Source organism: Hylobates moloch, unplaced genomic scaffold, assembly GCF_009828535.3.
Source record: "Hylobates moloch isolate HMO894 unplaced genomic scaffold, HMol_V3 SCAFFOLD_20, whole genome shotgun sequence".
Classification (NCBI taxonomy): Eukaryota; Metazoa; Chordata; class Mammalia; order Primates; family Hylobatidae; genus Hylobates; species Hylobates moloch.
The window spans coordinates 29,037,148-29,105,236 of record NW_026652295.1 but is presented as its reverse complement, the minus strand read 5'-3'; the positions used below and the strand labels follow the sequence as shown (position 1 = coordinate 29,105,236).

The window sequence follows — 68,089 nt, the reverse complement described above, 5'->3', positions numbered from 1 at the left end:
ATGCCTGTAGTCTCAGTTATTTAGGAGGCTCAGGTTGGAGAATCATTTCAGCCTGGGAGGTCGAGGCTGCAGTGAGCCAAGATTGTGCCACTGCACTGTAGCCTGGGCAACAGAGTGAGACTCCATCTCAAAAAAAAAAAAAAAAAAAAAAGGGGGCGGGGATTGTAACTTTTGTCGTTTTTAGCTCTAAGTGGAATTATTTGCCTCCTGGCATTTACCTTTTCTACTGCTCCCATCTCTCATAGAACAACACAGCTAAACTGGTGAAGCAGCTGAGCAAGTCAAGTGAGGATGAAGGTAGGGTGCCACTCCTGCTCTCTCATGGGCTTTTCTCTATTCCTTCCACTTAATTATCTTAATATCTTTTCCCATCCTTGGATTGTCCCTTCACTTTTCTGTTTCTACCTCACCTTGCTTTTTTTTCTCCTTTTAAAGAGAAAGTTCCTCTAACCTGTACCCTCTTTCCTGTTCTCAATTCCAAAGTTGTTCATTTCTCTGTTGCTGAATATAAGGCGCCAATCAACTGGAAGCTGATTCCTAAAATTGCTTGTTATAAAACACATACACTTAAAATTCACTGTGGGAAATAGTATCATCCTAGCGTGTCTCATCTGTGAAAATCTTATTACTAAATGATAAATTATGAAATGAGTTTGTAAGTGGAAATGTTGGCCAGAAGAGAGGTGCCATAGATCAGAGATGTTATTTGCCAAGTACAAAAGGAAAGAGTTACAAAGTATTTTTTCATATATTTAGAAACAAATTTTATTCTTGTTTTCACATCTATAAAGGAAAATAAGTCTTCAGATTGTTGTAAAAATTAGGTGTGTTATGCATAAAGCAACTAATGTAGCTTTTTAAAAAAATGTCAGCTTTTGAGGAACTGGTGGATTTTGGTTACATGTATAAGTTCTTTAATGGTGATTTCTGAGATTTTGGTACACTCATCACCCAAGCAGTGTACACTGCACCCAATGTGTAGTCTTTTACTAATGTAGATTTTAACCACATATTCTGAAATAAATATTAGGTCTTTTTACTCCAGAGTGGTGTGATGACATCAGAGTTGAAAGTTATCTGAGTAGAACACAACTCTAATTCATTGTTCCATTTTTGAAGAGTTTGGTTTTTAAGCATATCTCATGTTCTTCTTAAAACTTTGGGTTACTTTCTCCATTACATAGATTTTCACAGTATTTTCTCAAACCTCCCATTTTCTGTTCCTGGAAGAATGATATTGTACATTATTTAGGCATTTCCCCTTTCTCTCACCTGCAGAGCTCCGGAAATTGGCCTCAGTCCTTGTCAGCGATTGGATGGCTGTCATCCGCTCTCAGAGCAGTACCCAGCCCGCTGGTAAGCTCCTTAGTCCTTTATCCTTCGTATTTATTTCTTTCCTGCTGGGATGTGGCCTTTAGGTGCTCCCAGTCTGCTTTACCTCTGACAATGTTTATCTAAATAAAATCCTTTTCTGCTTTTTTTCACAACAGAGAAAGATAAGAAGAAACGTAAAGATGAGGGAAAAAGTCGAACTACCCTTCCTGAGCGACCTTTGACAGAGGTGAAGGCTGAGACCCGGGCTGAGGAGGCCCCAGAGAAGAAGAGGGAGAAGCCCAAGTCTCTTCGCACCACAGCACCCAGTCATGCCAAGTTCCGTTCCACTGGTGAGACTGGCGGCTTGGCCTCTGGAGGGTTCGTGGGCATGTGCACACCCAGAGCCTTATGGGGGAATCATTTGATGTGTGATATGTTAATCGTAAGGAAGAGGGAAGACTAGTGGAGGAAGCTTTGGTTTTACAGGGCTAGAAGAACATTTGTGGGTGAGAACGGGAGGAAAATTCAGGGGTCTGGGGGTTTGAGTTCAGCTGCCCACACCACGCTTCTTTCCCCAGGACTAGAGCTGGAGACACCATCCTTGGTGCCTGTGAAGAAGAACGCCAGCACAGTGGTGGTTTCTGACAAGTACAACCTTAAACCCATCCCCCTCAAACGTCAGAGGTATGGACCATATTCTCAGGTTCTGAATGGGGTGGATCTGTGGACACAAGGGAGCAAGAGGGGGTGAGTCAGAGATGTTAATGACAGTTCCTCTTCTGACAGCAACGTAGCTGCTCCAGGAGATGCTACTCCTCCTGCAGAGAAGAAATACAAGCCACTTAACACAACACCTAATGCCACCAAAGAGATCAAAGTGAAGATCATCCCGCCACAACGTGAGTCTAAAGTGGGGAGATGTACTTTGAAATAGGAGCAAACTCTTTTTTTTTTTTTTTTTTTTTTTTAGACAGAGTCTCGCTTTGTCGCCCAGGCTAGAGTGCAGTGGCACAATCTTGGCTCACTGCAAGCTTCGCCTCCCGAGTTCATGCCATTCTCCAGCCTCAGCCTCCCGAGTAGCTGGGACTACAGCCACCTGCCACCACATCCAGCTATTTTTTTGTATTTTTAGTAGAGACGGGGTTTCACCGTGTTAGCCAGGATGGTCTTGATCTCCTGACCTCGTGATCCACCTGCCTCGGCCTCCCAAAGTGCTGAGATTACAGGTGTGGGCCACCGTGCTCGGCCAGGAGCAAACTTACGGGAACGAATGTCCCTGGGAACAGAAGTTTTTTTCCCTTTTCTTTTATTATTTCCCTCCATTTTCTTTTGATTTCTTGGTATCCCTTACTTTTTGTACCTCTGGAACTCCCATTTCAGGGGTCACTTAGGAGTAATTTTAGAGATAAGATAGGGAGGTGTGCCATTCTGTGACTGGTCAGGGGCACCTGGTAAGGTGATCTGTCGTGTTCACAGGGGATCACTTCGTCAGTTACCTGAGCTATAATTCACATCCAGAGCTATGGCTTGCCTGCTGCAAGAAACCTAGAATAACAAGAATATCCTGTATGAATCCTCCTGCATGTGCTTCCTGGTCCTCTTGAGCTTACCGTGTCCTGAGTTGAGGCAGGGTCTTCACTGTTTCATTTTGTGCCTGGACTGTGTTTGCAGGTGTAGGATTATGAAGGAGGTCTGATGATGCCATTTGATGCTCTTTCTTTTTGTAGCTATGGAGGGCCTGGGCTTTCTGGATGCTCTCAATTCAGCCCCTGTTCCAGGCATCAAAATTAAGAAGAAGAAAAAAGTACTGTCACCTACAGCTGCCAAGGTATGGGCTCCCAAAAGTAGGTTTCAGTGACAGAGTATAAAAGGTAAAGTAGAAGAAAGGGCACAGCAGCTAGGAGTTGTCGGAGTGGACAACAAGAGGCGTTTGCCTTTGGATATAGACTGGTGCAGGTGAGACCAATGTGGACAGAGTCTTCCTTTATATAGGAGCTGTTGGGAGACTGTGCCTGGGACCCTGGACTAATTGCCTTGCCCTTGGCTTTCCAGTCAGTTCATTAACTTCCTTTTCTTTCACAATAGCCAAGCCCCTTTGAAGGGAAAACGAGCACAGAACCAAGCACAGCCAAACCTTCTTCCCCAGAACCAGCACCACCTTCTGAGGCAATGGACACAGACCGTCCAGGCACCCCGGTTCCCCCTGTTGAAGTCCCGGAGCTCATGGATACAGGTAATCTAGAAACTGGTTCAGTTTGGGGGGTTCTCTGAAAGGAGGGATCTGGGTGTGAAACCTCTTCTGCTTCCAGCCTCTTTGGAGCCAGGAGCTCTGGATGCCAAGCCAGTGGAGAGTCCTGGAGATCCTAACCAACTGACCCGCAAAGGCAGGAAGAGGAAAAGTGTGACATGGCCTGAGGAAGGCAAACTGAGAGAATATTTCTATTTTGAATTGGATGAAACTGAACGAGGTAAGAGGTCATTTCCTATGTAATAGGTGTGTTTAAGGGATTTTAAAAGGACTTGGTTGTGCTTACTGCCCTCTTGCTTTTCTTCCCCTGCCGATAGTAAATGTGAATAAGATCAAGGACTTTGGCGAGGCAGCTAAGCGAGAGATACTGTCAGACCGACATGCGTTTGAGACAGCGCGGCGTCTGAGCCATGATAACATGGAGGAGAAGGTGCCCTGGGTGTGCCCCCGGCCCCTGGTTCTGCCCTCACCTCTTGTCACCCCTGGAAGCAATAGTCAGGAGCGATATATCCAGGCTGAGCGGGAGAAGGGAATTCTTCAGGAGCTCTTCCTGAACAAGGAGAGGTGAGCAGAGTGGGGTTCGTGCCCTGGGATGTGGAGTGCTTGGACACTCCTGAGGGGAACATGAGCTGGGGTAATTAAGGGGTGGAGGTTAGAAATTACTTTCAGGGCCTGAATTAATAACTTGACTATCGTTCATTTTTTCTCTCACCTGTGCTGTTCCTGATAGTCCTCATGAGCCTGATCCTGAGCCCTACGAGCCCATACCCCCTAAACTCATCCCCCTAGATGAGGTAAGTCAATGTTATGTGATGATGGAAGTTGTGGTGGTCATTGAATTCAGTGCATCTTTCATGTGAGAATGTCTCTGTTCTGTCAGTCCTGATTTTTTTTGTTCTTCTTTCAGGAGTGTTCCATGGATGAGACTCCATATGTTGAGACCCTGGAACCTGGGGGGTCAGGTGGCTCACCTGACGGGGCAGGAGGCTCCAAGTTGCCTCCAGTTCTGGCCAATCTTATGGGAAGCATGGGTGCTGGAAAGGGCCCCCAAGGCCCTGGAGGAGGAGGCATTAATGTCCAGGAGATCCTCACCTCCATCATGGTATGTGCCCTCCTTCCCCTTTTCCACCTTCTGTGGAGCCTCCTTAAGCACTCTCTCCTCACTGTCTCCCATTCGCCTTACCCCAGTTCTCCACATCTACCCAGTTACCCCTAATCTTTGGCTCTCCCTTTCACCATGGTTGTTACCCTGTCTGTTGACCTTGCCTTCTTACATCCTCACAGGGTAGCCCAAACAGTCATCCTTCAGAGGAACTACTGAAACAACCAGACTATTCGGACAAGATCAAGCAGATGCTGGGTAATCTTCAGGGCCAGCCCCAGGGGACTGGGGGAGGAAGCCTGCAGTGTAGTTGGGGGATGCAGGGTTTCACAGAGGCAGAAGAGTACAGGGCTGTGGCCACTAGGCAAGAAATGGGAGGGGAAGACTGGACAAAGGGAGCATTGCTCTGCCAGGTTGGTTTGAGAGGGTCAGTTGGGTGCACCTAAATGGGAGGTCATGCCAGTCTTCTAGAGTGCTCATGCTGTGTTACTCTTGTTTTCATTAACAGTGCCACATGGACTTCTAGGCCCTGGCCCAATAGCCAATGGTTTTCCACCAGGGGGTCCTGGGGGCCCCAAGGGCATGCAGCACTTTCCCCCTGGACCTGGGGGACCTATGCCAGGTAGGTAGTGAGTAAAAGGTTGGAATGGGCTTATCTGCTTAATTTCAGTCTGATAATAGTATAGGATTGACTGGAAGGTGGGAGGTGGTGGTTTAGGTTGGGAGATGGCAGTTCCTGGTAGCTGATACTGTCTTTTTTTCTCCCCTTATAGGTCCCCATGGAGGCCCTGGTGGGCCAGTGGGTCCACGTCTTCTGGGTCCTCCACCCCCTCCCCGGGGGGGTGATCCCTTCTGGGATGGCCCGGGCGACCCTATGCGGGGTGGCCCAATGCGGGGGGGTCCAGGACCAGGTCCCGGACCATACCATAGAGGCCGAGGTGGCCGAGGAGGAAACGAACCTCCTCCTCCTCCTCCTCCATTCCGAGGCGCCCGAGGAGGTCGCTCTGGAGGAGGACCCCCAAATGGACGAGGGGGCCCTGGTGGGGGCATGGTTGGAGGTGGTGGGCATCGTCCCCATGAAGGCCCTGGTGGGGGCATGGGCAACAGCAGTGGACATCGTCCTCACGAAGGCCCTGGCGGTGGCATGGGTGGGGGTGGAGGACATCGTCCCCACGAAGGCCCTGGCGGTGGCATCAGTGGTGGCAGTGGCCATCGTCCCCATGAAGGCCCTGGTGGAGGAATGGGTGCTGGTGGTGGACATCGCCCCCACGAAGGCCCTGGTGGAAGCATGGGTGGAAGTGGTGGACATCGTCCCCATGAAGGCCCTGGACACGGGGGGCCCCATGGCCACCGGCCTCATGATGTCCCTGGTCACCGAGGCCATGACCATCGAGGGCCACCTCCTCATGAGCACCGTGGCCATGATGGTCCTGGCCACGGGGGAGGGGGTCACCGAGGGCACGATGGAGGCCACAGCCATGGAGGAGGTGAGGATGCTCCCTGTCCCCCATATGCCTTTTGGTGTCCCATACAAGCTTTTGGGGAGTGGGTGAGAGTCACTACTGTTGGTAGCTAGGCAGAACGTGAGGTACCTGTCTCTTTCATATCCTAGTATGCATAGCAGTTCCTACTCTATGTCCTTCCCCCAAATCCCTAAGACTGTCTCTGAAGGAGTTCTCAGGATGCCATGGACAAGGGGTGGTGAGGGTGGCATTGCCCTCAGCTGTTTCCTGTCTTAACTGTTTTGCCATCATTCCCACAGACATGTCAAACCGCCCTGTCTGCCGACATTTCATGATGAAGGGCAATTGCCGCTATGAGAACAACTGTGCCTTCTACCACCCGGGTGTCAATGGGCCCCCCCTGCCCTAGGGACCATTTTCCTGCCCCGTTCACACAACCCCTGTGGACTGCAGCCTCGCTCCTTCCACCCTGTTATGGCTTCTGTGAGGCCCATTTTCCCTTGTCCCCAGCTGATGAGGAGCCGGCCCCCTCAGTTCCCACTTGCTTGGGTTCCTGGGGCTTTTCTGATCACTGGTGCGCATTGATGTACATATTTTCCTCCAGTCTGGGGAGGAGAGAGACTGGAAACGTTCCTGGACTGCTGAAGAGGAGACCCAGTTGGCTTCACTTTTTGAGAAGATTCGCCCTGTACCCCAAACCCCTTTCCAGTATTACCCTTAATGCTTGAGAACCTAAAGCTGGTTATCCTGGAGAACACCCCTACCCTTCTATTGCGGGTCCCCACATGCGCACAGAACTCTGACACAGGATCAGCTGCACTTAAGAAATCATCCCCGCTAAGTTCATTATTCCTCATGGGGTGGGGAGATGGTGAAGGGGTATTGTATATCCCACTGCACTGAGAGGGCTCAATCAGCTGGATTTGAGTTCTGGAACACACATCATCCCCACTCCTCCCCCAGCGTGGGCTTTCTATTCTTAGTCCTTTCTCAAGTGGGACCTTGAATGTTCTGTGAACACCCAGTCTGCATCCTGGGTCTGCTAGGTTCGATGATGGCGAACTCATATGCATCTGGTGCAAGTTTTAGCTGGCAGAGGTGAGACCAGTGGTGCTGGTCTACCTTTGCCAACTACAGCCAGTCTGGAGACTTGAGAAAAACTTCAGTGAGACCAGCTTCTTATCAACTTGGGCCCGGCATGCTGGGCCTGAAAGTCACACTACATGCACTGCCTTTGGGAGTCAGCTCACTCCCTGCTCCCACCTGGAACCTTGCCAGCGTGAAGGAGGCTTCCAGCTACTTCACCCTGTCAACCACCTCTGAATCCCCACCAGGTGCCTTCCTGGGTGGATTCAACAGGATGATTTTGCCCTTTCCCAGTTCTCTCCTTCACCTTGGCATCAGTTGTTTTCTATGAAAACAGTGGATTGGTTGGGTTTTGTGCAGGGTCTTGGGTTAGAGCCAAAATGGATTTGAGGATGAGTATTTTTTTTTTTGGTTTTGTATATTTTGTACATTAATAATAAACAGTGGAAAGAGAAGCAGCTTATTTAACCCCTGGTGTGTTTGGACTTTTTTGAGACGGAGTCTCACTCCGTTGCCTGGGCTGGAGTGCAGTGGTGTGGTCTCGGCTCACTGCAATCTCTGCCTCCTGGGTTCAAGGGATTCTCCTGCCTCAGTCTTCTGAGTAGCTGGGATTACAGGCACCTGCCACCATGCCTGGCTAATTTATTTTTTATTTTTAGTAGAGACTTGGTTTCACCATGTTGGCCAGGCTGGTCTCAAACTCCTGACCTCATGATCCGCCCGCCACGGCCTCCCAAAGCGCTGGGATTACAGGCATGAGCCACTGCGCACGGCCTGGACTGTTTTTGTTTTTTAAAAAGCCATTACCACCTGTGTTAGATACATTAGTACAAATCTGTGGAATCTGATTTTTATTCCTCTGGAGCTAATGCTTGATCTAATAGTTGCTACTAAGTACTGGTGAAAAAATATTTCAAAAAGTACATAAAACACTCTAGGATACAGAGAAGATCTCGGCCACAGGGCTCTTTCCTGGTTTTCATCTTTCTGAGTCTTCCTTAACATGCCTCGTGTGTGTTCCTACAATAGTCCTATCCTGGCTATCGTGCCCTCTAGGATGTGTTCTTGGTCATCTTAACCACTTTCTACAGATAAGGGAGGAAATCCTGAGGATGCTAGAGTCAGATAAAGGCCATTGTCCCAACTCTACCTCTCTACAGCCTGGGTGACCTTAGCCATGTTAGTGTTGGGTATCAGTGGCTCATGTCTGTAATCCCAGCACTTTTGGGAGGCCAAGGTGGGAAGACTACTTGAGCCCAGGAGTTTGAGACCAGCCTGAGTAACATAGGGAGACCAGGTCTGTACAAAAAATACAAAAATTAGGCATGGTGGCACATGCCTTTAGTTCCAGCTACCTGGGAGGCTGAGGCGAGAGGATCACTTGAGCCTGGGAGTTCAAACTCACAGCTATGATTGTACCACTGCAATCCAGCCTGAGCAACAGAGCAAGACCCTGTCTCAAAAAAAAAAAAAAAAAAAAGGCCCGGAGATAGTGGCTCATGCCTGTAATCCCATCACTTTGGGAAGGCGAGGTGGGTGGATCACCTGACGTCAGGAGTTTGAGACCAGCCTGGCCAACATGATAAAACCCCATCTCTACTAAAAATACAAACATTAGCTGGGTGCCTGTAACCCAGCTACTCGGGAGGCTGAGGCGGGAGAATCCCTTGAACCCAGGAGGTGCAGGTTGCAGTGAGCCGAGATCATGCCACTGCACTCCAGCCTGAGTGACAGAGCAAAATTCCGTCACAAAAAAACAAAGGGTAAGTATAGACTGCTCTTCCCAAAGTGGCTCTGGCCAGGCATGGTGGCTCATGCTAGTAATCCCAGCACTTTGGGAGGCCAACATGGGAGGATCACTTGAACCCAGGAGTTCAAAACTACCCTAAGCAACATAGGGAAACTCCATTTCCCCGCCCGACCTCCACTCTTCTTAAACCAGAAATTAAAGCTGGGCACAGTGGCTCACGCCTGTAATCCCAGCACCTTGGGAGGCCGAGGCGGTTGGATCACCTGAGGTCAGAAGTTTGAGACCAGCCTGGCCAACATGAAGAAACCCCATCTCTACTAAAAATACAAAAATTAGCTGGGTGTGGTGACTGGCGCCTGTTATCCCAGCTACTCGGAAGGCAGGAGAATCACTAGAACCCAGGAGGCAGAGGTTGCAGACTGCGCCACTGCACTCCAGCCTGGGCAACAAGAGTGAAACTCCATCTAAAAAAAAAAAAAACAAAGGATATATCACTCTTGGCGGGGGGGTGTGTGTGGCAGATATGGGGCAGTTGAAGATATTAACATGTTTAACGTGGGTTGAGAACGGCGGTTTTCAAGTCTGTTAGCATTCATCAGGATCATCTGAAGAGCTTATTAGAAAACAAATTTGGTACACAATATTAGCCGGGCGAGGTGGTGGGCGCCTGTAGTCCCAGCTACGCGGGAGGCGGAGGCAGGAGAATGGCGTGAACCCCGGGGGGGCGGAGCCTGCAGTGAGCCGAGATCGCGCCACTGCACTCCAGCCTGGGTGAAAGAGCGAGACTCCGTCTCAAAAAAACAAACAAACAAATTTGGGGCCAGGTGCAGTGGCTCACACCTGTAATCCCAGCACTTTGGGAGGCCGAGGCGGGTGGATCAGGAGGGCAGGAGTTTGAGACCAGCCTGACCAACATGGAGAAACCCCGTCTCTACTAAAAATACAAAAATTAGCCGAGTGTGGTGGCGCGTGCCTGTAATCCCAGCTACTCGGGAGGCCGAGGCAGGAGAATTGCTTGAACCCGGGAGGTGGACGTCGTGGTGAGCCGAGATCGCACCATTGCACTCCAATCTGGGTAACAAGAGCGAAACTTGGTCTCAAAAAAAAAGAAAAGAAAAGAAAACAAATTTGGGTTGGATGCAGTGGCTTATGCCTGTAATCCCAGCACTTTGAGAGGCCAAGGCGGGTGGATCAACTGAGGTGAGGAGTTTGTGACCAGCCTGGCCAACATGGTGAAATCCCATCTCTACTAAAAATACAAAAATTAGTCAGGAATGGTGCCTCACACCCGTAATCCCAGCTACTTGGGAGACTGAAGCAGGAGAATCACTTGAACCCGGGGAAGCGGAGGTTGCAGTGAGCCGAGATCACACCACTGCACTTCAGCTTGGGTGACAGGGCGAGACTCCATCTCCATCTCAAAATTAAAACAAAACAAAACAAAACAAAACAAAACAAAAAAACCCAGACAAATTGGGGGTAGTGTCCAGCAAAATTCTGATTTAGTAGGTCAGGATGGATCCCGAGATAGGCATTTTTTTTTTTTGAGGCGGAGTCTCGCTCTGTCGCCCAGGCTGGAGTGCAGTGGCGCAACGAGATAGGCATTTCTAACAAATTCCCAGTTGCTGACGCTGCTACACTGCCCTGGAACACGTGTCTCAGCTGTATTTCCAGCATTGGCCACATGAGGGGGCAACAATGTTTTATTAGTATCTCAAAGGCCTCACTGCATTTAGGCCCAAAGTGGGTAGTTTCACCTTCCCCTTGCCCAGGCTTGGTATGTGTGTGGGAGGGGTGTTCGGGTCAGTCTGTTGTTGCTGTGTGCACTGGGAGAAGACCTGAGAAGACAATCTAAGGACCAGGCTAGGGCGTGAAATACCAAAGAAGTATACAGCTCAAGTGAAAAAACCCAAACATGTCACAACCTAGTGGTCACAACTTTGTGTCTCTTTCTTTCTGGTTCCATTTCCTGCCTGCTTCTCACCTTTCTTCTATCTCCTGCAACAAGCCACAAGAACCTTTAAAGAGAGCTTAAAGTTTTTACTGTATTTTAGGAATGAGCTCGGCCAAGCGTGGTGGCTCACACCTGTAATCCCAGCACTTTGGGAGGCCGAGGCGGGCAAATCCCAAGGTCAGGAGATGGAGACCATCCTAGCCAACATAGTGAAACCCCGTCTCTATTAAAAATACAAAAATTGCCGGGCGCTGTGGCTCACGCCTGTGATCCCAGCACTTTGGGAGGCCAAGGCGGGCAGATCACAAGGTCAGGAGGTGGAGACCATCCTGGCTAACAAGGTGAAACCCCTTCTCTACTAAAAATACAAAAACTTAGCCGGGCATGGTGGCGGGTGCCTGTAATTCCAGCTACTCAGGAGACTGAAGCAGGAGAATGGCATGAACCCGGGAGGTGGAGCTTGCAGTGAGCAGAGATCGCGCCACTGCACTCCAGCTTGGGCAACAGAGCGAGACTCCATCTCAAAAAAAAAAAAAAAAAAATTAGCCGGGCGTGGTGGCACGCACCTGTAGTCCCAGCTACTCGGGAGGCTGAGGCAGGGGAATCGCTTGAATCCAGGAGGCAGAGGTTAAAGTGAGCCGAGATCACGCTACTGCATTCCAGAATGGTGACAGAGCAAGACTCCGTCTCAAAAAAAAAAAAAAAAAAAAAAGAATGAGCTCATTTTCTTTCAAATCATTTATGAAAATTCGGCCGGGCATGGTGGCTCACACCTGTAATCCCAGCACTTTGGGAGGCCGAGGCAGGTGGATCACCTGAGGTCAGGAGTTCGAGACCAACCTGACCAACATGGTGAAACCCTGTCTCTACTAAAAATACAAAAAATTAGCCGGGCATGGTGACTGATGCCTGTAATCCCAGCTACTCTGGAGGCTGAGGCAGAAGAATCGCTTGAACCCAGGAGGCGGAGGTTGCAGTGAGCTGAGATCGTGCCATTGCACTCCAGCCTGGGTGACAGCAAAACTTCATCTCAAAAAGAAAAGAAAAAAATCAAAGGAACCTGTTTTTTTTTTTTTTTAGACAAGAGTTTCACTCTTTTGCCCAGGCTGGAGTGAAATGGCACGATCTTGGCTCACTGCCCCCTGGGTTCAAGGAGTCTCCTGCCTCAGCCTCTTGAGTAGCTGGGATTGTAGGCACCTGCCACCACGCCTGGCTAATTTTTGTATTTTTAGTAGAGACAGGGTTTCACCATGTTGTCCAGGCTGGTCTCGAACTCCTGACCTCAGGTGATCCACCTGCCTTGGCCTCCCAAAGTGCTGGGATTACAGGTGTGAGTCACGGCACCCGGCCTACCTGTTCCTTTTTACTTAACGTAAAAACTTTAGATTATATAAAGAGAAGATTTTCCTTGTTTTTTGCAGGGGGAGAGAGGTTGAACATTTCATTCATTTCACTACAATGATGTTTCTTCACCAAGCCCTGCAGGCACTTTTCTCTCTAACGTTTCAGTCTGTTTTTCCTTTCTGCTTCCATTTTTTCCCTCTACAATACCCTCGTGATGTTCAACGTTCTCTTCCTGTCAATCCTTCCCCAGGTGCAATGGGTCTATCTTCAATTCAGAATCATTATCCTATTTCTTTCATTCCTACTCCTGGGCAGTAGACCTAAGGTTGAAAAATCACAAAATCCTACTATCTTAGCCCAGTACAAATTAATATTAGCATTGATTCTACACTTACTGCTGCTCAGCAAACTTTTTTTTTTTTTTGAGACGAAGTTTCGCTCTCGTTGCCCAGGCTGGAGTCCAATGGCACGATCTCCGCTCACTGCAACCTCCACCTCCCAGGTTCAAGTGATTCTCCTGCCTCAGCTTCCTGAGTAGCTGGGATTACAGATGCGTGCCACTATGCCTGGCTAATTTTTGCATTTTTAGTAGAGACGGTGTTTTGCCAAGTTGGTCAGGCTGGTCTCGAACTCCTGACCGCAGATATCAGCCTGCCGCGGCCTCCCAAAGTGCTGGAATTACAGGCATGAGGCACTGTGCCCGGCCTACTCTTCTTGATTCTCTGGCACCAAAGCTTGGGAAAAAGTGAGTCCCATCCACTGCGAGCAACATTTTCCCTTCTCTTCACATGGAAATATCTGAGTCTACATTATCTCCCTTCCATTCTTAGATGAAGAGAATCTTCTTTCCAAAGTAATATTGAGCTGTTCTCCTGGCATCTCTTTTCCTTGTCTCCCCACACCCACTATTTGCCACCTAGCAGCCAGGAGCAATTTTGTAAAAATGAAAACTGGATCAGTTTGCACTCCTGGCTAAACAGAACCAACGGCCTTCCATTGCTCAGCCTCTCCTGATCACATCCCAACCTGCTGTCAAGGCATATAAGGCCCCGTGTGTATTGGCGCGTGCTCAAGTTCTCAGCTCCAGCCATTCCTTGACCATGTCCAGCTCTTTTCAGCCTCAGGGTCTTTGCCTTCCCTGAAGGCTCTCCTTTCCTACCTTCAGGCTTTGGCTTTAATGAGGCTGAGGTGGGAGGATAACTTGAACCCAGGAGTCTGAGACCAGCCTGGGCAACAAAGCAAGACCTCTTTGCTACAAAAAAATTAAAAAATTGGCTGGGCATGTTGGTAAACACTTGTAGTCCCAGCCACTTGAGAAGCTGAGGTAGGAGGATCACTTGAGCCCAGAGGGTTGAGGCTGCAGTGAGCCATGATTGTGCTACTGCACTCCAGCCTGGGAAACAGAGGGAGACCACATCTCAAAACAACAAACACATTTCTACAATGTTTACTATGTGTACCACATATGTGCATCACTTGTAGGTAATAAGTTGTTTATAAATAAAACAATTTAATTTGGTTAATGAAATTTCCATGTGCTACCATGGAAATGTTTCCCTTTCGTGTTCCATTTCTATGCTGCTTTTTGGAGGGCATACTTTTGCCCACATTTAGGTGAGTTATTAATTCCATTAACAGCATGTATGATTGGCTACAGGGATCACAGAAGTTAAAACATATACACTGGAGGAGATAAATTTTGTGGCCAGGTGCCGTGGCTCATTCCTGTAATCCCAGCACTTTGGGGAGCCTACGAGAGAGGACTGCTTGAGGCCAGGAGTTTGGGACCAGCCTGGGCAATATAGCAAGACCTCATCTTTACAAAAAAAAAAAGAAGAGAGAGAGAGAGAGAGATGAAATTTATGCCTGTGGGGGAAAGTTATTTTGGAGTACTTAAAGTACTTTTCTCACTTATGTTTGAAGTAGTGAAATTAGTGACCAAATACTTGAAATGCAAGCTGGTATTCACTTTATAAATAACATTCCTATATATTTTATGTATCATCTCAACTAGACTAGCGAACTAAAAACTTAAAAATGCAAAAGTATAGGCCAGGTGCGGTGGCTCATGCCTGTAATCCCAGCACTTTGGGAGGCCAAAGTGGGCAGATCACCTGAGGTCAAGAGTTTGAGACCAGACTGGCCAACATGGCAAAACCCGATCTCTACTAAAAGTACAAACTTAGCCGGGCGTGGTGGCACATGCCTGTAATCTCAGCTACTTGGGAGGGTGAGACAGGAGAATCACTTGAACCCAGGAGGCAGAGGTTGCAGTGAGCCAAGATCACGCCACAGCACTCCAGCCTGGCAACAGAGCAAGACTCCATCTCAAAAAAAAAAAAAAATTATAATATGAAATACATATCACAAAAGCAACAGAATTTAAGGCACTTTACGTATTATTACACATTGAATCCCCTAATAACCCTGTGAAGTAGGTACTACCAACTTCATTTTACAGATGAGAAAAGAGGTATCAAGAGGCTAATGGCTTGTCCAAGGTCACTGCCAAGACCCTGACTTTTCCCCCTCAAATTCCATAAGAGGCATGTTTCTTGATGTCTTTTGTTTTGTTTTGTTTGAGACAGAGTCTCGCTCTGTTGCCCAGGCTGGAGTGCGGTGGCGCAACCTCGGCTCACTGCAACCACTGCCTCCCGAGTTCAAGTGATTCTCCTGCCTCAGCCTCCTGAGTAGCTGGGACTACAGGCGTGCACCACCACGCTCGGCTAATTTTTTTGTATTTTTAGTGGAGATGGGGTTTCAACATGTTGGTCAGGGTGTTCTCGAACTCCTGACCTCATGATCTGCCTGCCTCCCAAAGTGCTGGGATTACAGGCATGAGCCACCATGCCCGGCCTCCTTATTTCTAATTTAGAGTGTTCCCTGACTATGCAGCTATCTCCACACCAAAACTTCACTTCCTGTATGAAGCTTGTACTTGAGGTCCAGTATTATATATTCACTTGGCTGGAAAACAATTTCCCCAAATTAAATGTCCAAACATTAAATCTTAGCCACACAGCTCTCCATATTCCCTCTGCAACTGGATACATCTCCTATCACTCCCTTCTCCCCAACCACCACATCTGCTCTTTCCATCTGCCCTTTTCTTTCCATCCCTATATCCCCTAGCTAGTTTAGGATTCAGTTACCCCATTCCCGTAACAAAAGTTATGTATGGGCTTCACCCTGCAGGTTTCTACAGCACGCCTTGCACATCACCACCTAATACCACTACCCACCATTTGCATTTTACTTTCCAAACTCATCTCCTCAGTCTAACTCTTAAGAAAAATGGCCACAGCAGCTATCATCCATTAACTCCCAGGCAGCTTGTTCTTCCCCGCAAGCCTTAGATCTGCTCTTTTCCTACTTCTGAAAAACGGCTCCCTGGTCCCTGATTATTATTATTATTATTTTTTTTTTGAGACGGAGTCTCGCTCTGTCACCCAGGCTGGAGTGCAGTGGCGCAATCTTGGCTCACTGCAAGCTCCGCCTCCCGGGTTCACGCCATTCTCCTGCCTCAGCCTCTCCGAGTAGCTGGGACTACAGGCGCCCGCCACCACGCCCGGCTAATTTTTTGTATTTTTAGTAGAGACGGGGTTTCACCGTGGTCTCGATCTCCTGACCTCGTGATCCGCCTGCCTCGGCCTCCCAAAGTGCTGGGATTACAAGCGTGAGCCACCGCGCCCGGCCTGGTCCCTGATTATTCAAATCATTATTTTTCAAGATCTACCCTCAAGTGACCCTGTCAAATAATCAAGCCCTGGATAACCTGTCCCTTTTTTTGAGTATGTGGCAACTTAGAATCTAGAGTACTACATATTAGACAATTGATCAAATTATCTATTCATGCTTACTTTTAAGTCTTCTCTAACCAGACTATTAATGAAGGCAGATCTTGTCTCTTCCCGTCTTATATACCCCACAGTACTGTACATTTTGGCTAGATGATTTAATAATTTTTGAGAGGATCAATACCCTGGTCCCTGGCCACAGGGCAGAGCACCTCCTCATTCATGAGATTAACTTGGACAATGAGACCCAAATTCTGGCTAGGCGTCGTGGCTCACGTCTATAATCCCAGCACTTTGGGAGGTCGAGGTAGGAAGACTGCCTGAGGTCAGGAGTTCAGGACCAGCCTTAAGCAACATAGCAAGACACTGTCTCTACTAAAAATTAAAAAATAAATAAATAAATTAGTTGAGTGTGGTGGCACATGCCTGTAGTCCCAGCTACTCAGGAGGCTGAGATGGAAGGACTGCTTGAGCACAGGAGGTTGACGGTACAGTGCACTCTAGCCTGGGCAACACAGCAAGACCCTGTCTCAGAAAAAAGAAAAAAAAAATTGGGCACAGTGGCTTACCCCTATAATCCCAGCACTTTGGGAGGCCAAGGTAGGTGAATTACTTGAGGTCAAGAGTTCGAGACCAGCCTGACCAACATGGTAAAACCCTGTCTCTATTAAAAACACAAAAATTAGCTGGGCCTGGTGGTATGTGCCTGTAATCCCAGCTACTCGGGAGGCTGAGGTAGGAAAACTGCTTGAACTCGGGAGGTGGAGGCTGCAGTGAGCCAAGATCATGCCACTGCACTCTAGCCTGAGTGAAAGGGCAAGATTATGTCAAAAAAAAAAAAAAAAGGAAAGAGACCCATGTTCCAAGACGGAAGGTATGAATCACTTTGCTTTTTCCTTGCATGAAGGGTTGAGGGAAAGGAATCCTATGATCCTTAAACAGCAAACGCTGTCAGCAAGACTGCAAACAAGATCCATTTAGTGGGGAAGAGGGGACTATTAAAAGCTGCTAGAAAACTGAATAAAGCAAATCAAGACTGAGAACAGTTCCAACTCCCATCAATCTCCAAACAGTGACAGGTCGGCAGCAACTCCTTTCCTTTATTTCTTCCCCTTGTAAAGGGAAATTCAAGTTCAGTAGCATTCCTTTCCTGCCCCAAGTCCTCAACCAGACAAGAGGCTGCAGGCACCAAATCTTGGGCTGGATAATGGCAAAGGCCTCAGAAGCTCACCTCCAGCTCTGAGCTTCAACAGCTGTTTGTACCAGTGAGTCAGCATTAAATCCACCAGAAAAGAACAGCACCACCCAAAGACCAGGGGGCAGCTGGGGTGAAGCTGTAGCGTAAACCAGAGGCAGGCTTCTGAGTGATGAGAGTCTTGAGACAATAGGCCACATAAACTTGGCTGGATGGAACCTCACGATAAGGTGGTCACCTCTTGTTTGTTTAGGGGGTGCCAAAGATAAGGCCAGCTCAGTTATATGAAGAAAAGCAGAACAAACAAGTCTTTCAGAGAAATGGATCCTGGTCACATCAAGGTCACACTCCACCTTCATGTGCCTGAGTGGTTGCCAGGTCAGCTGCAGGCCAGAGGCAGTCTTCAGAGGAGAAGGGGAGACCACAGGGGACTTCTAGGCCACACAAGTATGTCTCTCAGGAGATTTCTGGGAAGGAAAGCTCACTCTCGGGGCCGGCTGACCATGACTTCACCCAGGGCCTCCAACACCTCCCGCTTGTAGTCTTCAAAGTCACCATCGATTTGGCTAACACTCTGCTCCTCCACCACCCACAGCTGGCAGTTGGTTTCTGTGATGAGTCGGGCATCATGGCTGACGACGATCACAGCTTTGAAGAAAGATAGCAAGAACAGAGGGCAGGAAGAAAGGAGGAAGAGGGGAATCAGAACATGAAATAAGGGAGTCCTAGGCCCTTCTGTAGTGAAGGACACTACAGCTTGGTCCCCATGGAGCAGGGAGGAGGGCACACTCTCAGCTGACTTACCACCCTTGTATTCATTGATGGCCTCCCCCAGAGCATCAATAGATTCTATGTCCAGGTTATTGGTTGGCTCATCCTACAGAGGAGGAATTCCATGACTGAACACTGCAACTCCCATCTTCCATTACTGTTACCCTTATCCCTCTTCCCACAGCCCAGCTCACTCACCAAGATGAGGACATCGGGTTCCCGACAGGCCAGCTCAGCAAACACAACTCGCGCCTTCTGACCACCTGTAGCAAAGAAAGGGGAGGGCTGTCACACCTTCTAGCACCTCACATTCTGAAGGCAAACCCTCAAGATGTGCTAGTTTGTGAGCTGAGGCTCCCTCATTCTCGGTTCCTCTAGGTACAGTTTGTAGACATGAATGATAAGGTGAAGGGCACCCTCCCTGGCCCCTGCAGTGGTACCAGAGAGTTTGCAGATCTGGATGGTGTGGGCGTGACTCTCCAGGCCGAAGCGGCCCAGGCACTTGCGGGCATCCTGGTAGGGCAGGTTGAAGCCCCGCTGCAGGTACTCAGTGGGCGTCTCCTCCATGCGTAGCTGCTCTGCGTACTGCTGGTTGAAGAAGCCAATTTTCTGCCCGAGAAGAGAGGGAGGTGGTCGGTTAAAGTCACACTTCCTCCATCAGATTATCATTCCCTAAATCCCAATGCCAACTTACCAGCCGGTGGTTCTTTCTCATTTCCCCGTGGGTCTGCAAGGGAAGAGAAAGTAGTTAAGAGGAGGGCAAGGGAAAAAGGTGCTGCAGCTCCATACATCAACTTTTTTTTTTCTGAGACGGACTCTCGCTCTGTCCCCCAGGCTGGAGTGCAGTGGCATGATCTCGGCTCACTGCAAGCTCCACCTCCCGAGTTCACGCCATTCTCCTGCCTCAGCCTCCCCAGTAGCTGGGACTACAGGCGCCTGCCACCACACCCGGCTAATTTTTTGTATTTTTAGTAGAGACGGGGTTTCACCATGTTAGCCAGGATGGTCTCGATCTCCTGACCTCGTCCATACACCAACTTTTCTGAAGGAGAGACAAACACCAGAAATGGGCCAGGGACAAGTATGCATAAGAAAAGGAATAGGGGCTGGGCACGGTGGCTCACGCCTGTAATCCCAGCACTTTGGGAGGCCAAGGAGGGCAGGTCAGGAGGCACTTGAGGTCAGGAGTTCGAGACCAGGCTGGCCAACATTGTGAAACCTTGTCTCTACTAAAAATACAATAATTAGCTGGGCATAGTGGGACATGCCTATAATCCCAGCTACTCAGGAGGCTGAGGCACAAGAATGGTTTTAACCCAGGAGGTGGAAGTTGCTGAGATCGCACCACTGCACTCCACCCTCGGGGACAGGGCAAGACTTTGTCTCAAAAAAGAAAAGGAACAGGGATGTTCCCCTAATATGACAAAGGCATGGTGAGCAAAGTAGAAGAGTTAAGGGGCAAAAGGGGAGTTAAGCAAAATAGAGGGAGAACAGGGACAAGCAGGAGGGACTAACCACAGCCAAAGAACACCTGCTCTCCATACAGCGAGACTCACGACTGGTACATCGTAGGGGCCTCATGTGGCAAGTTTAGTGTTTTGGGGAGGATCTAATAACACCTTTCTAAAGATCTAATCTCTGGATATGAGAAAATGGCCTCTCAACACTGCTGGAGGGAGCCGAAATGGCTACAAACTTTCTAACACACTAGATGGCAATATATTAGAAAAGTTCAAGTAAAATGGTAGACTTGGCTGGGCGCAGTGGCTCATGCCTGTAATCCCAGCACTTTGGGAGGCTAAGGCAGGCAGATCATGAGGTCAGGAGATCGAGACCATCCTGGCTAACACGGTGAAACCCTGTCTCCACTAAAAATACAAAAAATTAGCTGGGGGTGGTAGCACGCGCCTGTTGTCCCAGCTACTCAGGAGGCTGAGGCACGAGAATCGCGTGAACCCGGGAGACGGAGGTTGCAGTGAGCCGAGATTGTGCCACTGCACTCCAGCCTGGGTGACAGAGTGAGACTGTCTCAAAAAAAAAAAAAAAAAAAAGGTAGACTCATACGAAATAAGTAATTGCATAGAAAAATGCTTGATATATTTGGAAAAATCCAGCTACAAAAGAACTCATATGACAGCCTAATTTTGTTAAAAATTATATGCACATTTGCAAAGAAAAACGGAGAAAGATATCCACTAAAACATTAATACTGGTTATCTCAGCTGGGCGTGGTGGCTCACGCCTGTAATCCCAGCACTTTGGGAGGCTGAGGTGGGCGGATCACAAGGTCAGGAATTCGAGACCAGCCTGACCAACATGGTGAAACCCCGTCTCTACTAAAAATGCAAAAATTAGCTGGGCATGGTGGCGCGTACCTATAATCCCAGCTATTCAGGAGGCTGAGGCAGGAGAATATCTTGAACCTGGGAGGTGGAGGTTGCAGTGGGCCAAGATCGCACCGCTGCACTCCAGCCTGGGCGACAGTGAGACTCCGTCTCAAAACAAAACAATAACAACAAAAAAAAACTGGTTATCTCCAGATTTTTCTCTTGACTTACGCATTTTTTTTTTGAGACAGAGTCTCACTCTGTCACTTAGGCTGGAGTCCAGTGGCGCGACCTCGGCTAACTGGAACCTCTGCCCCCTGGACTCCAGCAATTCTCCTACCTCAGCCTCCTGAGTAGCTGGGACTACAGTCGTGCACCACCATACCCAGCTAATTTTTGTATTTTTAGTAGAGATGGGATTTCACCATGTTGCTCAGGCTGGTCTTTTTTTTTTTTTTTTTTTTTTGACGGAGCTTTGCTCGTTGCCCAGGCTGGAGTGCAATAGCGCAATCTTGGCTCACTGCAACCTCTGCCTCCTGGGTTCAAGTGATTCTCCTGCCTCAGCCTCCCAAATAGCTGGGATTACAGGCATGCGCAACCACGCCCGGCTAATTTTATATTTTTAGTAGAGATGGGGTTTCTCCATGTTGATCTCGAACTCCCGACCTCAGGTGATCTGCCCGCCTCGGCTTCCTAAAGTGTTGGGATTACAGGTGTGAGCCACTGCACCGGGCTCAGGCTGGTTTTTAACTCCTAAGCTCAAGTGATCTGCCCACCTCAGCCTCCCCCAAAGAGTTGGGATTATAGGCGTGAGCCACCACGCCAGGCCAATTTTTTTTTTTTTTTTTTGAGATGGAGTCTCGCTCTGTTGCCCAGGCTGGAGTGCAATGGTGCAATCTCAGCTCACTGCAACTCCCACCTCCCAGGTTCCAGCAATTCTGCCTCAGCTTCCTGAGTAGCTGGGATGTAGGTGCGTGCCACCACACACGGCTAAGTTTTGTATTTTTAGTAGAGGCGGGGTTCACTATGTTGGCTAGACTGGTCTGGAACTCTTGACCTCAGGTGATCCCTGTGGGGATTACATGAGTGAGCCACTGTGCCCGGCCCATTTATGCAATTTTTAATCGTTCTATAAAAGACATGTATTTCTTGTATAACCAAAACACGTGGGTGTGCCCCCCAGTTCTATCTTAATTCTCTTAGCTCTCCTCCATGATCTAAGCTCTTTCCTCCTCTACTGCCCCTCTTAGGGAAATGAATCATCTATGATGAGTTCTGTATTTAACTCTACATTCTCGAGAGGCTCCCTGATTCCAGCTTCTGGCAAAAGCAGCTGTGTCTTCACATTTCTCATGCTCTCTCTTCTTGGCTCCAGGACTCACCGGTGTCAGCTTGCCAGTCAGCAGCAGGAGTAGCGTACTCTTCCCCACACCATTAGGGCCCACAATGCAAACTGCAAGATGGAAGACAGGTGGTCAAAGAGGTCCCCAGAGACTCTCCCTGTGGCTCCTGCTACACATCCCTGAGCCAACCCCGCCAACTCACTCCTTGAATCCATGTCGATGCCAAAATCCAAGTTCTTAAAGAGTGGTTTCTGTCCCTCGTAGCCGAATGTCACACCTGAAGGCCAGGAAAAGAAGCAATTTATATTCTTTTCAGTCCCTGCAAAGTCCCTCTCATGTGCTGGCCTTGGAAAACAGGAGCAATTTCAGCCTTGGTGGAGAATTTGGGGTGCACATACATGCTTCTGGTGCTTCCTGTGGAGGAGCAGAGGTCCACAGCACTCACCATGCAGACCCAGCACGGGAGGGCTGAGTGGTGGGGGGTCTGGAAAAGTGAAGCGCACAGTGTACTCCTTAGGGCGCTTCAGGAGCTCAGGGGCCTCCTGGGATTCCTCATCTTGGTTTTTCCGTCGGCATTTCTGCTGCTTCCGAGTCAGGGCTTCCTTCGTTTGTTTTTCCTGGAGAGAAAGAGGAAAAAAGAGAAATCTGAGCCCTGCACAGCAGTCCTTGAAATGCAGGCCAGCGTTCCAGAGTCTCCTTCTTCCTCCACTGTAAGGAGAGAAGAGTGGCCCCCAGCCCAGAAGTCCCTCAGGTGCTCACCGCCTGCTTGGTGGACTTCCCGCCTGCCTTCAGCTCCTTCAGCTTTTTCTCTTGCTTCTCATACTGTTTCAGCAGTTCTTTCTGCTTCTGCTGGTACATCTTTTTGAAGGTCACTGGGGCAGAAGAGGGGACTGGGCATCAATGGTTGCTCCTCTCCCCAGCAAAGGGACAACCAGGGACTGGTGGTGACGGGGTAGGCATCACTGTCTGGAATTCTGACAGGATTCAGTTTATCTAAATAGGCCCTCCCACTCAGGCCTCTTTTCGAGGTTCTATCTCTTCCCTGCATCCACACACAATCCTACTTACTGTAATTGCCCCTATAGTAGTGGAGCCGCTGGGCATCGAGGTGGATGATATCAGTGCAGACATCATCCAAGAAGCCCTGGTCATGGGAGACGATCAGCAAGGTCTTCCGCCAGCCCTGGAGGTAGCTGGGTTTCAGAGAACAGGGTGTAAGTGTCACAGTGGTCAAGTGAGAGAGAAGTCAGGGGAAGCAGGCAGACAACGGGGGCTGGGAGGGAAAGGGGGGTCTGAATAGAGCTGTCACAGGCACAGTAGAGAAGGGCTAAAGGAAAACAGGGCAGGGAGGGAAGGGGAAGAAAGTGCAGAATGGGAACCAATGATGCAAAGGCCGTAACGCACTTATTGAGCCAGATGACAGCGTTGAGGTCCAGGTGGTTGGTGGGCTCATCCAGCATCAGCAGTGTGGGCTCCATGAACAGTGCCCTAGAGGGTGGGTAGCAGAGGGCAGGGTCAGGGAGAGAAAGATCCTTGCTCAGACAACGCCAGAGAAAACTCAGGGAGATAGAGCCTGAGACCATGAACGCTCCTTCCCAAGCTCTCCTCAGAGAAGTTCTTGGGCAGGATACGGTTTAATTTTTTTTGAGACAGGGTCTCGCCCTGTTGCCCAGGCTGTCATGCAGTGGCACAATCAGGGCTCACTGTAGCCTAAATCTCCCAGGTCCAAGTGATACTTCTACTTCAGCCTCCAGAGTAGCTGTGACCACAGCGTGAGCCACCATATCCAGCTAATCTTTAAATTTTTTGTAGAGACAGGGTCTCCCTATGTTGCCCACGCTAGGATATGTTTTTTTCCCCCTTTTGTGAAGATAGAGTCTCGCTATATTGCCCAGGCTGGTCTCAAACTCCTGGGTTCAAGATAATCCTCCTGTCTCTGCCTTCCAAAGTGCTGGGATTACAGGCATGACCCATTGTGCCCAGGTGCAGGGTATGTTGATGAGAACTCACCAAGTAGGGAGAGAAATAGAGAAAAACCCTGAGTTCTCACAACACAGATAGTAAGAGGGAGAGGTAAGCCTAGAGCCTCCCTATTGGCCTTGGAAGAATGAGAAAGGAAAGAGGGAAAGGGCCCTGGTGGTCTGAGGCTGGAAGGGAGGGCAGTGAGGTGAATGGCCCACCTGGCCAGGGAGACACGCATGCGCCAGCCCCCTGAGAACTTCTGTGTGGGTCGATTCTGCATTTCAGGGTCAAAGCCCAGGCCAGCCAGGATCCGCCGTGCTTTGGCCTCTGCAGCTGCCGCCCCAGTGGCCCGCAATTCTTCATACACCTGGGAGGAGGGAGAAGAGGACACATGTCTGAGGGTCCCAGGAACCCCCGAGTCTTAGCCTGTGTCCCCTGCGCCATCTCCTCTACCTTCTCTAGCCTCTCAGCAGCTGTGTCATCCCCTTGTTCCAGCTGTCCCTGAAGCCGCCGCTCCTCTTCCAGCAGCTTCAATCGCTTGGTGTCAGCTCGAAGAACAGCCTGGACTGCTGGTGTCTCATCTGCTACCACCTCTGGGAGGCAGAGGGAGAACAGTCAGGCAGCCTCAAGAGCCAAAAGTCTCATCCTTCTTTCCCTTCAATTACATTTCTGTTTTGCCTGACCCTGCCCAGCTCTTTGTACTTGTTCCAAATAAAACACTCTCAAGTTCCTCATTGACCCTCCCCTCCTTTCCTTAGCATCCCTTTCCCGGTCTCCAGTCTCCCTCCACATCCCTTCCAACTCCATAGCCACAGTTTCTTCTATTCTTGGCTGGCTTTTCTACCCAACTGCCCACCCCACCAAGCCCCTTTTCTCCCCACTGGCCTCACCCTGCTCACACAGCAACACATCAATGTTGGGAGGGATGCTCAGGGCTCGGTTGGCAATGTGCTTGAGGAGCGTGGTCTTGCCCTTGCTGGGGAATAAAAGCTATTAGGACCTGGCCACCACTGAGAAATCTCTTCTTTTCCCTCCAGGCCCTTTTTTGCCTCCAGCTCCCTCCTCTTCTCACCCATTGGGCCCCACCAGCCCGTAGCGGCGGCCGGCTACAATGTACAGGTCTGCGTTGACGAACAGCTCCTTGCCATGAGCAGAGATGCTGAACTTCTCCAGCTGCAGCCATCAGGAAAGAGGTGGCAGAGGGAAGGGATGATCACATGAAAATTCTCCCTTTGGGACAGGAGCGGCCACTTTCTCCCTGCAGGGAAGCCTCTGACAAACCGCTACCTCCAGCATAATCCCCTTCCTCTCCCCACAGCCGGTCCCCGCCCTGTTCACTGCCTGTAATGGGAGCCCCACGCATCCTCAGCTAGTCTAGTCTGTCCCACACTATTTTCTGCCAAGGGTGGACCCCACTTCTACTGGTTTTTCTATCTTCTTGCTCAAGTTGGCAGAACCTAAGGTGTGGAAAATGCCTCCAATCTTTCTTCCCACTGAACTAACCCATTCACACACCACAGCCACTCAGGGAAGATGAGAGAACTGGCTCTTCCCTAGGTAAGTGGACTGGAAGGGGCCCCTGGAGACCTTACCTTGATGTCAGATGCATTTTCTAACATGGCTTGGCGGGAGGACATCTCTGCCTGGGACACGGAGAAGTCATTTTCAGCTGCATTGGCTGCTTTTAATGAAGCCACTTGGCGCTCATACTCCATCTGAGAAGGTAGGAAAAACTACATTTGAAGCCACAGTCTACCGGTTTCCCATCACCATGAAACAGCCCATGCTGGCTGGGCATGCTGGCTCACGCCTGTAATCCCAGCACTCTGGGAGGCTGAGGCAAGTGGATCTCTTGAGCTCAGGAGTTTGAGACCAGCCTGGCCAACATGCTAAAATACTGTCTCTACAAAAAATACAAAAATTAGCCAGGCATGGTGGTGCCACCCATAGTCTCAGCTATTCGGGAGGCTGAGGTGGGAGGATCACTTGAGCCTGGTAGGTTGAGGCTGCAGTGAACAGAGATCACGTCATTGCACTCCAGCCTGAGCAACAGTGTGAGACCCTGTCTCAAAAAACAAACAAAAAACCCCAAAGTGAAACAGCCCATGTCATCAGACACTGAGATAAGGCTCACAGAACACAATTATTTTCTTACTCCGATTGTTTTACTTGGAGTAGCCCCCAAAGCTTTCCTTCGTGTCCCCAATCGCATGTCTCCTAGTTTAAGTATTTAAAAATACCACTAAGAACCAAGGTCTTACCTGTTTTTTCAGCTTTTTCTTCTCCTTTTTGCTAAGGTGAGCATAGGGATCATCTGCCTTAGACTCTCCTCCTTCCTCCTCCTCTTCTTCCCCTTCTCCTTCTTCCTCTGAACCCTGTGAGAACCCGGGGATGGTCAAAACTAGGGACTCCTGGCTGGGCGCGGTGGCTCATGCCTGTAATCCCAGCACTTTGGGAAGCCAAGGCGGGCAGATCCCGAGGTCAGGAGATCAAGACCAGCCTGGCTAACATGGTGAAACCCCATCTCTACTAAAAATACAAAAAATTAGCCGGACGTGGCGGCGGGAACCTGTAGTCCCAGCTACTCGGGAGGCTGAGGCAGGAGAATGGTGTGAACCTGGGAGGAGGAGCTTGCAGTGAGCCGAGATTGTGCCATTGCACTCCAGCCTGGGTGACAGAGGAAGACTCCGTCTCAAAAAAAAAAAAAAAACACTAGGGACTCCTTCTAGAACTCAGATTTCATATCATCTGCCCCCTGTCCCTGCCCCAGTTCCACAGCCAGCTCTTTCATTCACTACTCAGAGTCCTAAAATATCTTGGGATCCTCTCTCATTCTCATACCCAGCCCCTGGTCTCCCTGAGGTCCTTTATCAATTTCTGCTACCAGGAATGGTACAAGACAAATGGTATGAATGTGTATTTATGAAATGTGACAACACATATGTCCCTATAAATGTAACTCCCAATACAATGTAACTGAAGGTGGAGTAAATGGATTTCAAGAGTTTCATTTGTATAAAATGAGTTTCTGTGGTTTCCTTGTTAACATGCAAAGAAAAGATCAGGTAGCAGCTGTCCGGGCATGGTGGCTCATGTCTGTAATCCCAGCACTTTGGGAGGCCAAGATGGACAGATCATAAGGTCAGGAGATCAAGACCATCCTGGCTAACATGGTAAAATCCTGTCTCTACTAAAAACACAAAAAATCAGCCGGTCATGGTGGCACATGCCTGTAGTCCCAGCTACTTGGGAGGCTGAGGCAGAAGAATTGCTTGAACCCGGGAGGCAGAGGTTGCAGTGATCTGAGATTGCGCCTGGGCAATAGAGTGAGACCCCATCTCAAAAAAAAAAAAAAGATCAGGAAGCTCCAGCGCAGTCAGAGGAATCAAGCAGAATCACAGAATTAGGAAGTGCCAGACGCATAGGGACCCTAGAGATCTCCAGACTCCTCCTTCTATCACACAAAGGAGACAAGTGAGACCCAAGGGGATGGGAAGATGTATTCAAGGTCACAGAGCCAGTGAAGGCACAGCCAGGACCCAGATCATCTGAGATAAATTCCAGGCCCTTTCCTCACTGGATTAGGTGTTGCAAACTGCAGCCCATGGGCCAAGGCTGACCTGACACTTGTTTTTATATAGCTCCTGAACTTTATAAAAATAATTTTTGTATTTTCAAAGAGTTGTTAGAAAAAAAAAAAGGAATATGTGATAGAGATTGTATGTGGCCTGCAAAGCCAAAAACATTTACTATATGGCCCTTTATAGAAAAAGTTTGCTGGCTGGGCATGGTGGCTTACACCTGTAATCCCAGCATTTTGGGAGGCTGAGGCAGGAGGACTGCTTCAGCCCAGAAGTTCAAGACCAGCCTGAGCAACATAGTGAGACCTCGTCTCTCTACTAAAAATAAAGAAATTAGCCAGGGGTAGTGGTGCACACTTGTAGTCCCAGCTATTCAGGAGGCTGAGACAGGAGAATCTGTTGAGCCCAGGAGGTTGAGGCTTCAGTGAGCCGTGTTCACACCACTGCACTCCAGCCTGAGTGACAGAGTAAGATCCTGTGTAAACAAAAACAAAAACGAAACCACCACCCCCACCACTCTCCCCAAAAAAAAGAAAAGAAAAAAGGTTTGTTGGGATAATAACTATATCCTCAGATCCTGACTCTCCCATAAGGACCCTGGAAGCCCTAGTCCCTCATTCCACCTTCCCCCAACACCAAATACACACCTGCTCTGCCTTCTTGGCCTTCTCCTTCCCTTGTTTGGGAGGCTCCTTTTCCTTTATTATTTCTTCTTCTTTATCCTCTTCTTCATTGTCTAGAGCAGCGAATTTATTTTGAGGCTAATAGGGAAAAGACAGGTCTGATGAAATGCTTTAATTACTGGGCCCCAATACCTCCTCCTGCTAGTTACTCTCTCACCTTAGCCTTCCCTTTTGACTTCTCTTCCTTTCCCTTTTTGCCCTTGAGTGCAGGCTGCTGTTCCTCAGATACGGCCTGGAGGAGACACACATACACATTACACACATACATACAAATTATTGTGCTACTTTGCTGTGTAATAAGCATTTCTAGAGAGTCTACTGTGTTAACCATACACATGCTCCTCCATTTACAATCAGGTTGCATCCCGATAAACCCACCAGAAACTTAAATAAAAATGATAGTTCTTGGCCGGGTGTGGTGGCTCACACCTGTAATCCCAGCACTTTGGGAGGCCAAGGCAGGTGGATCACAAGGTCAAGAGATCGAGACCATCCTGGTCAACATGGTGAAATCCTGTCTCTACTAAAAATACAAAAATTAGCTGGGCATGGTGGTGCGTGCCTGTAATCTCAGCTACTCAGGAAGCTGAGGCAGGAGAACTGCTTGAACCCGGGAGGCGGAGGTTGCAGTGAGCCAGGATTACGCCACTGCACTCCAGCCTGGCAACAGAGTGAGACTCCGTCTCAAAAAAAAAAAAAAAAAGTTCCAACTTATGATGCGTTTATCTGGACATAACCCCATCATGAATTGAGGAGTACCCTAAATGAGTATGACTTTCACACCATCATAAAGTAGAAAAATCGTACGCCAAAGCAGAAGTTGGAGACCATCTATATTGAGTGCTGCTGACGAAAAATGAGACCCAGAAAAACCCTACCCTCCAGCTTCAGACTAGATAGCAAAGAGATAACTAGGGAACATCAGCAAGGCTAAGGATTATAAGTCAGGCACGTGCACCACTAGAGTGGGTGGCACTAGCACTGGAGGCTTTCTCGAGAGCTCAAATGGACATGTACTAAGATGCACATGCAGAAGAGTCACAAGTAGAAGAGCAAGGACCTGGGGCTTTGTTTCAGGTTCTGTACTTAAAGCAACAGAATCACTGTAGATTTCTGAGTGGTAAAAAGGGCATTTTTTTTTTTTTTTTGAGACGGAGTCTTGCTCTGCTGTCCAGGCTGGAGTGCAGTGCCTCAATCTCAGCTCACTGCAAATTCCACCTCCCAAGTTCAAGTGATTCTCCTGCCTCAGCCTTCCAAGTAGCTGGGATTACAGGCGCATGCCACCACGCCTGGCTGATTTTTATATTTTTAGTAGAGATGAGGTTTCGCCATGTTGGTCAGGCTGGTCTCGATCTCTTGACCTCGTGATTCGCCCACCTCGGCCTCCCAAAGTGCTGGGATTACAGGCGTGACCCACTGTGCCCGCCTGGGCATGTATTCTAAAAAGATGATTTTAACAGTATAAGTAAGACAGACCGAGAAGAGCTAGTTTAAAAGCAGGAAATTACTCCACCATGGCCAGAAGGTGCTAAATGGAGTGAGAGTGACTGATCGAGCCACCACTGTCACCTTATTGATCCGATTCTTCTCTGGCTTGGCAGGCTTAGGAGGATGTTTTTCTTCCTCCTCCTCTTCCTCACTCTGATCCTGAATCAGGGCTGCAAAAACATTACCACCCTAGAGAATGAAAGGGCCACAGAAGTCAGTAGGATGGTCAAGGTTGCATCCTTGGAGTCTCTGTTTACCACACAGATGGCTTACCTTGGTTTTCTTCCCTCCGCGGGGTTTTGGGGCAGGTACTGAAATGACAAGGGGAGAACATGAGATAGGAAAGAATTACGATGTCTGGCCCCCCAATTGAATCCAACTTGAAGATCAAGGTATGAGGTATCACTCTCCAGGACTCATGGATTCCAGGTACCCATTCCCCCTCAGGTCATTTACCTTCATCCTCCTCATCACTGGCTGGCACTGAGAGCTTCTTAAGACGCTCCATGAGCTCTTTCTCTTCTCCATCATCATCCACATCCTTCTTCCGCCTGCCTTTTCGGGTATCTCGCTTCTTTTTTTGCTGCTGAGAGCAAAAGAACAGTGAGAAAACGAAGCCCAGGCCCCTGCCATATTTCTGCCTCACAGAGGGTTCCCCAATCAGCTGAATGGAGCAACATGGGCTGGAAAGGGTTTGGTGGAGCCCAGATGCCTCCCAGGATTGGCGGGCCCTGTGGCACTTGTACCTGCTGTTGCTGTTGCTGTTGCTGCTGCTGCTGCTGCTGCTGCTCCTTCTCCTTGAGCACTTTCTCTTCTTCCCCAGCCTGTTTATCTTCTACTGCCAGCTCTTCAAAGAACTATAAAGGGAGTTAAGATACAGGTAAACATGTTTCCAAGAGCAATCCAATCAAGCTGTGCTCTGCCACACATGGGCCCACTGGCCCTCCACTCCACCCTCACCTTACCTCCTGTCTCTCTCTCTCTTTTTTGTTTTTGTGGAGAATGGAGTGTGCAGGTCTCAAACTCCTGGGCTTAAGCTATCCTCCCACCTCTGCCTCCCTAAGTGCTGGGATTACAGGCGTAGGCCACCGTGCCCAGCCTATCTCCTCTCTTGACAAGATCTTTTCTCCTCCCTTGGACCTCCCACCTCCTTCACATGGCTATTTATTTAGCTTGGAAACATCCATAGTCATTTCTTATCCTCAACCATCATTTTCTCACCGTTTTTTTGATCTTCTTGTCCTTCTTCCCTTTCTTCACCACTTTGTCTAGAAAGTTAAGCGGACATCGTGAATGCTTATCTACAAATTCCAAAGCAGCCTGATCTCCCCTGCAAAGATCTCTGTAGCCTCTATCCTATTTTATTATTTTTCTAGCTTAACTATCACTTCCTAAATATTTGTACTGTCTCACAACTCCTGCAGAAATAATCATCCCCATCTCTATTCACTCATCCAGTAAGTATTTATTTACTAAACAGCTACCATGTGTCAGATATTGTGCTAGCGTAGGGGATTATAGCAATGAACAAGACAACTGTGGTCTCCTCTGGAGCTTGCAGGCTACAGGAAGAGAGATTTTTAAATAGGTAATTCCAGGTGTACTGAAGGTTCCAAAAGAAAAGGAAAAGCCTACTTGGTGGTGGGGGAGAGGCTGGCTTCATCTCTGGTGGCGGCCTCTCTAAAAAGATGGCATTTAAGCTAATAACTGAAGTAATGAAGAGTATGAGAAGTTAGTCAGACACATCGTGTAATTCCAGTGCTGTGCACAGGCCCAGCTGTGAGAAAGCACACACACTGAAAGACAGGGAAAGGTTTGGTATGGCTAAGCTTACAGACTGAGGGGAGAATGGTGCAAGGTAAGGCTGGAGTGAGGGCCTTGTAGTAAGGTTAAGGAGTGGGGACTTTATTGGTATGATCACTTTCACACTTTAAAGTTTCACTCTGGCTTCAGAGTACAGCAAATGGGAGGGAATAAGCATAGTGGGAAATCTGTTGGGGAGGCTGTCAGAGTAGTCTGGGTGGTGGTGACAAAGGGACAGAAAAAAGAATTCATAGGATGGGGCTAGAGGTGGGGAATAAAGAGCACCCGGCCGGGCGCGGTGGCTCATGCCTGTAATCCCAGCACTTTGTGAGGCCAAGGCAGGCGGATCACTTGAGGTCAGGAGTCCAAGACTAGTCTAGTGAACATGGTGAAACCCAGACTCTACTAAAAATACAAAAAATTAGCCGGGCATAGTGGCGGGCGCCTGTAATCCCAGCTACTCAGGAGGCTGAGACAGGAGAATTGCTTGAACCCAGGAGGCGGAGGTTGCAGTGAGCTGAGATTGCGCTATTGCACTGCAGCCTGGGTGACAGAGCAAGGCTCTGTCTCAGGAAAAAAAAAAAAAAAAAAAAAAAAAAAAAAAAAAAAAAAAAAAAAAAAGAGCACTCAGAGATGACTCCTATGTTTTTAGCTGGCAAAATTAGCCGGGCTAAGTGGTACCATTTATTAATTAAGGAGGCAGTGGAAGAGAAGGTCTTATAGAAAGGAAGAAGATATTATAAATTCAATTTGGGAGATATGTGTATATACACACGTATACAACACCCACACACCCTCCTTTTTTTTTTTTTTTTTTTAAGAGACAGGGTCTTGCTCTGTCACCCAGGCTGGAATGCAGTGGCATGATCATAACTCACTGTAACCTTAAATTCCTAGGCTCAGGTGATCTTCACGCTTTAGCCTCTTGAGTAGCTAGGACTACAGGCAAGCGCCACCATGCCTGGCTAATTAAAAAATAATAATAATTTTTAGAGAGGAGGTCTCACTATGTTGCCCAGGCTAATCCTGAACCTCTGGCCTCAAGCAATCCTCCTGCCTCAGCCTCCCAAACTGTTGGAATTACAGGCCTGAGCCACTGTGCCTGGCCAGGGGGACACGTTATTTGTAAAACCTACAGGTCATGTAAATAGAGTTATCTGGTAAGCAAATGAACACCTGGGTCTATGCCTTACTTGTCCTGCTTGAATATTATAGCACACATCACATTGTGTCATATTTACCTGTCTGTGTGCTTTCATTCTAGAGAGTAACCTGAGAGACTGTTTAGCCTGTATTCCCAGTAAAGCCAAAACAGATTCAACAGATTCTAGCTCTCCCCCTCTGTCCATCCTTGTTTCCCTGAAGGTAGAGGACCATATCCAACTTCCTCCCCTACTGGAGGCAGCCAGCAGCCTCATGATTTCCCTTCAGGCTTAGGCCTATTTATTATCTTCTCTTCTAAAATATCCCTTCCATCCACTGCTATCTAATTCTACCCGTAAGCATTTCAGTATTTAACATTACAAAAAAAAAAAAATTGGACGGGTGCGGTGGCTCACACCTGTAATCTCAGCACATTGGGAGGCCAAGGTGGGTGAATCACGAGGTCAGGAGATTGAGACCAGCTTGGACAACATGGGGAAACCCCATCTCTACTAAAAATACAAAAATTCGCTGGGTGTGGTAGAGCACGCATGTAGTCCCAGCTACTTGGGAGACTAAGGCAGGAGAATCGCTTGAACCTGGGAGGTAGAGGTTGCAGTGAGCCAAGATCGCGCCACTGCACTCCAGCCTGGGTGACAGAGCTAGACTCTGTCTCAAAAAAAAAAAAAGTCAATGGTATCCACCATCTATTACATTAAAATATTCTCAGACTAGAATTCCATGTATTCCAAAGTAATCATTTATTCAGGAAAGTTTTATGGTGCATCTACTTTTCCAAAAAACTAGAGGTAACAAGAGACAATCCCAATAATTAAAGGCTTCACAGACTAAAACAGCCCTACCCTATCTTTTCTGTTTCCCTACCCACACCTGTGGTCTCGATACTGGCTTCTTTCTGATCCTTTATGAAGTCCCAGGCATGCTCATGTCTGTCTTTGCTTAATCTGCATCCTCCATCCAGAACACATTTCAAAATTTGGGGCCCTTCTCCTCCCCAAAAAAACAAACCACAAAAAACAAACAAACAAAAAAATTAAAGAAAAAAATCTGAGCCCAGTATTGGGTGACTAGTGTGAGAGTTGAAAAGTTGTGCAGGATTAATAATAAAAGGCTTTATATGCTATTCCAAGGAGTTTAATCCTAAAGGCATTAGGAGGAAGGATCTACTGAAGTACCTAAGAAGGAAAAACATGATCAGCTCACCTTATCAACACAGACGACTGACTCATCCCAGACACTAATTTCTCCCCAAGGACTAACACAGCCATACCATCTCTCCTTGCTTTAAATCTCTTTTGTGGCCAAGCGCAGTGGCTCACGCCTGTAATCCCAACATTTTGGGGACCAAGGTGGGAGGACTGGTTGAGGCCAGAGGTTCAAGATTAGCCTGGGCAACATAGCAAGACCTCATCTCTCCAGAAAACAAAAAACAAAAACAAACAAAAAATAAGCCAGGCATGGCGGTGTGTGCCTGTAGTCCCAGCTACATGGGAGGATGGCTTAAGCCTGTGATTGAGGCTGCAGTGAGCTGAGATCACACCACTGCACTCCAGCCTGGAGTAAGGCTCCATCACAAACAAACAAACAAACAAACAAACAAAAAAACCCACCAAAACCAAAAAAATCTTTTGTACTTTAATCACTCTTATCCACCTGATCATAGGGACAGGAAAAGCCTCTGAACAGGTTCATTGTGAGAAAGTATAATCCCCAAGGAACTGAAAAAGATTAAGTGTGGCTAGGCAGGGCGAGGTGGCTCACACCTGTAATCCCAACACTTTGGGAGGCCGAGGCGGGAGGATCACAAGGTCAGGAGATGAGACTATCCTGGCTAACATGGTGAAACCCCATCTCTACTAAAAATACACAAAATTAGCCGGGCGTGGTGGCGGCCACCTGTAGTCCCAGCTACTCAGGAGGCTGAGGCAGCAGAATGGCGTGAACCCGGGAAGCCGAGCTTGCAGTGAGCCTAGATGGTGCCACTGCACTCCAGCCTGGGCGACAGAGCAAGACTCTGTCTCAAAAAAAAAAAAAAAAGATTAAGTGTGGCTAGAGATACACTGTGTCTTCTCTCCTTTTGTATGTGGCTTAAGCTGCTCCTTCAAAGCAAAAAAGAAAGCCTTCTTTACCCTTATACCCCTCTCCCCCATTACTGTTTTGTATTCTTGTCCTCATTGGATCTCAAAATTGAAATTCACACAAGCTTCACTTTCTCTTCTCCCATACCTTTCAAACATACTGCAATCTGGTATCATCTCCAAATGAACACTACTTCTGCCAAAGTTGCCACTGATCCCTTAGCTCCTCAAACCACTAAGTATTTTTTGGTCCTTATTTTGCCTGACTTCTTTGCAGCATTCCATGCTGCCTACCTCCACACCTTTTTTATTCTCTTCTATCATTATTTAATTTCTGGGATCTTGCTCACTCCTGGTTTGCCTCCAGTTTCTCTGGCTGTTTGCCTTTCTCAGTCTCATCTCTTCAGCCTCTTTCCCTACCTGCTTCCTGCAATTGCTGAAGTTCTTTAGCGTTCCCACCTTTCACCTTCTTTTTGGTTCAATCTGCAAACACTCTCTAGGGGACTCTTCCACATCCAGCACTTCAACTATACTTGCCTGTGTCTTTACTCCTAGTCTAGTTGTCTCTCCACAGTGACTAAACAAACTCTCTTCTTGCCATTTCCTTTTTGGAATTCCTCAGAAACGCCTAACTCAGCATTCAAATGTTGACCTTATCTCTTTCCACTTACTCTCCTGCCCATTACTGCTTTCAGTTAATAGTCTACTAGTCACTGGGTTACTTAAGTGTCATCCTTAATTCTCCCCTCATTTCATCAGTTCTCAGTTCCGATCAATGCTGCCTCCTTAGTAACTCTTTATTCTTCAGGCCTTGGCTTATCCCCTTACCACTTCTCACCTAGATCATGGCCAGAGCCCCCTAAATGGTCTCCCTGCCTCCATCTTGACCAATTCAAGGCCATTCTCCATTGCCCAGTGCTACAGGGTGAACTGGTCATAATCATTCCTTATGCACTTCAGTGGGCCTTCCTTCTTAATGTCTTTAGGATTAAACTCCTCGAAATGGCATCTAAAGCCTTTCATTATCTGTCTCCTGAGCATCCTTCTGACTTCATCACACTAGTCACCAGGCTCTAGTGGGACCAGTCAGGCTTGCCTACATCTCTACCTTTCCACAAACTTCCTTGGCTTGGAATGCGCTTCCCTTTGCTAATTCACGATGATCTTTCAAGAATAAGCTCAGGGGAGCAGGTGTAGTGGCTCACGCCTGTAATCCCAGCAATTTTGGAGGCTAAGGCAGGAGAATCACTTGAGCCCAGGAGTTTGAGACCAGCCTGGGCAACATAGCCAGATCCTATGACTACAAAAAATTTAAAAATAAGGTGTGGTGGTGCATGCCAGTAGTCTCAACTACTTGGGAGACTGAGATGGGAAGATCCCTTAAACCCAGGAGGTGGAGGCTGCAGTGAGCCATGTTCATGCCACTGCACTCCAGCCTCGGTGATGGAGCTAGACTGTGCCTCAAAAAAAAAAAAAAGTACTCAGCTATTACATATTCTTGGGAGGCTTTGCTGACACTCCCTTACCTGTCTCTCTTCTACAGTCCCATAGCATTCTTAAGCACGTTCATCATACTCTGACAACCAGTGTGTCTGGTTAATGCTCTGACCCTTCACTATACTGGGTTGTCCCTTGAGGAAAAGTTTTATCTTTTATCTCTACATTCCCACTTCCTCCACACAGTACCTACTATACAGTAGGCATCCAATAAGTGCTTTTAAAATTAGTTACTGTGTACCTACTGTAGTTAGTTGTGTCAATTTATCTCCCCCTTAAAACTGACTTCAACCCTGGAAGGATATCTTCATGTTTTTTTCCTTCCCCTCTCAAAGCACAGTATATAGAGTGCTTAATTAAAAACAGGCGCTTAGCAAACTTTCGCTGCTTTTTAAGTAAACCTTAACCCTCATTCCAATATCAAAAATCTACACTCTTGCTCCAGTTGAGTGAGAGGTGTGTCTTAAGAAAGAAACCATGAAGCAGTCACCCTCTCTTGAGAAACAAGTGGGATCACAGGCTCCCAAGGTGTGTGTATGCGCGCGCAGAGAGGGAACGGGGAGGTCGAGGCAGGGCTCATATATTCCTGGTGGAATACAGTGTGTGGTGGGGCGGATGTCCACATTTTTTAAGCAAGGTTTTCCCATTTCTCTCCATCTGTCCCTTGGTGCCATATGCTCTTTCTTTTCTCTTGCCCAGTCTCGCTTAGGTCACGTGCGACATCTGGATCTCTTTCCTTTAACCCCGATTCCAAACCCACCACTGTCCGGCAAACTCCTCCCGGGCCCACGGCACGCATGCGCAGTAACCCCCGCAGGGGCCCGGTCAGTCTCGTGCCCCATGACCCTCTCCTAAAACACGCGCAGTCTCCTCTCTCTTCCCCTTCTGCTCCTGTTTCTTCCTTGCCTACCAGCCTCACCTGATGGGCTCGTGCTCTCTCCGTCCCCGATCCACTGGGGCTCCGGCGGCTGCTGCTTGGGCGCCTTCGGCATCGCGGTGGCAGTTACAGCTACTGTGGCAGCGCCCGGTGCTATTTCCGCTTCCGGCGGCGGGGAACCCGGCGCGGCCAACCCCGCCCCCGGGCTGAGCACGTGCGAGCTTCGCCGTCATCTCGGGGGCGTGGCCCTGATTCAGAGGAGGCGTGGTCTGCAATGACGGGGCGGGGCCGGCGTCCGCTTGGTCCAGTCGCGTCCACATGGCGTTTACTACGGTATGGGAAGCCTGACGCCGTGACCTCCCGACGCCGCGAGACTCAAGGAATGAACATGATAATTTCCTACTAGTATGAAGGAGTTGAGGCATACTGGATTTTTTTGTTGTTTTTTGTTTTTTAAAAAAGCATATTCTAGTTTCTATCTGTAACTCTCGTTTCTAGCTCTGCCACCGCGATGCCGAAGGCGCCCAAGCAGCAGCTGCCGGAGCCCGAGTGGATCGGGGACGGAGAGAACACGAGCCCATCAGGTGAGGCTGGTAGGCAAGGAAGAGACAAGAGAGGAAGGGGACGAGAGAGGAGACTGCGCGTGTTTTAGGAGAGGGTCATGGGGCGCGAGACTGGGTCATGGGCAGAAAAGACAGCGCAGACCAATGACTAAGGGAGAGGTCTAATCGGTCCAGTGATCGGTCCAGTGTTGAAATGTGTCACAAAATCCCGAAGTGTACAATTGTAAACAGGGAACTGGAGCCCAACATGCAGAAGTCATGGTGCAGTGGAGCTTCGGTTCATTTATTTTTTTTGGTAACAGCTTTACTGAGATATAATTGACATATAATAAACTGTACACAAAATAAAATGGCACCCAAAATAAACTGCAAAGTATCACTTAAATAAGTTTTGACATGCATAAACCCAGTAAACTATCACCACAATCAAGACTTTGGTTCACTTCTAACTCTACCACTTAATATGGGAGCTTGAGCAAGGTGCTCCTGTAGTTCTGTCAGCTCTCAAACCACTACAATCATGCTTTTGTTGCCACCAGTGTCTGAATTCACACTTGCCAAAGTCAACAGATCTGGGGCCATCCTACTCACTCTCCCATCAATGTTTGATAGACTTGGTCACTCCCTCCCTCCTTCCTTTGTTTTCTTCAGGGACACTACTCTCTATAGGTTTCCTTTGCATCTAATGGGCTTCTCCTGAAGTCTAAATGTTGAAGTGCCTCAGGGCTAAATCTTTGACACTCTCCTTAATATAGACTTAGCACCTATTACCTCCTGACTTTAAATACCATCTATAACCAATGAAGATTCCCAAACTTCTCTTGCTGGCCCCCAACTTCTTCCCCGAGCTCCAGGCTCATGAATTCAACTGCTTATGGGACATCTTCTCTGAGATCTTTTTTTTTTAAATTTTTTTTTTGAGACGGAGTCTCGCTCAGTCGCCCAGGCTGGAGTGCAGCAGCGCGATCTCAGCTCACTGCAAGCTCCGCCTCCTGGGTTCACGCCCTTCTCCTGCCTCAGCCTCCTGAGTAGCTGGGACTACAGGCGCCCACCACCGCGCCCTGCTAATTTTTTGTATTTTCAGTAGAGTCGGGGTTTCACTGTGGTCTCGATCTCCTGACCTCGTGATCCGCCTGCCTCGGCCTCCCAAAGTGTTGAGATTACAGGCGTGAGCCACCGTGCCCGGCCGAGATCTTTAATAAATCTCTCTCATACGTACAAAATGGAGCTCTTGTTCTTACTCCTAAAGCCTGTCTCTTCCAGGCTTCCCCATCAAGAAATTGCACCACAGGTCGTTCAGTTATTTGGGCCAAAACTGAAAGGTCGTCCTCGTTCTCCATTCCTCCTCCCCTAATCAATCCATCAGCCAGCTAAGTCTGCCTCATTTTTTCATTCATCTGTTCAACAATTATATTTATTGAGTGTATAGTATGTGCCAGGCACTCTTCTACGCTCTTGGGATACTACTGAATAAAATTAAAGATCTCTGATTACATTTCTAGCAGGGGAGATGATACTATAGATAAAAGAAAATATAGACCAAGTTTAAAAGTATCAAGAGGACAGATTTTAGTCTTAAATGAGGCCTCAGTAAAGTGAAATTCAAGCAAATCATTGAAGAAGATTAGTTTTGGCCACATGGATTCCCAGGAGAAGGGCCTTTCTAGCATAAGAAACAGCTGGAGTAAAGCCCTATGACAGGAGTGTTCGGACATACATGGGGAACAAACAGGAAGGAGGCAAGAGGGGCTGGAGTGGCATGAGTGAGCCAGAGTTGTGGGAAAGGTGAAAAGAGAAGTAAAGCAGGGTCTGGATTGGGATTATCTTAAGGATTTTGGCTTCTTCTGTTGATTTAATGGAAGTCACTGCAGAGTTCTGAGCAGAGTGATGTGATCCAACCTACATTTTAAAAGGATGACCTGGGCCGGGCACGGTGGCTCATGCCTGTAATCCCAGCACTTTGGGAGGCCTAGATGGGTGGGTCATGAGGTCAGGAGATTGAGACCATCCCGGCTAACATGGTGAAACCCCGTCTCTACTAAAAATACAAAAAAGTTAGCCAGGCATGGTGGTGGACGCCTGTAGTCCCAGCTACTGGGGAGGCTGAGGTAGGAGAATGGCGTGAACCCAGGAGGTGGAGCTTGCAGTGAGCCGAGATCCCGCCACTGCACTCCAGGTTGGGCGACAGAGCGAGACTCAGTCTCAAAAATAAATAAATAAAATAAGTAAAAGGATGGCCTGGCCAGGTGCAGTGGCTCACACCTGTGATGCCAGTACTTTGGGGGGCTGAGGCAGGAGAATTGCCTGAACCCAGGGGTTTGTGACCAACCTAGGCAACATAGCCAGACCCTTTGTCTCCGTATATAATACAAATTTTTTATTTTTATTTTATTTTATTTTTTTGAGACAGAGTCTTGCTCTGTTGCCCAGGCTGGAGTGCAGTGGCGTGATCTTGGCTCCCTGCAACCTCTGCCTCCTGGGTTCAAGCAATTCTCCTGCCTCAGTATCCTGAGTAGCTGGGATAACAAGTGTGCGCCACTATGCCTGGCTCATTTTTGTATTTTTAGTAGAGACGGGGTTTCACCATGTTGGTCAGGCTGGTCTCGGACTCCTGACCTCGTGATCCGCCTGCCTCGGCCTCCCGAAGTGCTGGGATTAGAGGCGTGAGCCACGCGCCCGGCCTATAAAATCTTTTAAATTGTTAAATAAAAAGGATGACTCTGGAGGCTGTGCTAAGAACAACCTGGGCGGGGGGTGGGAGGGGGCGGGCAGCAGAGAATGGGCAGAAATGACAGAAGCAGGGAGATCTATTAGAAGGTGATGGTGACTCAGACTAGGGTGACAGCCGTGGAGGTGTGAAAAGGGCTGGTTTCTGAATATATTTTGGAAAAGAGCCAACAAGTTTTGTTAATGGATTGGAGGTCATGTTTGACAAATAGAATTAAGGATGACTCCAATATTTCTGGCCTGAGTTAACTAGAAAGATGTAATTGCCATCAACTGAGACTAAAACATAACCCAAATTTGACCACTTCTCTCCACCTCTACCCTGACCAAGCTATCACCTCTTCTCCCTGGACCACTGCAGTGCGCTGGCCTCCTAACTGGTCTGCCTGCTGTCATTCTCATTTTCTAGTCTATCCTTCACAGCTACAGTCAGAGGTAGTTTTAAAATGTAAATCCATAGGCCAATCACAGTGGCTCATGACTGTAATCCCAGCACTTTGGGAGGCTGAGGCGGGCAGATCAAAAGGTCAGGAGTTTGAGACCAGGCTGGCCAACATGGTGAAACCCCATGTCTACTAAAAATACAAAAATTAGCCAGGCATGGTGGTGGGTGCCTGTAGTCCCAGCTACTTGGGAGGCTGAGGCAGGAGAATCACTTGAACCCGGGAGGTGGAGGTTGCAGTGAGCTGAGATCACGCCAGTGCACTCCAGCCTGGGTGATGGAGTGAGACTCTGTCTCAAAAAGAAAAAAAAAAATCCATTTGTTCAAAGTATGAAAGTATTTAAAAAACTATAAAATCCAGAATAAAATCCAAATGCTTTACCATAGTTTATAGGGCTCTGTACAATATGCCCTCTGTTAAACATCTTGATCCCATCTCCCACAGTCTAGCCACACTGGGCTTTTTTTTTGGTCTCCATTGGTCTGGTTTGCCGATTCCGACCTCAGGTGATCCGCCCGCCTCGGCCTCCCAAAGTGTGGTTACACCGGCCATCTTGGTCTGTCATTCAAGCTGGAGTGTAGTGGTATAATCATACCTCACTGCAACCTCAAAGGATCCTCCCACCTCAGCCTCCAACTAGCTAGAACTACAGGCACACGCCACCAGGCCTGGGTACTTTTTAAACATTTTTGCAGAGACAGGGTCTCACCATGTTGCCCAGGCTGGTCTTGAACTTCTGAGCTCAAGCAATAGTCCTGCCTCAGCCTCCCAAAGCGCTGGGATTGCAGGCATGAGCCACCACGCCTGGCCTGGCCTCCTATTTTTACTTCAAACACCCCAAAGTCATTCCTGCATCAAGGCCTTTGCCTTTGCTATTCCCTGTGCCTGGAATGCACTTTCTCCGTGTGTTCATATGGTTTGTTCCCTCATTTAATTTTCTCTCTCTATGTTACCTCCTCAAAGCAGCTCTCTCTTTGTATCAACCTGTTCTCTTCCACCTGTCACTATCTAACCTCTTTTTTCACTTTAGTTTCATTTGGAGCATTTACGATTACTTAAAATTATATTACCTATGTATATTGTCTATCACCCTCAAAGCAATGTAAGCTCCATATGGGCAGGGATTTTGTCCTTTTTATTGATGTATTTCCAGCTTCTAAAACAGTGCTTGCTCTACAGTAGGCACTAAAGTGTTCACTGAAAGTATGCAAGGCTTGGCCAGGTGCGGTGGCTCATGCCTATAATCCCAGCACTTTGGGAGGCTGAGGCAGGTAGATCACCTGAAGTCAGGAGTTCGAGACTGGCCTGGCCAACATGGTGAAACCCCATCTTTACTAAAATACAAAAAAATTAGCCGGGTGTGATGGTGGGCACCTGTAATTCCAGCTATTCGGGAGGCTGAGGCAGAAGAATCTCTTGAACCACCCCCCCTCCCCCCCTAAAAAAAAAGAAAGTATGTGAAGCTTAAATAAGACAATGTCTATAAAGAGCTTAGCAGGGTACCTGGCACTGAGCAAGCAGCCAGGTGATGCCATACTCTGAGATCTCTCCCTGCCTCTCCGTCATCCCTCCTTAGTCTCCTTGTTTGGCTTATCCTTGTCCTTCTTCACTTAGCCATTCAGTGTCAGAGTTCCTCAAGGCTAAGTTCTGGGCCCTTCATCTACAGATTCCTCAGAGAGGTCTATCCTAGCCACCATGTCTTTTTTTTTTTTTTTGAGATGGAGTCTCGCTCTGTTGCCCAGGGTGGAGTGCAACAGTGCAATCTTGGCTAACAGCAACCTCTGCTTCCTGGGTTCAAGCCATTCTCCTGCCTCAGCCTCCCAAGTAGCTGGGATTATTTATAGGTGACCACCACCACGCCTGGCTAGTTGTTGTATTTTAGTAGAGACAGGGTTTCACCATGTTGGCCAGGCTGGTCTCGAACTCCTGACCTCAGGCGATCCACCCACCTCAGCCTCCCAGAGTGCTGGGATTATAGGCATGACCCACCACGCCCGGCCACCATGTCTTGAGTAGCTCCCCAACTACTGTTTCTATTCAGTACCCCATTTATTTCCTTCATATGATTCATCTCAACCTGTAATTATATATTTGTATACTTTTAAGAAAAACAGTCCCTGAGAATTGGGAACTGGCCTGACAATAACTGGCAGGCTTTGGTGTTGCTGGGAGCTGGCCTGTTATCGATAGTTAGGCCTCGGTACTCTTGTTGAACATAAACTATCTCACAGAAAATCAGTGTCAAACAAGGTCATTCTGTGTTCGTGATGAAATTAGACAAACTTCAAAATCTTGTCTAAGCACAAAAACACGAAACAGTTCCCTGTCAGCTAAAATGTGTTGGCTTTTTTACCTTACAGCTTTAGCCATATTTCATTTCTCCCTCCTTCTAGATAAGATTAAGTAGTCATAGAATTGCCCGTTTTCTGACAGCATCTAAGCCAGAACAATTTCCTGCTTCTTTTGAAATCACCAAACACAAACCCTAATCCTGTCATTCCTAGCCCTCTTTTAGGGAGATAACCTCTGTAGAATTAATAAACTCAACTTAAATGCTTGCCCATAAGTTGAGGAGCTATAAGTTAACTTTTAAGAAGTTTCTTCTGGCCAGACGTGCTGGCTCACGCCTGTAATCCCAGCACTTTGGGAGACCGAGGCAGGCAGATCACGAGGTCAGGAGACCGAGACCCTCCTGGCTAACACGGTGAAACCCCATCCCTACTAAAAACACAAAAAATTAGCCGGGCATGGTGGTGGGCGCCCACCATGTCCCAGCTACTCGGGAGGCTGAGGCAGGAGAATGGCGTGAACCCGGGAGGCGGAGCTTGCAGTGAGCCGAGATCGCGCCACCTGCACTCCAGCCTGGGCGACAGAGCTGAGATTCGGTCTCAAAAAAAAAAAAAAGAAGTTTCTTCCCAGACAACTGGTGTTCTCGGCCCTTCCTCCATCCTGAGGCTTTGAACATGGATGAGGAAGCCAAAGCTTCACTTTGGACAGTGAATAGAAGTTTGTGGTTGTGAATCTGAAAGTTGGGGGTTGAGGTTCTGAATACTCAGGGACCTTGTAGTGGTGGCATTGTCGCACATCTTGGATTGTTGATTGTCCACCTCTTGACCTGTGAGAGAAATAAACTTCTATCTTTTAAAAATTATTTATTTATTTATTATTTATTTATTTATTTATGAGATGGAGTCTCGCTCTGTCGCCCATGCTGGATTGCAGTGGTGCGATCTCGGCTCACTGCAAGCTCTGCCTCCTGGGTTCACGCCATTCTCCTGCCTCAGCCTCCCAAGTAGCTGGGACTACAGACGCTGGCCACCACACCTGGCTAATTTTTTTTTTGTATTTTTAGTAGAGATGGGGTTTCACCATGTTAGCCAGGATGGTCTCCATCTCCTGACCTCGTGATCCACCCACCTCAGCCTCCCAAAGTGCTGGGATTACAGGCATGAGCCACCACACCCGGCCATAAACTTCTAGCTTAAGACTTCTTTTTAAATGGCAGTTACATAAGCCAGAACTACCTGGAGAAATCTGATACTTTTATTTTGACCTGTAAGTTTCAAATGTCTACTTTTCTCCAACTGTACTACCCAAGTCTATGTCACCATCGTGGCTCACTTGTACTACTGAAGTAGCCAGTAGCCTTCTAACTAACTTCCAGGTCCAAGGTGGGCCCTCTCCATACAAGCTGATTTTTTTTGAAACGCCAGCCTAAGCCATGATACTCCTGTCTAAAATTCTTCAAAGGCTTCTGTTCTAAGAAAAGAGCCAAATCTTCATGTTTTCCAAGGCCCTGAGTGGTCTAACTCCTCTTTCTTCTGCATCATCTCCCACTGTCCCTAGGTTTCTTAGCACCTCTTCCCCTAGGTCTTTTAGCGAAGACCTTTGCCTTGACTTCCCTCTCCCACCCCACCTCCTGTTTATCCTTTGGAGCTTGTCTCAGTTGCATCTCCTTCCCAGACTCCCTTTATTACACAACTCCCTTTCACCCTCTCTTCTTCCCTGTCTTCTTCCCAGCACTTTTGACAGGTTTAACTTTACATGCTATTTGTGATTATGAGAAACCTGTCTTCCCTGTACATTTTAAATCCATTGTCTTTGGCTGTCAGTTATCTCTAGTGCTTGGTGTATTGCCTGGCCCACAGGCACTCTGCAAATTGCTGCTGAAAGACTCCTTCATCATTACCACTCCATAAACACAAACTCTGCAAAGTAAAATATTTAAAAATAACTCCACGGACACCTGGCCTTTCCTTTTTCTTACAAAACTTTGCCCTTGAACATAAGGCAACTTGGTCTGGTTGATGCCTACAGGCTAATGGAACCTCCACTGGTTTTTTTCAGCCTAGAAGAACCTTAAGCTTTGTCATTCCCCATCACTAGTGTGTATTAACTAAAGAATAAGCTGACTCCACCAGGTGAGAACAGCTTCATCTGCACCTCCAGAGATGACTAGAACACAGGGATTAAATAAAATGCTGGTTTCCACTGCATTTATTACTAATATAAAAAAAGTTAAAAAGAAAAAAAATAAAACCTCATTCTCAGTTCTTCAACAGCTCTCATCCCTCCCTCTTGCCAATACAACTCCTGACCCATTTCCTCAGGGCCAGTTCAAAACTGAACCTGTTCACTGCTGTTTTCACAGAAAACAACCAGTGCCAGGGATGTAGGGGAAGAGGGTTGGAAGAGGGCGACAGTACTGTCCAGGTTCCACCCAAAGATAGGCAAGGTGGAGATTCACAGAATTCAAATGAATGGACTGGTGGCCTCACAATGACATAGTCTAACTAAAATGGGCTGGAAGGGATCTAGGTAGGATAAAGCCATTGGAGGCTTTATAAGACATGTCATGAGCCTGTGTCAGACCCAGAATAACCAACAGGAGAAGAATGGGGAGGGCCAGGGAGGCAGTCTGATGGAAAGTTCACAATTCTCTCATGTTGGGAAGTGGGAAAGTCCAGAGGGCACCAAGCGCCTCACTCATTTTGGCAGGAAAACTTATTCTAGTGCTGGGAAGTCACAAAAATGCCACGGACACTGAGAAAGGCTACAAGGGGATGCACAGTTTCACAAAGCACGGTGATCATAGACCATAGCGGTGGGGATCATGCTACTGACGGAGAAACTATGAAATCCAAAAGCAGGGAGAGTGGCCTTTTAGGAAGTAACTCTGCACCAGTCACCCAAACTTGACCCCAGGTTAGACAACCTGGCTTTCACGAGCAGCTGACAACATTGGGGGTAGGGAATGTCACATAAAAAGGACTTAAAACAAGCAGCTAAAAGAAGGGAATGGTAGGAAACCGCTCCAGAGCTCTCAGGAATTGAGGGCAATACTGGGGAACAGGTGGACAGATGCACAAGAAACAGCACCAAAGAGGTTTCCTGTTCAGCAGTCATTTGATGACGGGAAAGAAGATCCAGGAGGCAACTGAAGGGAAGCAAAGATGGGTCCCGAAGGCGAGTCTCTACAGGCTGGATCAGAAGAAAGCACGTATACCGTGCACCAGTGATGCAACACAACTCTGGACCCCAAACGGGAGGTGGTGGATGGGGTGGGTGTGTCACTGACTGAGGGTGTTAGAAGAGCCCCACAGTAGCCATCATAGGGCTACAGAGAAATACATGGCCGCTAGGTCACAGAGAGCTCCTTCCAGCCTGGATGGCAAGGCACAGTCTCACAGAGGAGGTCCATTGACGCCTGGGTGGTAGAAGGCACAGAGGTCCTCATATCGACAGTGGCCCTTTTTGGCAAAATGTCGGCAGACAGGGCGGTCGGATTTGTCTGTGAACAAGTGAAAATGGAACAGTTAAAAATTTGAGCAATAAAGAAAACAAATACAATGAAACGCAGAGACAGAAGGAGAACTGATTTTCTACCCCCTACCATTTCCAGGTATTTTGGAATGGTAGTCTTTCTCCTGGGAGAAATAACATTCAGGTCTACTTCTGCTTCAAAAGCAAAAAGGAAAGCCCAGAGAAGATCGTGAATGATCTTCTGAAAATTAGGTCACTCTGGGAGTAATGGGCATAACAAAATGGACCTCACCTTCCATAACCTGGGGATCATCCTTGGGCGGGCAGGTATTCTTGATAAGAGACCAGCTTTTGAGCCTTCGAGGGTTTCTCTGTTCTTTGTGAAAGCTTCCCCTGGTGGGACCCCCATGGCCTGGCCCCGGAAAAGGAGGTTCTGCATTGACTCCCCACCAACCACGACCATATGGGCTAGACCTGGGGCCAAGGCCTCTCCGAATTGGGCCTCTACCCCAAGGAGGAGGTGGGAGACTCAGCAGTGGTGGAATCAGTGGTCCCCTTGATCCTGGAGGACCTCTGTGAAGAGCTGGAGAGAGAGAGAGAGAGAGAGACAGAAAGACAGAAAGGTGACTAATGGGCAGCTGAATCCTGATTAGCCATGATTAAAAATTTTTTTTTATTGAAGAACAGCATACATAAAGACACACCAGTTTTAAGTGCACAACCCAATTCTCACAAAGTAGACACACTTGAGTTTCCACCACCAGGTGAAGAGACAAAGCCTTATTAGCACCTCAAAAGATCCTCCCCTTGTGCCCCTTTTCCCATTACCCACCCTCCTCCCCAAAGGTAACCACTATCCTGACACCATAGGTTAGTTTTTGCCTGTTTTTGAACTTCACAAAAATGGAATCATACAGTCTGCATTCTTTTATGTCTGGCTCCTTTCGCTCAACATCATGTTTGTGAGATTCATCCAGGTTGCCTGTAGTAGTTCATTCATTTTCGTTGCAGTGTAGTCCCATTGCATGCATACACAACAATTTATTTATCCATTCTACTGATGATGGACATGTGGGTGGTATCCAGTTTGGGGCTATAACGAGAAATGCCACTATAAACATTTTTATACATGTTGTTACACATATGTATGCATTTCTGTTGAGTATATACATAGTAGAGGTATTACTGGGTTATAAAGTATATGTTATGCTCAAGTTTCATACATAATGCCAAACTTTTTTTTCAAAGTGGTTATACCAATTTGCACTCTCACCAGCAGTTGTCCTATAGCCTTGACAACACTTGGAATTGTTAGGTTTTTAAATTTTGCCATGGTGAGTGTGAAAAGTGGTGGTTATTTTTTTGTTTGGTTACTATTTGGTTATTATCATTTATTTAATGAGAGATTAGGTCTTGCCACACTGCCCAGGCTGGTCTTGAACTCTTGGGCTCAAGTGATCCTCCTACTTTGGTCTTCTAAAGTGCTGGGATTACAGGCATGAATCATCATGCCTTGTTTTGTTTGGTTTTTATTGTGGTAAAAAACACATAAAATTTACCATCTTAACTATTTTTAAGTGTACAGTTCAGTAGTGTTATGTATATTCATACTGTTGTGAAACAGATCTCCAAGTTTTTGTTTGTTTTTCGAGATGGAGTCTTGCTCTGTCGCCCAGGCTGGAGTGCAGTGGCGCAATCTTGGCTCACTGCAACCTCTGCCTCCTGGTTCAAGTGATTCTCCTGCCTCAGGCTCCCAAGTAGCTGGGATTACAGGCGCCCACCACCACGCCCGGCTAATTTTTGTATTTTTAGTAGAGATGGAGTTTCACCATATTGGCCAGGCTGGTCTTGAATTCCTGATCTCATGATCCGCCCGCCTTGGCCTCCCAAAGTGCTGGGATTACAGGCACGAGCCACCATGCCCAACCTCCAAAAAGTTTTTTATCTGACAAAACTGAAACTCTGTACCCATTAAACAAAACTCCCCTTCCTCCAGCTTCCTTCCCCCAGCCTCTCGTAACCATCATTCTACTGTTTCTTTGAATTTGACTTTTTATTTTTTGTTTTGACAGTCTTGCTCTGTCATCCAGGCTGGAGTGCAGTGGCGTGATCTCGACTCACTGCAACCTCTGCCTCCCAGGTTCAAGCAATTCTTATGCCTCAGCTACCCGAGTAGCTGGGATTACAGGTGCGCACCACCATTCCCAGCTAATTTTTCTATTTTTAGTAGAGACAGGGTTTTGCCATGTTGGCCAGGCTGTTCTTGAACTCCTGACCTCAAGTGATCCGCCTGCCTCGGCCTCCCAAAGTGCTGGGATTACAGGCGTGAAGCACCACGCCCGGCCCCTGAATTTGACTTTAGACACCTCAGATAAGTGGAATAATACACTATGTCTTTACTTAACATAAAGTCCTCAAAGTTCATCCATGTTGTAGTATGTGACAGCATTTTCTTCCTTCATAAGGCTGAATAATATTCCATTGTATGTACTTGCCACATTTTGTTTATCCTTCCATCAGTGGACATGTGGTTTGCTTCCACCTCTTTGTTATTGTGAATACTGCTGCTATGAACATGAGTCTGCAAATATCTCAAGACCCTGCTTTCCATTTTTTTTTAATATATACCTGGAATCAGGAGTTCTGGGGTAATTCTATTTTTAATTTTTTTGTCATCTGGTAGTTCTATTTTTAATTAAGAGGAACCTCTTCATATTGTTTTCTATAGTAGTTTCACCATTTTATAATCCCAGCAGCAGTACACAAGAGTTCTAATTTCAAAGTGGTATATTTTTATCTTGCATTTACTTGACAATTAATGATATTGAGTACTTGTTCATTTAGACCTTTAGTTCATTTAGATCTCCATTTTAATAAGGTGTCCTGTGTTTTTGTCAATTTTTCAAATGGCTTGTCTGGAAGAGTTCTTTATATATTATAGATACAGGATCTTTATTGGTTATATTTATTGCAAGTATCTTCTATTGTATGGCTTCCTGTTAATTTCTTAATGGCATTATTTGGCAAGTTTGTATTTTGTTTTTTCTTTTTTTTGAGACAGAGTCTCACTCTGTCGCCCAGGCTGGAGTGCAGTGGTGCAATCTCAGCTCACTGCAACCTCCGCCTTCCAGGTTCAAGCGATTCTCCTGTCTCAGCCTCCTGAGTAGCTGGGATTACAGGCACACACAACCATGCCCGGCTAATTTTTGTATTTTTAGTAGAGACAGGGGTTTCGCCATGTTGGTCAGGCTGGTCTTGAACTGCTGACCTCATGATTCGCCTGCCTCGGCCTCCCAAAGTGCTGGGATTACAGGCGTGAGCCACCGTACCCGGCCACAAATTTATATTTTCTAACAGAGTTCAATTTATCAATCTTTCCTTTATGGTTAGTGTGTATATGTGCATTTCTTGTCTGTTTAAGAACTCTTAGCTACTCTTAGAAAATACATTTACTTTCTAGAATAATTATTCTCTTACCTTTTATACTTAGATCTACAGTCCATTTGAAATAGATCTTTGTATATGATTATGAGTGCAAGGTGGAATTCCATTTTTTTCACATGAATATCCAATTGATCCAATATCATTTATTGAAAAGACCAACTTTTCAGTTCCATCTTCATCATAAATGAAGTGTCCACACATGTATGGGCCTGTTATTGGACTCTTCGGGACATAAGTCTTGTTGACTTATGTCTATCATTGTGTCCAAACTGCATCGTTGTAACTATTGTAGCTTTATAGTCTTTTTTTCTTCTTGTTGTTTTTAGAGACAGGATCTCACTATGTTGCCCAGGGTCGCCTCAAAAACTCCTGGGCTCAAAGGATCCTCCCACCTCAGCCTCCTGAGTAACTGGGACTACAGGCGTGTGCCACCATGCCCAGCTTACAAATCTTGATATTCATAGTAAGCCCTCCCACTTCAAGATTGTCTTGACAGTCTCTCACCTTGATATTTTGCATTTCCCTTTAATAATGTGTATTTCCACAAAAACATTATGGGTGTTCTGACTTGGAATGCATAAAATCTATTTATCAATTTGGGAAGAAGTGACATTTTTATAACATTGAGTTTTTAAATCAGCAAATATACAACTTCTCTCCATTCATTTAGGGATGGAATCCCTGATCTTTTGATTTTTAAGTCCTTCCTGGGTTTTATCCCCTCCCTTGCTGTCTTCTCTACTACCTAATACAAGGATCAGGGCCCCTTCCTCCTCACCTGACTTAGGGTCGCCAGGTTTTCCATTGGCCATGGGGGGAGGGCCCAGAAGGCTGGGTGGTCCTAAGAGCAGACATGAAAATATGGTCATCAGAATGGATTAAAGGACTGATGATTCTGTTCTTAGGTGTTTTTCTTGTATTACTCATTTCTTAATTCAACCAGTAAAGTCAGGTATATTTTCAGCAGTCTTAGGAGTTCTCACCCCATCTATCTGCCCTTTTTTCTGCAAAGCTGTTTCAGGGTTTGCAAAAAGTAGATATTCAATCAAAGGTGATAATGCAGGAAAAGATACTGACAACTTTTTCTTTTCTTCACCGTACCGTCGCTATCCAAAACAATCTAAGCGTCTCCAGACATAAACCAATCCCTCACCTTAACTGCTGGCCAGAGGACTAGTTTAGAGAAAGCTGCACCTGTACATTTTCAGCCAAAGTCTGGATACAAACTGTCATCCCAGTCATCGCAATCTGCAACATCTCTACTGCCCCTTTCCCCTACTGTTCTGCGGCTGCGCAAAAGAGCTCTTTATTCTCTCCACCCCCGCCTTCTCCAGAAAGGTTTGGGGCCGTATTGAGGTTGATGGTTCCAGTAAGAGAACTCCTGGTTCAAGGCTCCATTTGGGACAGCCCCACTTCCATCCCTTCCCAGCGCGTGCGCCCTTCCTCCTTCCGTTACAGCCCCCTCCTTCGCACCTTATTAGCCCCTAGCCCCTCGCCCGGACGGGCTTGACAGGTATGTGCACATCCCTCCCAGACCCCTCACCGATGGGACTCCCATCCTCCTCATCTCCAGTCTCTTCCCGCTCAGGCAGTGGGGGCTGCTGCTGTGTCGGTGGCTGGTGCTGATTCTGCTTCTTTCGTTTCGGCATCGTGTCTGCGGCAATGGCTGCAGCGGGATTTGGAGGGTAGTGAGGAAGGGGCACGCGGGAATTCTGTTTCCGCTTCCGGGGGGTCGGTGGGCAGCAATGCTGAGGCTCCCGCCATTCCACTTCCGGAAGGTTGCGGAGAACATCTGCGGCGGCCGCATTCCGGAGTAAACTGCCTCCCTACGTCTCTGCCAGGCATGGCGGCAACCTCACACCTTTCCTTTGCTGCGTTTCTATAAATGCTTTGAAAAAATTACTCTCTTCGTCCCTCGTTGGAAAACACCACAACCAGCTCCTCAGAGTGTGTCACAGAGTCAACAGGCTCTCGGGCCAGAGGGCCTGAGAAGAGGACTGTCGCACCGTAAGATCGCCACATCCGGTCCTCGGTTACTGTGGTAACAGCTGCAGGCACAACTTCGTGCCCTTTGACCTCCCTCCAAAAGTCGTGGTCCCGCCTGGGTTTCCCTTCTCGCCCGCTTTTGCACTTAATGATCTGTAAACCTGCTCCTTATCATCGTTCCCACAAGGAATTTGGGTCCCAACAGGTCGGCACCCAGGACTCTCAGACCGCCGCCCTCCCCTAAAGACCTCTGACCGTGCCCACGGTGTAGTCCAGCAACCTGGCTTCATTGCCGGGACGCACAGTCTCGGCTTTCCACTAAGGTCAAGCCCGGGGCTTGGTAGTGTAGCCTCAGCGTGTCCACGCCCCCTCTCCCCTAGGTAGTAGGCCCCGCCCTCCGCTCCACCGCCCCCTCCAGGTGAGTGGTAGCTTCTCCCGGGAGCGCAAGGTAGTGATGACACGCGCCCCCCCTCCTCCGAACGCGAGTTGGTAGCGTCCGTGACGGAGTTAGCCTGGTCCTCCCACGCGCGCCTCCTTCCTCGCCGCCGGGGCGCCCTCTCGGTGCCACTGGCTCTCACGTGCCAGAAGCCCACCCCGCATCATCCTCTCGCCTCGCTCCTGGAGGCAAGTGACTATATCTCCCCCGTCCGCCTTCCATCGCCGCCGCGGCGGCAATTCTGTCGGGCCCGCCCGCTGACGTCACCTGCTAGCCCCGCCTCCTCTAGGGTCCCGGGCCCCTGCGGCGGGGGCTGCCCCGGGGGGGCAGTCAGTTGAGGCGGCGGGAGCTCGGCTGAGGGCGGGCCAGGTGACTGGTCCGGGCCATGCCGAGGAAGAAGCCCTTCAGCGTGAAGCAGAAGAAGAAGCAGTTGCAGGACAAACGGGAGCGGAAGAGAGGTCAGTGCGGGAGCGGGAGGAGGGGGCGGGGCTCGGGCTTCCGCACATCTGGAAGGAGGGGTGTGCCCGCTGCGTCTCTGTGGGTCGTGGGAGGGGGTCGTGGGACCGCGTCAACCCTCGCGGCCTATCGCGGAGGGGAGCCCCCACCCCACCCCCCCTACATCTGGAAGGGGTGGGGAAGGATGGAGAGTTGGGGGAGGGGAATCCCTCCAGCTAGCACGGGGCGCCGTCCCCACTGCTCCCTGGAGGAGTGGCTCCCCCCACGCACATCCGGGAGGGTCCCGAATAGGGTGTCTGGGAGGACTGAGCGTCGGAAGAAGTTGAGTGGGATGAAAGGGAGTCAGGCCGATGGGGGAGAGGGTCTTATGGCCCCTGAGAGCTGGCCAGCACTGGCGTCACCGGCCCCTCCCCGCAGGGCTTCAAGATGGGCTGCGCTCCAGTTCCAACAGCCGCAGCGGGAGCCGGGAGCGGCGAGAGGAACAGACCGACACCTCGGACGGGGAGTCTGTGACCCATCATATCCGCAGGCTTAACCAGCAGCCTTCTCAGGGGCTGGGTCCACGAGGCTACGACCCAAATCGGTGAGGGTGGGAGGGGGCGCTGGTCCCGGCTTTCCAGCCTACCCGGAAGTCAGAGCTTTGGGGGAAAGCGGGCTGCTACTGGTGAAGACGGTGGGCCTGGGATGCCACAGTTCTCCGCTAGCCACCCGGCTCCCCACAGCGGGCCACAATCTTCCTTTCCAGAGGGGCTGGGGAGAGTTGGGCTTTTAGAAGGAAGAAGCTGAATATTGCCTGAAAGAAGGACTTGGGGGAAGTCTGACTTGAGAGAGAGGACTTGAACGACTCTGGAGAGAATGCTTTGCGAAGTTGATTGTACAAGAGGGGAGAAAATAGGAGTTTGTGGCCACAGGATTGCACTGGGATGTCTCGGTCCCTGTTCCCTTAGATACCGACTGCATTTTGAGAGAGACAGCAGGGAGGAGGTAGAGAGGAGAAAGAGAGCAGCCCGGGAGCAAGTTCTACAGCCGGTCAGTGCTGAGGTGTTGGAACTGGACATCCGGGAGGTCTATCAGCCTGGCTCAGGTGAGTGACAGCAAGACAGGCATTGGACTGGGGAAGGAGTTTGGAAAGGTAAGAGCCGACTGTGAGGAAGGAGGGGTCTGGGATGTACTCTTGAATCCTGAAAATTTCCTCACACTTGGACTTCTTCCTGATTTCCCAGTTCTGGACTTTCCTCGACGTCCTCCTTGGAGCTATGAGATGTCCAAGGAGCAACTAATGAGCCAAGAGGAACGGAGCTTCCAAGAGTATCTTGGGAAGATTCATGGGGCTTACTCCTCTGAGAAACTCAGCTACTTTGAGCACAATCTGGAGGTGACAGTGTACTGTAGGAACAGGAGTGGGGCATAGTGACTTATGGTCAAATTGGTTTGGGATCAGGCTGCAGAGGGACTCTGTTTTCAGGTTCTCTTCCTGATCCTGTCTTTTTAGACATGGAGGCAGCTGTGGCGGGTGTTAGAGATGTCTGACATCGTCCTGCTTATCACTGATATCCGACATCCAGTGAGTACTGGGGATAAGGGTGGGCAAGGAGGAGGGAGAAAGGTTTTTCAGGGGCAAAGGTCAGAGGTAAGAGTTGGGAGACAGAGAGGTATCTATCTTCCTGTCTTTCTAATTTCTAGTGCTGATGTCTGCACTTAGGAACTCAGTTTTTTATTCTCTTATAGCCTGTCATTCCTCCCTTGGCCAGCTCACTCTCCTCTTCAAAACAGCCATGTCCTGTCCTTTAGCCCATCCCAGACCAATAGAAAATCCAAGTGTGGAGCTCGAGGGATTCTATGAATGCAAGTTGGGGGCTTCCTCCTGCCCAGCCCAAAGATGCCCCTTCTTCCTTATCTCATTTCTCTAGCATTGCCACATCAGTTGCTACAGAACCCACCTGGAATGCTAGAGTAGTAGTTAAGGCTGTAGACTGCTGCTGGACTGCCCTGTGTGAATCCTAGCTCTGCAACTTCACTCTTGTCCTCCAGTGGGAGAAAGGGAGGTCTGTGAGGACCATTTAGGTTGGAGGTCCTTAATAATATGTACACACACATACTCACACGTACATCATGTGCACATCAGTATACACAGGCATGTTTGCACACATGTTCACAGTCACACTAACACACAAACATGCACACATGTGCACGTACTTGCATGCATGCATGCATATATGCATGTGTACACACTTACATAGTTGTGCGCACATAAAAACAGACTAATTTCTACCCTAACCCCCATCCCTGTTTCCGATCCCAGCCTTTACCTCAGTGTGCTAAGTGATGCTGTTTCCTTGCCTTGTTTTGGGTTCATTTCCATCTCTAATCATCACCTGTAGGAAGCCCTCTGAGACTCAGAAGTATTACTAACCCCTGTTTCATCTTCGTTTTTTAGTTTGTCTGGTTTATGGTTTTTAGCCCAGAGTCTGCTACCACCAGGGCATTGTCTCTGAGCCACGCCTGCTGAGTGGGGAGCTGGAGGCAGAGAACTCTGGGTTGACCTTTCACTGCTCCATCCTCTTATCAACCCTGTCCTAGGTTGTGAATTTCCCGCCAGCACTTTATGAGTATGTGACTGGAGAACTTGGGTTGGCCCTGGTGCTGGTTTTGAACAAGGTGGATCTGGCCCCGCCAGCTCTTGTGGTTGCCTGGAAGCATTATTTCCATCAACACTATCCCCAGCTCCACGTCGTCCTTTTCACCTCTTTTCCTCGGGACCCCCGCACCCCACAGGACCCTAGTAGTGGTGAGTGGGCAATGAGAGAGGGCAACTTGGGAGAGGTGAGTTGGCAGGGGACAAAGGGGAGAACAGAGAGGCTTATCGACAAGGGGGCACCTGGTCTTGGGCCTAAGGGTGGTGGGAGAGATGAGAGGCCTAAGCCAGTGTGCCAATCCTTTTGTGCCCTCTGATCTCAGTCTTGAAGAAGAGTCGGAGGCGGGGGAGAGGATGGACTCGGGCCCTGGGGCCAGAGCAGTTGCTGAGAGCCTGTGAAGCCATCACTGTGGGGAAAGGTATGTGGCCCTTAGAGGAGGGCTGTAGGAGGACATGGGGGAGACCAAAGATGGAGAATCATTTTGCTCACCTTTCCTGAAGCCAATCCCTCTATGGTGGATATGTGCAAGAGGGGCAGCAGGTAGTCGGGAGCCTCAGTGGCTTGCTGCCTTTAGCCTTCCCAGTACTTTTCAGAAGCTCAGAGAAACATGCATGATTCCAGGGAGGGTGGGGTCAAGTGACTTTTGGGAGATTCTCCAACCTGCTCTTGTTCAGGTTGGCACTGTACAACTCCAGAGGGTGCCAGTTACATAATCTGTGCAGGGCACAGTGTGTGCCATCATGCACAGCAGCCCTGGGGAGAACCTTTTTAATCTTCTCCTTCTTTGAGCAGTGGACTTGAGCAGCTGGCGGGAGAAGATTGCTCGGGATGTGGCTGGGGCCACCTGGGGTAATGGGTCCGGGGAGGAGGAGGAAGAGGAGGATGGCCCAGCAGTCCTGGTGGAGCAGCAGACTGATTCAGCAATGGAGCCAACTGGCCCAACCCGAGAGCGCTACAAGGATGGGGTGGTGACCATCGGCTGTGTGGGTAAGGAAGTGGCAGCTTGTGCTTGGTGGCCTCCAAGGAGGTACAGAGTTTTCATATTTGGAGAAGAGAGAGGGCGATCAGGTCTCATTAGGCCCCAGGGTGTCTGAGGGGTGATCTCTGCCAGTGGCGGTGAGCAGGGCAGAAGAGGCATCTGCTGCAGTGGAAGGATCATGACGGCCTGAGTTAAATTCCACCACTTCTCAGCTGTGGGGTCTTGAGTAAGTGATTTTGCTACTCTGAGTCTTAGTTACTTTGATTTTAAAAATAAGGACATTGATACCTGATTAAAATAATGGATGAGGGCCATGTGTGAGGGCTCATGCCTATAGTCCCAGTGCTTTGGGAGGCTGAGGTGGGAGGATTGCTTGAGACCAGGAGCTCAAGACCAGTCTGGGCAACATAGTGAAACCCCATCTTTACAAAAGATAAAGAAAACTAGACAAGTGTGGTGGTGTGTGCCTGTAGTCTCTGCTACTTCAGAGGCTGAGGCAGGAGGATCACCTGAGCCCAGGAGTTCAAGGCTGCAGTGAGCTATGATTGTGCCACTGCACTCCAGCCTGGCTGACAGAGTGAGACCCTGTCTTTAAAAAAAAAGAATGGATGTGAGGAATGATGGGAATAGTGTTGAGAGAGCGTAAGAATGCCTGACAAATAGTGATAACAATAATAACAATTATTATTGTTAAAACTCAGTATTTATATGGTGCTTACTATGTAACAGGCACTGTTTTAAGTGGTTTATGTAAACCATTTGAATTGTAGTAATTAGTCTGTAGTACAGTGATCATCAAATCATAGTAGGAGCTCAGCAAGTATTAGTTTCCTTCTAGGTTTTAACCCTTTAAGTTTGTTGCCAAGGAGAATCTCCTCTTAAGGGCTTTGTCTCAGCTCACAGTGGAGGAAAAAGGAATGTATGATTAGGACCCAGGGCCCGTCTTCATTTAGGGTGGGAGAGGTAAGAAGAGACCTTGGACAAGTTGTGGTATCTGAGGTGATATTGGAACCAAAAAGGCCCCAACCCAGAATAAATTGGGGAGTGTGGAGTAGGTAGTTGGCCTCCTTGGAAGTGCCCTGACTTATCTCTCAGTGTCCTTTTTGTCTTTGGAAGAACCTGCCTTACTGTTGAGTGATTGCTCCTCTTTCCAGTCATTTCACCTGGCTGTCCCTTCCCTGACTTCTGATCCTAGGCTCCCTGTCACAAGGAGCCTCTGTTCCCTCTCTTAGCAGCCTCTGCTCTAGCTGGTCTCTATTCCAGGTGGTGTGAGAGGGGGAGTGTTTGCTGTGGCACAGGCACCCCTGAGTTTGGATTTCCCTCCAGCTCTCATTCATTTACCCATTCAACAAATATGTACTGAACACTTAACCAGGTGCCAGATATTCTAGGGATGGGACATACTGCTGTGGAAATGGCAAAAAGGTCTGTACATTCATGGAGCTTATTTTCTTGTGAGTAAATAGATTTTGTGATCCGAAATCATGTAGGGGCAGTGAAGGCAATAAAGCAATGAAAGGGGATAGAGAGTGACTGAGAGGAGAGGTGCTCAGGGAAAACCTCCCTGAGGAGAGAACTGGATGATGAGATGAAGTGAGCCATTCAGAACTGTGGGGAAAGGGTCTTGAGGAGGGAATAGGCTTGGAGATTCTAGGACCAGCAAGAGTGCCCAGGGGATTGGAGTATGGGAGCCAGGATAGAGTACTGGGGATGAGGTCAGCAAGATCGCCAGGGCCCACATCGTGTAGAGCCCTGAGGCTGTGACAGCCATTTTGGATTTTATTCCAAGTCTCATGAGAAGCCAAGGGTAGGTTTTGAACAGGGGAATGATAGGATCTGATTTTGTTTCTTATAAGTTTACCTCCTGAGTAGAGAATAAATGATGGGGGGTGGGCAAGAAAGGGAGCAGAGAGAGCAGTCGAGGCTACTTCAGTAATCTAGGAGAGAAATAAGAGTTGTTTAGAGTAGGATGCTGGAGCTGGAGGTGGTGAGACAGGGCCGGAAGCATGATATATTTTGAAGGTAGAGAAAATGAGATCGCTGATGGCTTGCAGTTGGCACATGAAGGAAAGTGAGGATAAAGAAGGACTTCCAGGTTTTTGTCTTGAGCAACTGGAAATACCGAGATGGGAAGACTAGGGGAGAAGCAGATTTGAAGGCTTTGGGGAGGAGAGGGGAATCAGAAATGAAATTTCAGATTCTTTTTAAATATCCCTAGTGGAGATGTTGAATAGGCAGTGGGCAAGTAGTCAGCAGCTTAGGGGAGAGAAGAGGATGGAAATTTGAATTTGGGAAAGATTTAAATTTGGGGAGCCATTGATGGATATAAGTGGTATTTAAAGCCATGGGATTAGACTGGGCACAGTGGCTCACGCCTATAATCCCAGCCCTTTGGGAGGCCGAGGCAGGTGGATCACTTGAGGCCAGGAGTTTGAGACCAGCCTGGCCAACATGGTGAAACCCTGTCTCTACCAAAAAATACAGAAAATTAGCCGTGTGTGGTGGTGCATGCCTGTAGTCTCAGCTACTCAGGAGGGTGAGGCAGGAGAATTGCTTGAATCCTGGAGGCGGAGGTTACGGTGAGCCAAGGTCGTGCCACTGCACTCTAGCCTGGGCGACAAAGCAAGACTTCGTCTCAAAAAAAAAAAAAAAAAAAAGCCATGGAATTGGATGAGATGTAGGAGAGAAAGGAAATAGGTGGAGAAGAGGAGGTCAAGGACTGAGCCTTAGGACAAGCCAGCATTTAGTTTGGCAAAGGACAGTGAGAAGGAGGAAAACCAAGGGAGTGTCCCAGAAGTCAAATGAAGAAGGTGTTTGAAGAGGAAAGGAGGGAACAGTTGTGTCAACTGTTGCCGACAGGCCAAATGAGAGAGCAGAGGCCTGCTCAGTGGGCTTGGCAATGTGAAGATCCGTGGTTTCAGTGGGGTGGAGAAAGCCAAACTGGAGTAGGCCCATGAGAGAAGGTGCAACAACTTCACATAACATTGTGTGAAAGGAGCCTGACCCAATAGCATCCACACTGCACAATTTCAGTTGTATCAAGTTTGAAAGCTGCAAAATTAAGCTGCATTGTTGAGAGTTACACAGCTCATAAACTAAAGAGAAATGTAAGGAGTGGATTCCCTTAAAAGGATAAAGCTCGCATGTATAGAGGGAGAGGATTATGATCAAGAAGGATGAATGGAGGCCGGATGTGGTGGCTCATGCCTGTAATCCCAGCACTTTGGGAGGCTGAGGCAGGCGCATTGCTTGAGGTCAGGAGTTTGAGACCAGCCTGGCCAACATGGCAAAACCCTATCTCTACTAAAAATACAAAAAAATTAGCCGGGTGTGGAGCCGCACGCCTGTGGTCTCAGCTACTCAGGAGGTTGAGACACGAGAATCGCTTGAACCTGGGAGGATGAGGTTGCAGTGAGCCAACATCGCACCACTGCACTCCAGCCCGGGTGAGGGAGTGAGACTCTGTCTCAAAAACAAAAAAAAAACCAAGGACAGATGGAACATGTTGTCACACATTGGGTGGTATGGGGCTCATCAGGCTGCACATGTATGTTCTGTGCATTTTTTTTGTATGTTATAGTTTACAGTTACAAAGAAGATAGCAGGAAGAAGTGGTGAAAAAAGTAGATAAGTCTTTTAAGGAGTTTTTCTACAAAGCGGACAGAGAAACAGGTCTGGTGGTGGTCATTAAAGGAGAACTTTTTTCTCCCTCCTTCCCTCCCTTCCTCCTAGATACTTCCATGTGTTGTAAAGAGTGAGCACAGTGGTGCATCTTTTCTTAGCCACAGTCAGCTGCCCAGGAGCAGTGCTGAATGGGCAGAGCTGGATTTTACAGGGTTGGGATTTTGCCAGGTGAGTAAGATACAGGGGAGAGGTGGGACCAGGGAGTTCCAGGTCTGTGAACGGGCCTGGCTGAGGAGCTGGATCATGAAATCTGAGTCAAGTAAGAAGGAAATTGAGGACATGAGTTGGGTGTTGCATAGTGTTACTGTGTTAAGGTCAGGGGTCAAAGACTTACTGGAATGGAGTAACCAGAGTAAGTGAGCTGGAAAGATGAGTTGTCAGGGCAGAGAGGGGTGCTTGGAATTGAGGCTTTGGAGCTGTGAAGTGACAAGATGCAAGTATTACCATGGGAGTGGGCAGCTGAGGTGGGGTAAAGGAGATGCTCTGTGGAAGGGAGATGAAGGCAGTGAAGTCAGCCAGAAACACAAAAACCGGTAGTGGTTGTGAGCAGAGTGCCAGTGAGCCCCAAGGCTTCCAGTTTTCTCCTTGGACAAGTCATTGTAATTATTATTATTTTTTTTGAGATGGAATTTCCCTCTTGTTGCCCAGGCTGGAGTGCAATGGCGCGATCTCGGCTCACTGCAACCTCCGCCTCCTGGGTTCAAGTGGTTCTCCTGCCTCAGCCTCCCAAGTAGCTGCGATTACAGGCATCCACCACCACGCCCAGCTAATTTTTGTATTTTTAGTAGAGATGGGGTTTCACCATGTTGGCCAGGCTGGTCTTGAACTCCTGACCTCAGGTGATCCACCCGCCTTTGCCTCCCAAAATGCTGGGATTACAAGCGTGAGCCACTGTGCCGGGCCAAGTCATGGTAATTATGAGATGTGGATCACTGGTACTGGGTACTTACTGTACTGCAGGCACTGACCCACACAAGTTGTATTGGTTATCTCATTTAATCCTGACCACCCTGAGGTAGGGAGGTGTCCACACTGTAAAATGAAGAAACAGAGGCTCAGAAAGTTAGTTGCCCTGATGTCACAAAGCTGGTAAGTGGAAGGGCCAGGATTTAACCCTGGCAGCCCAGAGCGTGATTTGTGTTCTGCAATACCATTTCCTTAATTTCTGAGCATTAGTTCCCCTTTTACCTATAGGTGTAGCACCAAGTCCCATCACAGAGTAAAAACCTGTTAAACATTAATTTTCCTTGCCTTCCTCAGGTTTCCCTAATGTGGGAAAGTCCTCGCTGATCAATGGGCTGGTGGGGCGGAAAGTCGTGAGTGTCTCCAGAACCCCAGGCCATACCCGATACTTTCAGACCTACTTTCTTACCCCTTCTGTGAAGCTCTGTGACTGCCCAGGCCTCATCTTCCCATCTCTTCTGCCTAGGCAGTTGCAGGTATGACGGGGAGGGTGGGTAAGGGAAAGAGAGAAGGTGGGACATTGAGGAAGGTACTGAGTGCTCATTTCCCTCAGGTTCTGGCAGGGATCTACCCCATCGCCCAGATCCAGGAGCCCTACACTGCTGTGGGCTACCTGGCCTCCCGAATTCCCGTGCAGGCCCTGCTCCACCTGCGCCACCCAGAGGCTGAGGACCCCTCAGCGGAACACCCCTGGTGTGCCTGGGACATCTGTGAAGGTGAGTTCCATGTGCCTGGCTTCGCCCCACCTGGTTTCAGCTGCTCTTCCTTACCTGCCTCGCCTTTTACCCCTCCCTGTCTCCTTTCCTCTCCTCAGAGATTGTGCCATTGATGAAGCTGCTGTCCACTCACCCCTAGATTTTTGTTGCATAGCCAGTAAGATCTCTGGCCTGGAATGTTTTGGGGAAAACTGGAAGGACTGTGTTATGGGAGTGGGAGTATAACTGGTACCTGGTTAATGCCTTCCCTTTCCATTATTCTTTTCTCCCTCCAGCCTGGGCAGAGAAACGTGGTTACAAGACAGCCAAGGCGGCTCGGAATGATGTGTACAGAGCAGCCAACAGTCTCTTGCGGCTGGCAGTGGACGGCCGCCTCAGCCTGTGTTTTCATCCCCCAGGCTACAGTGAACAGAAAGGTCAGAGCCCAGATATTCTTCCCCAGCCCTCTGCTATGGTGTAGGTAAAAGGGTGTGGGCTTTGTGGCCAGAGAGAGAGAGGGTCAAACCTGGATTCTGTACCTGTTGGCCAGCTCTGTTACTTGACATCTGAGACATTTTCCTGATCTGCAAACTGAGGGTAATAATTGACCCTTAGCATAGTGATTGTAAAGATTGAAGTTGATGTGCACAAAGCTTCTGTTCAGCAATCTGCACATAGGAAGTTGAATGAATGGATGAATGAATGAATGCCAGCAGCTATAAAGATTATTGTTATTCTTAGTCTTTGCCTCTTCCCCATCTTTCTCTGGCTTTAGTTCCTTGCTCAAAACTCTCCATTTTTTTCTTGTTTCGGTTCCCCAGGCACCTGGGAGTCCCATCCAGAGACCACGGAGCTGGTGGTTTTGCAGGGCAGGGTGGGGCCAGCAGGTGACGAGGAGGAGGAGGAAGAGGAAGAGCTGAGCAGCTCCTGTGAGGAGGAGGGAGAGGAGGACCGGGATGCGGATGAGGAGGGAGAAGGGGATGAGGACACTCCAACCTCAGCTCCAGGGTCCAGCCTGGCTGGCCGAAACCCTTATGCCCTACTGGGTGAGGATGAGTGCTGAGTTCCTCGCCCAGCGCCATCTTCCCACCCAATATCTTTGCTTTTGGACTGACCTGGGGGTATCTCCTCTCTGCCACCCCAATTGTGAATAAAGATTGTTTGCTTTGTAGCCCCTTCCCCAGATGAACTGAGGTGAGAGCAGCTGTTCCAGGCTAACAGCTGTGGGAGGCTTTGCTCCTCTTCTCCCTTCTTTTTTCATGCATTCTCTTTGCAAGGGAAAGTTCTCTTAGGAGTTTGTTTAGTAGGTTCTCAGTCTCTGAAACCTGCTTCCTCTACCCATTCTCCCACTCTGCACCTTAGGAATCCCATTATCTACATGGGGAGGGGAGGTCTAAATCCAGCTCCCTTTTGGAGTTTGTGCCATTCTCGGATTTGAGCAGCAGCCCTGTGCGCCCCCTGCTGCCAGACCTGGTCACTCCAGGAGCTTCTGGGAGAAGGAACAGTAAGAGAGGAAGTGTCCCGAGCTGATGTCTCTTAATGAGATTTTTACAGGAATTGTTCAAATTCAGCAAATATTTATTGAGGGTCTGTTGTGTGTCTTGACCTGTGCTGAGCATCAAGCATATAAGGATGTACCACCAGAGCCTGACCTAAATTTGAAGCCTGGCCATGATCAAAACCCCACCTTCAGGCACCCAAGTTTTTGGATTAAGAAGCGTAAATGATGTTCTCCAAATCCTGGGGGCTCATGCAGTATAATTCTAGGACTTCATGTTGATATAAATTTTTAGTTAGGGCAAAACGCTTGTGAAAATGTTGATTAAATGTGTACGAGTAGTTTTAATTACTGGCGAACAACTAGCGTGCACATTTATGATTTGAGCAGAACAGCCCAGTGTTGTTTCATTATTTAAAAGCCTGGCAGCTACGAGTGTTTGAGGTACATAGGGGCGGGCACAGAACCAGCCTCCTGAATTCCATTTACTCTGGTTTCAGGGTGGAACAAAGATTATCCAGTGCAGGGTCTGAGCTAGAACCTAGCAGGTGGCCAGAACCATTTTAGGTTTTCACCTCAGCATTTCAGCAGAGATCAGCTCTCTCGTGAGTCAGGGCACCTTAGGCTTTGCTGTATATCCCTTTGTTAAGCCAGCAGCTAGACTTCTAGATTTAATTCTTTTAGAAATGGGAGAGTGAGCTTTTTTATTGACTGCCAGTGTTGTCTGTATTGGATGATAGCAAAAAGTGTAGTTGGACAGGTTGCCCACTAGATGGAGGAGTGAGAAGTACCAGACTCCTTTTTGCTCTAAAGCAGATCCTTTCAGGATCTGAGTCACTGGGCAGTTTCTCTAGTGCGAGCAGACAGACCCTGTTAACTAAGAAGCAAAGGAAAGTATATTTAAAGAGGCTGAGGTGTTTGGCCACATATTCCTTTAGGTTCATCTCCGTTGGTCTCAGTGTGGACATAACCCCTGGAATTCACTCCAGTGCAAAGTTTAAATACTACCAGCATGAGAATGTACTTGAAGGTTTCTCAAAATGTGCTAGACAAGAGAAAAGGTCCCAGCTGAGAGAAAAATCCACCTGTCTCCCATCTGGGGCTCTTTAGCCTCACTGATAGAAAAGGAAAAGGGGCCCAAGCTAAGCTTACTTTGAGGGTTCATGATATTCAGAGATGCTCAGGGGACTTCTCTGCTGCAGGAGGTGGGGTGAGGACATTGGATTCATTTCCTCAAAATGTGGAGAGAAAGGAGAAAAATCAGTATTCTATTTGTACCTCTGCTTCTTGTGCCATTTGTCTTCGCTTGTCTTTATCTTTTTCCTTTTCCACCTCGGGTTTCATCAGGGGCATTTGGGAGAGTCTAGGGGTGGGGATGAAGAGTTGACTGGGAGCTGAGGAGGGGGGATTTTTATGCTGAAGACCTGGCAGGAGGCAACTGACACCCCCACAGGGTTAGACTGTAAAACCTCTTCGCAGGCCTCTGTCAGTGACTTGCTGACTCTATAGGATAGTAGCAACAGAAAAAGAACTGAGGGACCTGCAGATCAGGATGAATAGGGCCCCAACATCAGTGCCTGAGGCTGAGGTTAGAACTGACTACAAAGATACAGGAAACCAAGGGCCCAGTCTCCCTTCCACGCTGAAATACGCTTTTCCTCGCACCCTCTTGTCTGGGTCATGTCTACTATGTGAATACTTGACCATGGAGGTCTGGGGCTCTAGTGGCTTCCGTAGCTGGCTAGTCTCTTTATGGAGAGAAATCAGGGCTTCTCTCATCCATGCTGGAATTTCATTTAGATGTCAACTTCCAAGCTTCCCTTTTTCCAGATGGGATTCTAGTCCTGGTTCTGGAACAGGGTAGCTGTGTGTGGTCCAGGATAGTTGAATTATTTGGCCCTTTGTTCACTTCTTATAATCATTGATACAGTCAACAAAAATTGGTTAAAAACAATATATGCCAGGCTGGGTGCGGTGGCTCACGCCTGTAATCCCAGCAATTTGGGAGGCTGAGGCGGGCGGATCACGAGGTCAGGAGATCGAGACCATCCTGGTTAATAGAGTGAAACCCCGTCTCTACTAAAAATACAAAAAATTAGGCGGGCATCGCGGTGGGCGCCTATAGTCCCAGCTACTTGGGAGGCTGAGGCAGCAGAAGGCGTGAGTCTGGGAGGCGGAGCTTGCAGTGAGCCGAGATCGCGCCACTGCACTCCAGCCTGGGCGACAGAGCAAGATTCCGTCTCAAAAAAACAAAACAAAACAAAAAATATATGCCAGACATATGTCCCTGAGTTCTGGGACAATAACCAAAAATCGAATAAGGCAATATCCTACCCTCAAGCAATAGAGGGTAGGAATAGAATAATAATATAATACAATAGCTCTATAGCAGTATGTAAACTATAAAAGCATTATTTTACATGTATCTATTGAACTGTCATAACTAAATAAGGTGGTTAGTACTATAATTATCCCAAGGATTCATTCACTCAGAACATTTGTTGAGCAATTACTATCTGCCAGTCACTTCCAAGTGGTAAGTGGGATAGAAATGGTTCTTTGTGGAGCTCACAATTTATTGGAGAATGGAAACACAATTACAAAAAAAAGTGTGATAAGTTCTGGGAGAAGGGTGGTACAGGATCCTGTGGGGTAGTGGTGGCTCCATATAGGAGGGACATTGGGATACTGATCAGGAAGGAGTGGGAGACAGGGCTAGAAGCTGCATTAGTATATTAAGTTACGTCAGACTGCCAAAACAAAACAAACACAAAAAATCGGTAGTCCATGGTAAAGAATTGCTATAGGAACAGCCAGTAGGGGCAGTTAAGCTGGTCTTGGTGAATCAGGGGAAGGAAGCCTCCTAGAGGAACAGGTGTCTATGCTGAGGCCAAATGCTGGATAGGAGTTAGCCAGATAGAGGGAAATCGCATTCTGGGCAGAGGAGACAGCAAAGGTCAAGAAACATGACAACTTTGGAAGACTGTAACTTGTTCAGAGGCAGAGGGTGCAAAGGAGAAATGAGGAAAGGTGATGCTGGAGAGGTGGGCCTGGTCCAGCTCTTGCTGGGCCTTTTCAGCCATGTTAAAGATTTAGACTTTATCCAGAGGGACGTTGAACTTCAAGCCTAAGACTGAAAAGGTGAGAATTGTGCCTTAGATGACTATAGTTGCAGTGTGGAGACTGGTTTGGAAAGGGGAGAAATCAAAGGCTTTTACAGCCATCCCAGGGAGAGAGAATGAACACCAGATTTAGGGTAATGGAAGATGGGAAGAAGAGAAGTTGTTTTATGGGTTGCTCAGGAGATAGAATTGACATGTCTTGGGATTGTTTTGCCGTGTAGGGGAGAGAGACAAGTCAAGAGTATACATTCCTGTTTCTGACTTGGCAACTGGGTGGGTATAGGTCTGTTTCCTGAGACAGTTGTCTACAGCCATACCACCGTGAGCGCCCTACATCTCATCTGAGACAATTTATGCAAATGGAGCTTGGGGAAAGAGAGGTTGTGGCTGGAGACAGAGATTTGGGCATCATCAACATATAGGTGTGGGGAGCAGAGAAGGCTGAGGAAGAAAGCAGGAAACATAAAAAGAGCAGGGAAAGGAGCCAGTGAGACAGGAAAAACTTAGTAACATGGTGTGATGAAGCTAGGGGAGGAAGGAAGGGCGGCGTGGAATGCTGATGATGGGTGGTGGCATGGAGATTGAAGAGTATCCACCAGCAACGAGAGGGGCCTCCATGGTCTTGGTGGGAGCATTTCTTTGGAGAGGTGGAATCAGAGGCCCCAGATGTCAGAGGGTTAAGGAATAATTTGGAGGAAAAGAGTAAAGGCAGTGGAGGTGAGGAGAGAATTTTCAAAATGTTTGGCAGTGATTGCAATGAAAGAAAAAAATGGAGGGAGCAGAGTATATGCAGTTGAGGAACTTTTTTAGCTTGGAGTGTGTTAACACGATGTTAGGAAGAAGGATCAAGTGAAGGAGAAAGGTGAAAATGCTGGAAGGTGGGGCTTAGTGATGGAACAAACCTTGGGGACAGGTGGGCGTGGTACTGAGAGTCCCAGTGAGGGGAGTGCCCTCAGGCAGGCGCCGGTGGCTTCTGTCACAGGAGGGAACAGCGCCGAAATTCAGCTGGTTCGCACTGGTATGGCTCAACCAGTTGTTAAAACATGCCAGACGTTCCAGTGTCAGTAATATACGAGTAACTGCAATAAGCAGTAAAAATTATAAATTCTAATACAAACTCAGTTCAAACTAAGAGATCGCAGCAGCCGCTCTTCACGCTGCATTTGAGAAGCTTTGCAGCGCCATCTGCCGGTGTCATAGCATCACTGCAGGCTGAGAGGCTGCTTTGCGCCTTCATCTGAAATTGCCTGTTTAAATTACCTTGGAATCATGGAGTTGCTACTGCTTCTGAATAGTTTAGCTTCTACTTTGATTTTATTGTTAGTGCATTGTCGTTCTTGTGTCAGTAGCAAGTTTCAGTGTTTTAATATTTACAAATACAAAAATTTTTAATAAAATATTAAAGCCAAACTTGAATGAAGAGACAACAAAGTTTGGGTATGTTTCTTTATGTGCCTTTTGACATATCATAAATGAGAATCTTTTGATTCCTCAGGAGAACAAAGAAGAAATATTAATGAGCTGCAGCCTGGAATGTTTTCTGTTACTGTGTAAAAATCAGAATAATATGGAAATCGTTTGCAACTTTTTATTTTGAAAAATTTCTAACATAGAAAAAGAACAATAAACACCCAAATACTGGAAGATTCAACACATTCTACATTTTGCCATATTTGCTTTACTAGTTTTTACCAGCTTCTGTATTCATCGATTTTTCTACTTATCGATTTTTTTTGTTGTCATTACCTTTTATTTTTAAAAACTTTAACCTTTAATTGTAAATTGGCAAATTATAGTTGTATATATTTATGGGGTACAAACTGACGTTATGATTCATGAATACACTGTGGGATGATTAAATCAAGCT

The 68,089-nt window shown here is 48.1% G+C and overlaps 4 protein-coding genes across 6 annotated transcripts in view; 2 read left to right on the top strand and 2 right to left on the bottom strand.

Moving 5' to 3' along the window:
* The window catches only part of PPP1R10 (protein phosphatase 1 regulatory subunit 10), a 16,874-nt gene extending 9,193 nt beyond the window's left edge, over window positions 1–7,681 (top strand). Inside the window, exons 6-20 of the mRNA XM_032140935.2 lie at window positions 246–297; window positions 1,279–1,356; window positions 1,491–1,664; window positions 1,893–1,998; window positions 2,101–2,213; window positions 3,042–3,142; window positions 3,400–3,547; window positions 3,624–3,782; window positions 3,880–4,126; window positions 4,293–4,356; window positions 4,470–4,664; window positions 4,847–4,922; window positions 5,173–5,286; window positions 5,438–6,151; window positions 6,427–7,681. Coding sequence (XP_031996826.1) covers window positions 246–297; window positions 1,279–1,356; window positions 1,491–1,664; window positions 1,893–1,998; window positions 2,101–2,213; window positions 3,042–3,142; window positions 3,400–3,547; window positions 3,624–3,782; window positions 3,880–4,126; window positions 4,293–4,356; window positions 4,470–4,664; window positions 4,847–4,922; window positions 5,173–5,286; window positions 5,438–6,151; window positions 6,427–6,536 — 2,451 coding nt within the window. The 3' untranslated portion in view covers window positions 6,537–7,681. The remainder of the gene's footprint in view (window positions 1–245; window positions 298–1,278; window positions 1,357–1,490; window positions 1,665–1,892; window positions 1,999–2,100; window positions 2,214–3,041; window positions 3,143–3,399; window positions 3,548–3,623; window positions 3,783–3,879; window positions 4,127–4,292; window positions 4,357–4,469; window positions 4,665–4,846; window positions 4,923–5,172; window positions 5,287–5,437; window positions 6,152–6,426) is intronic.
* Window positions 7,682–17,131: 9,450 nt separating this feature from the next.
* ABCF1 (ATP binding cassette subfamily F member 1) lies at window positions 17,132–37,003 on the bottom strand. Of its 2 annotated transcripts, none has more exons than XM_032140932.2 (25): window positions 36,870–37,003; window positions 30,630–30,676; window positions 30,155–30,265; window positions 29,865–29,994; window positions 29,682–29,719; window positions 29,490–29,597; window positions 28,078–28,152; window positions 27,885–27,998; window positions 25,918–26,031; window positions 25,249–25,371; window positions 24,729–24,829; window positions 24,547–24,632; window positions 24,110–24,249; window positions 23,875–24,023; window positions 23,099–23,182; window positions 22,763–22,887; window positions 22,454–22,566; window positions 22,140–22,311; window positions 21,897–21,971; window positions 21,734–21,804; window positions 18,719–18,751; window positions 18,465–18,633; window positions 18,223–18,287; window positions 18,058–18,130; window positions 17,132–17,901 (listed from the first exon to the last, which is right to left on the bottom strand). In XM_032140932.2, the coding sequence occupies exons 1-25, from the start codon at window positions 36,940–36,942 to the stop codon at window positions 17,735–17,737; spliced, it is 2,556 nt and encodes an 851-aa protein (XP_031996823.1). In that variant the 5' UTR covers window positions 36,943–37,003; the 3' UTR covers window positions 17,132–17,734. The 2 variants fall into 2 exon arrangements, with proteins under 2 accessions (XP_031996823.1, XP_031996824.1); XM_032140933.2 differs by having other exon boundaries at window positions 29,865–29,991.
* An 8,026-nt stretch (window positions 37,004–45,029) lies between these two features.
* Window positions 45,030–52,095, bottom strand: PRR3 (proline rich 3). Of its 2 annotated transcripts, XM_032140929.2 has the most exons (4): window positions 51,311–52,034; window positions 50,546–50,608; window positions 46,616–46,906; window positions 45,030–46,351 (listed from the first exon to the last, which is right to left on the bottom strand). In XM_032140929.2, exons 1-4 carry the CDS (start codon window positions 51,414–51,416, stop codon window positions 46,245–46,247), a joined length of 567 nt encoding a protein of 188 aa, XP_031996820.1. In that variant the 5' UTR covers window positions 51,417–52,034; the 3' UTR covers window positions 45,030–46,244. The 2 variants fall into 2 exon arrangements, with proteins under 2 accessions (XP_031996820.1, XP_031996822.1); XM_032140931.2 differs by lacking the exon at window positions 50,546–50,608 and having other exon boundaries at window positions 51,311–52,095.
* Window positions 52,096–52,111: 16 nt separating this feature from the next.
* GNL1 (G protein nucleolar 1 (putative)) lies at window positions 52,112–62,773 on the top strand. The gene is made up of 12 exons (XM_032140928.2): window positions 52,112–52,647; window positions 53,063–53,228; window positions 53,593–53,729; window positions 53,869–54,020; window positions 54,138–54,209; window positions 55,226–55,433; window positions 55,604–55,699; window positions 56,074–56,268; window positions 61,205–61,383; window positions 61,461–61,623; window positions 61,899–62,039; window positions 62,424–62,773. Exons 1-12 carry the CDS (start codon window positions 52,575–52,577, stop codon window positions 62,663–62,665), a joined length of 1,824 nt encoding a protein of 607 aa, XP_031996819.1. The 5' UTR covers window positions 52,112–52,574; the 3' UTR covers window positions 62,666–62,773.
* Window positions 62,774–68,089: the final 5,316 nt, after the last annotated feature.

Bases quoted from the DNA above. Each gene is read 5' to 3' on its own strand.
- ABCF1 (XM_032140932.2), bottom strand. From the start codon at position 36,942: ATGCCGAAGGCGCCCAAGCAGCAGCCGCCGGAGCCCCAGTGGATCGGG. The intron at 29,995-30,154 runs GTACAAGTGCCA...TTTTGCTCTCAG, and splicing joins AACAGCAACAGCAACAGCAG to CAGCAAAAAAAGAAGCGAGA. The intron at 24,633-24,728 runs GTGAGAAGAGGA...TTTATTCCCCAG, and splicing joins GGGCTGGTGGGGCCCAATGG to CAAGGGCAAGACCACGCTCC.
- PRR3 (XM_032140929.2), bottom strand. From the start codon at position 51,416: ATGCCGAAACGAAAGAAGCAGAATCAGCACCAGCCACCGACACAGCAG. The intron at 46,907-50,545 runs GTGAGGAGGAAG...CTCTCTCTCCAG, and splicing joins ACCTGGCGACCCTAAGTCAG to CTCTTCACAGAGGTCCTCCA. The intron at 46,352-46,615 runs GTGAGGTCCATT...ACTTGTTCACAG, and splicing joins TGATCCCCAGGTTATGGAAG to ACAAATCCGACCGCCCTGTC.
- GNL1 (XM_032140928.2), top strand. From the start codon at position 52,575: ATGCCGAGGAAGAAGCCCTTCAGCGTGAAGCAGAAGAAGAAGCAGTTG. The intron at 53,730-53,868 runs GTGAGTGACAGC...CTGATTTCCCAG, and splicing joins GGTCTATCAGCCTGGCTCAG to TTCTGGACTTTCCTCGACGT. The intron at 54,021-54,137 runs GTGACAGTGTAC...CTGTCTTTTTAG, and splicing joins ACTTTGAGCACAATCTGGAG to ACATGGAGGCAGCTGTGGCG.